Consider the following 72,089-nt stretch of genomic DNA (forward strand, 5'->3'; position numbering starts at 1 on the left):
TCTTTCTTTAAGGGACCTCATTTAGAGAAGCTTTTTAAGGGAGAAAAAGCCCCTCATGCCAGAGGAAAGGCAAACAATGCCTGTACCTGGGAATACACACCAGGCTGTATAACCTTCCTTTAGATGTCTTCTTTGACATGCTGTACTTGAATGCCTTCTGCAGAGAGTGAGGCTCATTTTGGAGCCATTCCTCACAGCTGAAGCTGGATATTGAACCAAAAGCTAATTTTCTCTCCTTCCTGTCTGGAAACTAGAAACTGTCAATTTTCCCATTGGGTGTATAACAAGGGGAATGTGAGTCAACTTCACCATCTGTCTGAAAAATGGAAGGTATTATTCTGTGTGCATGGGAGATATGAAGATGACTATAGTTTGTCTTGGGTTAGAGTTAACTATATATGTTTTCTATGTTCCTCATAAGACTATGGTTTTTTTTTAAAGTAGAGAAGATACTTTACTCACCTCTGGTTTGTCCTCTTTCCACCATGTCCTAATAGAAGTCCTATCATAGAAGGTAATTCTCAGGTGCTTTTTGAGTGAAAAGAAATCCATCCTTCCCCTCCCAGGGTGACTATAGTAATGATATCCGTTATGTATCCCAAAAGATATCATGACATTATTAAAAATAAAGGAATTGTCACATAATGTTTATGGTAGAATCAAAGACTAAGATGTTTTTACTTACAGGAAATTGTTAGTCACCATGGTGAGTAAGCCAAAAGGACCACTTCCTTTCTATGGGCCACATATTCCTGACCCAGCCTACCCTTTAAAACTTTTTCTGTTGAAATAAAATGAGCCAAGATTAGTCTGTGAGGGTGGGGTAGGAAAAGAAGCCAGAAACTTGTTAATATACTCAGTGAATAATTAGTCTTCAACCTGGGCCCACCCCCCATTTTTTTTTACTTATGGAAAATAGACAAGCCACTGGGACCTAAATTTGGATACTTGGATTATAGTCCTGTCCCTGCCACTGACCAACTATGTGACTTTGGGAAAATTTTACCTCTTCTCTGTGTTTCAGTCTTTGCATCTAGATTATCAAACAATGGGGTTAGGTTGTCTTGAAGAATCCTTTTGGGATTCCATGACAGTATGTTTTTCAATTATCTGGTGATTTAAAGTTTTAATCAGCTGCCAAAGAGGAAAAAATAATAATAATGGAATATGCTGTCATGTGAATATTGAGGTGCCTGTTTCTTTCTTTTTTTAATTTATTTGTTTATTTTGAGAGAGAGAGGTTGTGGAGAGAGAGTTCAAGCATGGGAGGGTCAGGGAGAGAGAGAGAGAGGGGGAGAGAAACAATCCCAAGCAGGCTCCATGCTGTTAGCACAGAGCCTGACTTGGGGCTCAATCTCACCAACTCTGAGATCATGACGTGAGCTGAAATCAAGAGTCGTGCACTTAACCTACTGAGCCACCCAACCACTCCATGAGGTGCCTGTTACTAAAAACAAAAACAAAAACAAGTAGATTTAGATGATATTTCTTTATTTGGCAACAGGTAATTGGGGATAAAAAGAGTTTTAAACTTCTTTCTAAGATTGTAGTATTTATAAATTGTCTTACAGAATATGTGTTTATATATGAGATCGTAGGCTTCTTATTACATGCTTCCTTTTTCTTCCACTACCCTGGCAACCCTTATATGTTTCTTCTTTTTATTGAGCATCCTAAAAAAATTAAAAAAAAAACATTTTGGTGTCAATATCTCACATCCTGTAAAGACAGGCTTCATTTTATGGACTGGTTCTTCCATTTCTGTTGGAAAGATAAGTGGCTCTGAGCTATACTTTCAAATGGTCATCAGGTTGTATTTTTGCTTCTTTGGGATATTTCATTCTCTGGCCTATGAGGAAGGGATAGTGTGCTTGATTGAATTTAAATTGCTTTGGGAGATAAGGCACTCTTCTTACTGACACCTTCAGAGAGATATAGTTATTCCAGATTGCTTGATAAATTGGACAGGGTGGAGAGAATGTGAGGTAAGATCAAAAAACCTTAATAGAAATCAGAAATTAATACCCTTGACTGAGTTTTATCCAGTGTGCAGCCCTGCAAAAAATCAAACCACGAATCCAATTCCCAGTTATGACAACTCAGCTAAAAAGCATATCCCCCTGGGAAGTCAATAAATATTTACTCCCAGCACTCTTGGTGGGATAACTAATTTTTGAGGATACCATAATTTCATGGTGTCGGTGGTTTGTACATTAATAAGTGACTCACTTTGTCTGAGACCACAGTGGAGCAAAACAGGGGCTTTGGGTACTGGCTAAGTGTTTGTTTAGCCTGTGCTTTGTTTCCAATTCCCTTTTCTATACCCCCTAGGTGGGATGGTAACAACAATCATAGCAACCCTCACATTTGTAGCACAAACCAGAGTTTCCACAGCACTCACACATGCATTATCTCATTTTTTCCTTTGAACATCATCTAGGGTAGTTTCTGTGCCTTTGCTACCACTTGGGAAGACTGTTTCAATAATTATTAAAATTATATTTCCCCTCATAATCAGCCCAGAGTTTGCTGGTCTTCATTTCATCCCATTTATGTTATTAATTATATTGCTATATTTTTGGCTACACAGTTCTTTTCTCCTCTTCCTTTAACAATTTTATTTCAGCAGTTGCCAGATAGTAACACAATATTTGTATATTTTGTAGCTTTTTCTCCTCCTCAATGTATAGTCTTTTATGTTTGTCTTTTTAAGTTTGTGTGTTTTTTTAATTGTTATTCTTTTGAATGTGTGTGCTCACACATGTTTTGAAGGAGAAATAATTTACTTCATATGGTTAGCATTTGGTTTTGGCTAAAATGGAAACGGCCCAGTTCAGTTGGTTATTAATTCTGTCTACAAAATTATAATATACTTTTAATAAGATTTTTTCTTTTTCTACTCCAGCATCTTTATTCTTACAGAAACATGATCTGTTGTTCTGCACATTGGAATAAGACGAAGTAAATACGTGAGGCTTCTTTGATTTTGCACAACTCCCTTCATTCTCCTCTGTTGATAATCCTGACATTATTGGACCAGTTGTTATCACTAATAATTGAAATTCTTTAGCTACTTTGGAAATGTAAAGAGAAGCCTGTTAAAAACTATAACTACCTGTGGTATCTGAATTTTTCTATCCTATGAACATATCAACTTTAATATTAAAATACAATTTACTTTTATTACATGTCCACAAAATAAGATCAAAATAATGCATCCTCAGTCCTGATGATCTTCCACCTTCCTGTACTAACAGTTGACAGTGCTGCTCACCTCTTTTTAAAACTCTATCCTGTATTTCCCTATCTGGGTTTTATTGTTTCTTCCCTGGCTTCCACTTCTTGGTTGCTACTGGATTTTCTTCCTCTTCTAACTTCAAATATGGATGTCCCTTAGTGTTTTGTTCTTGACATTTTTCTTTGTTCATCTAAGCCTCCACCATAATTTACCTAGGCCAGTGTCTCTTAACCTCCCAGAGGTATTTATTTAATTGATCTAAGATACAGGTATATTTTGTAAGTCCTCTTGATGATTTTGATGTACATCCAAATTTGACTTATCTCTAACCCCAACCTATGTTCGACATATTTTAATTGCCTGCTAAGCACCATCACTGACATTTTTTTTGTCCCTCCTGTACTTGAAATAATTTGAAAAAACTAAGTATATTGTTTTTTTTTTATTTTCTAATAAGGAACTGTTTCACACTCTTCAGGGCTTTGAGATTCTCTTTGTTTTCCAGGCAGATACCCTCAGAATTTTCTCTGACTCATGTCCTTCTTTTGGCTCTCACATCCATGGAATTGTAAGGTTCTATAGGCTTTTTTTGTAAGGTCTGTTTCCCCCACCATTACTTGCTTTCTATTCTTATTGCTACCACCTATGTCCTGGCGCTTATCACTTAAGGCTTGGGAAGTAACCCTGTCTAGCTATTCTTTAAAGTAGAATCAGATTAACATTCAGAAAATGGCCTTTTTCCAACCTAAGATATTATTGATAAAAAAATTAAATTTCAGTCACAGGCTGGAAAACCTCAGTTCCCTATTTTAGAGTTCAATACTGCCTTGGAAAATATGATGGACTCATGGGTCTTAAGTTTCCTGTGAGTTCTGGGTGTGTTTCTTACTAGATAAATAAATTAGAGGAATCTATTTTTCTTTGAGCTTCAACATTTTTTTAACTTAATAATTTGTGATAATCCCTGGCTTACTTCTGGGGTTATTGTAAGGATCCATTGAGCTAAGTGATGTGAAACCCTTTATAAATTGTGAAACCTTTCACTCAGTCAGAAGATTGTGACCATTATTCTGTAGACTTTAAACATTCACTAAATTAAAAAAAAAAAAAAAAATATATATATATATATATATATATATATATATATATATATATATTTAGGGCCTACTATGTGCCAGGCACTCTTCTAAACATATGCGATAAAGGAGTGAGCATAAAAAGCAATTTGATTTCATGGTGCTTACATTCTAATAATATATAAGATTTCAGATGGTCAGGAGGGCTATTGAGAAGAATGAAATAGCAAAAAGGTATAGAAAATATGGAGCAAAGTTAAGGTTTTAAAGGAATGGTCAGAGAAACCTCACTAAGAAGATAGTATAATAAAGAATTGAAGAAGATAAGGGAGGAAGCCATGGGGATATCCAGGGGAAAACATGCATGATTGAGGGAATAGCAGGTGAAGCACTTAATTAAGTTGGGAATATTACTAGGTTAGCTTGACTAATATAGCAAAGAGGCCAGCATGGCTGGAGTTAAAAGAATAAGAGATCATAAGGTCAAAGAGGTATGGTGTAAGGGGAGGTAGGCGGATCATCTAAGGCCTCATTGACCATTCTAAGGACTTTAATTGTATTGAGTAAGGTGGAGAGCCATCAATGGATTTTGAGATTGGAAATGACATGATATAACATGTTTTAAAACTAACACTCCGCTCTCAACCTCTTTGTCTTTATCATTTTTTTCTAAAAAAAAAAAAATGGAGGGTCTCATCTGGTTAAGAGTGTGACTCTTGAGTTTGACTCGGGTCATAATCTCACGGTTTATGAGTTCAAACCTCACGTCAGGCCCTACACTGATGTTGCAAAGTCTGCTTAGGATTCTCTCTATCTCTTTCTCTGCCCCTCACCCCTCTCAAAATAAATAAATAAATAAACTTTAAATAAATACTGGGCAGGCCACAGTTAATTCTGTCACCAAATTCTCTCTGAATGTAGGAGAACAAAAACCTTTCTGAGTACACCTTATACTCGGGCAAACAGACAAGAGAAAAAAAAAAGCCCTTAAAGCAATGATTTTCAAAGTGGGCTGCACATAAAAATCACCCGGTGAACTTAAAAAATTCCAAATATTAAGACCACACCTGTGACTGATTACATCAGAATCTCAGGAATGGGACAGAACTATCAGTATTTTTTGAAGCTCCCAAGGTTCAGTCTATACAAAGAACCACTAGTCAAAGAGATTGGGCAAACCCTTATAGTATGAATGGAGACCTTGAGTCTAGCACTGAGGAGGAACATGCTTCTGATAGAAGAGCTGGGCCTGGGATCATTCACCAAATGGAGGAATGTAAAGTTCACAGATAGTGGGGCAGGAGGAAGATAAGATGCTTGATAGCTTATAAACAAGAGAAAGCTGGGGTTAGGAGTAGCTGTAGGCCAGGCTGGGAAATAAAGAGCTGAGAACCAGAACCAAATAATAAAGCAACATCTGGATTATAGGCCAAACATCTGGAAATGATGAGGGAACTCATTATTAGAGTGAGATTAGAAGCTTAATTTTCAAAGAAGGCAATATTCCCAAGGCCAGGCTGAGCAACCGCTTTGATTTTCACCAGTCTTATGTATGTGGGTGACCGGGAAGCCCAAAGGAGAGGAATGGATAGTGTATGGGCCAGCTGCTGTCTTCCTCACCCTCATTAATACCACCCCCTGCACTGATTAGGCAAAGTAAATATCTTCCCTAAAGTCCTGAGTTCTTAATTTAGACCTGTCATCCTGTCTTGCCCACTCGCCCTAGATAGAAAGAGCATGTTTCACCCCATAGGCATGTGCAAATTGAGAAGAGCAGCAGCCGAAAGCTGTGGCCAGAGGCAGGTACACTGGCAGCAACCAGAGTACCTCACATCCACCAGAAACTTGGCCAACATTGATCATTCAGGACACAATAAGCTAATGTGAGGATTATTGTTAATGTCAACCTCATTGTTTCTCCTCTTCCCTATCTACTTGCTCTCTTACTCTTCTAGGTTATATTATTACTATTGTTATTATTATTATTATTTTGGAATTAAGACAGGGGTTGGGGATTGGCAGGGAGAGCAGCCACATGACAAAGAGATGAAATAAGGAGACCCTCTTGATATTTTGCCACTTGTCAGACCCTCTGGTTAAACCCAATCGATATATCCAAACAACACTTACTAGATAAATTTGGGCGAAAAGTTGAGTGAAAAAAAATCAGTTAGGGGCACATATAAGAATATTAATAGTATCTATTTAAAATTTTAATTTTGGGCCTAACTCAGGTAATAACTTGGAATAATATAGGGTAGTTCATAGTATTAAAGAAAAAGCTGAAGAACCAGCCTTTTCTAAAAATAATTGAGGTACAATTCACATACCATAAAATTCACCTTTTTAAAATGTAAAATTCATTGGGTTTTTTTTTTATATATATATATTTTTTTTTGTATTTTGTGCCTTTGATTTTTTTTTTATATATGAAGTTTATTGACAAATTGGTTTCCATACAACACCCAGTGCTCATCCCAAAAGGTGCCCTCCTCAATACCCATCACCCACCCTCCCCTCCCTCCCACCCCCCATCAACCCTCAGTTTGTTCTCAGTTTTTAACAGTCTCTTATGCTTTGGCTCTCTCCCACTCTAACGTCCTTTTTTTTTTTTTTTCCTTCCCCTCCCCCATGGGTTCCTGTTAAGTTTCTCAGGATCCACATAAGAGTGAAACCATATGGTATCTGTCTTTCTCTGTATGGCTTATTTCACTTAGCATCACACTCTCCAGTTCCATCCACGTTGCTACAAAAGGCCCTATTTCATTTTTTCTCATTGCCACGTAGTATTCCATTGTGTATATAAACCACAATTTCTTTATCCATTCATCAGTTGATGAACATTTCGGCTCTTTCCATAATTTGGCTATTGTTGACAGTGCTGCTATGAACATTGGGGTACAAGTGCCCCTATGCATCAGTACTCCTGTATCCCTTGGGTAAATTCCTAGCAGTGCTATTGCTGGGTCATAGGGTAGGTCTATTTTTAATTTTCTGAGGAACCTCCACACTGCTTTCCAGAGCGGCTGCACCAATTTGCATTCCCACCAACAGTGCAAGAGGGTTCCCGTTTCTCCACATCCTCGCCAGCATCTATAGTCTCCTGATTTGTTCATTTTGGCCACTCTGACTGGCGTGAGGTGATACCTGAGTGTGGTTTTGATTTGTATTTCCCTGATAAGGAGCGACGCTGAACATCTTTTCATGTGCCTGTTGGCCATCTGGATGTCTTCTTTAGAGAAGTGTCTATTCATGTTTTCTGCCCATTTCTTCACTGGGTTATTTGTTTTTCGGGTGTGGAGTTTGGTGAGCTCTTTATAGATTTTGGATACTAGCCCTTTGTCCGATATGTCATTTGCAAATATCTTTTCCCATTCCGTTGGTTGCCTTTTAGTTTTGTTGGTTGTTTCCTTTGCTGTGCAGAAGCTTTTTATCTTCATAAGGTCCCAGTAATTCACTTTTGCTTTTAATTCCCTTGCCTTTGGGGATGTGTCGAGTAAGAGATTGCTACGGCTGAGGTCAGAGAGGTCTTTTCCTGCTTTCTCCTCTAAGGTTTTGATGGTTTCCTGTCTCACATTTAGGTCCTTTATCCATTTTGAGTTTATTTTTGTAAGTGGTGTGAGAAAGTGGTCTAGTTTCAATCTTCTGCATGTTGCTGTCCAGTTCTCCCAGCACCATTTGTTAAAGAGACTGTCTTTTTTCCATTGGATGTTCTTTCTTGCTTTGTCAAAAATTAGCTGGCCATACGTTTGTGGGTCTAGTTCTGGGGTTTCTATTCTATTCCATTGGTCTATGTGTCTGTTTTTGTGCCAATACCATGCTGTCTTGATGATGACAGCTTTGTAGTAGAGGCTAAAGTCTGGGATTGTGATGCCTCCTGCTTTGGTCTTCTTCTTCAAAATTCCTTTGGCTATTCGGGGCCTTTTGTGGTTCCATATGAATTTTAGGATTGCTTGTTCTAGTTTCGAGAAGAATGCTGGTGCAATTTTGATTGGGATTGCATTGAATGTGTAGATAGCTTTGGGTAGTATTGACATTTTGACAATATTTATTTTTCCAATCCATGAGCAGGGAATGTCTTTCCATTTCTTTAAATCTTCTTCAATTACCTTCATAAGCTTTCTATAGTTTTCAGCATACAGATCCTTTACATCTTTGGTTAGATTTATTCCTAGGTATTTTATGCTTCTTGGTGCAATTGTGAATGGGATCAGTTTCTTTATTTGTCTTTCTGTTGCTTCATTGTTAGTGTATAAGAATGCAACTGATTTCTGTACATTGATTTTGTATCCTGCAACTATGCTGAATTCATGTATCAGTTCTAGCAGACTTTTGGTGGAGTCTATCGGATTTTCCATGTATAATATCATGTCATCTGCAAAAAGCGAAAGCTTGACTTCATCTTTGCCAATTTTGATGCCTTTGATTTCCTTTTGGTGTCTGATTGCTGATGCTAGAACTTCCAGCACTATGTTAAACAACAACGGTGAGAGTGGGCATCCCTGTCGTGTTCCTGATCTCAGGGAATAAGCTCTCAGTTTTTCCCCGTTGAGGATGATGTTAGCTGTGGGCTTTTCATAAATGGCTTTTATGATCTTTAAGTATGTTCCTTCTATCCCGACTTTCTCAAGGGTTTTTATTAAGAAAGGGTGCTGGATTTTGTCAAAGGCCTTTTCTGCATCGATTGACAGGATCATATAGTTCTTCTCTTTTTTTTTGTTAATGTGATGTATCACGTTGATTGATTTGCGAATGTTGAACCAGCCCTGCATCCCAGGAATGAATCCCACTTGATCATGGTGAATAATTCTTTTTATATGCTGTTGAATTCGATTTGCTAGTATCTTATTGAGAATTTTGGCATCCATATTCATCAGGGATATTGGCCTGTAGTTCTCTTTTTTTACTGGGTCTCTGTCTGGTTTAGGAATCAAAGTAATACTGGCTTCATAGAATGAGTCTGGAAGTTTTCCTTCCCTTTCTATTTCTTGGAATAGCTTGAGAAGGATAGGTATTATCTCTGCTTTAAACGTCTGGTAGAACTCCCCTGGGAAGCCATCTGGTCCTGGACTCTTATTTGTTGGGAGATTTTTGATAACTGATTCAATTTCTTCGCTGGTTATGGGTCTTCATTGGGTTTTAACATACTCACAAAGTTGTGCAGCCATTATGACTATCTAGTTCCAGACCATTTCATAACCCTCAAATGAAACTCACCCATTAAGTAGTCATTCTCCATTTTTTCCTTTCTCTGACCTCTGGCAACTACTAATCTACTTTCTGTCTCTATGAATTACCTATTCTGGATATTTCATGTAAATGTAATCATACAATATATGTCCTTTTGTGTCTGGCTTTGTTCACTTAGCATAATGTTTTCAAGATTTATCCATGTTACAGCAAGTATCAAGTACTCCATTCCTTTTTGTAGCTGAATATTTCGATGTGAGGTTGGGCCATATTTTATTTAGCTATTATCAATTGATGGACATTCAAGTTGTTTCTATTTTGGCTGTTATGAATAATGATGCTAGGAACATTTGTGTATAAATTTTTGTGTGGATATATAGTTTCAATTATTTGGGTATATGACCAATGCTGGGTCACATGGCAACTCTGTATTTAACATTTTGAGGAACTACAAAAACATTTTTCAAATGGACTGCACAATTTCACATTCTTTTTTTACATCACATTTTGCATTACATTTACATTACATTTTTTTGGAAAAAAAATTATTCAGTGTTTAAGATTAAAAACTACAAATAAAATATTTATAAAAAGTAAAAAAAAAACTACAAGATTTTGCTTGCAGCTGATGAGTGAAAAGAAAAAAAGTTAAATTATCAACTGATTGGCTAGTTAAAATGTTTTGACTCACAGTAAAATTATTAATTGATATACCAGTTACTTTGTGTAGGATTAAGAGTTCTGGAGCCAAATAGCTCTAAACAAAATATATCTTCTGAGAGCATGGGGCTAATGATAATGAATATTTAATTAGAAAGCTAATAAAGAGAGACTGTGGCAGACCTTTTGATTCTTTTAGGCTTCTAACAGTTGGTTACCACATGCAAGGACCTAGCAGCCAGCTATTTCACCTTTTTATTTGAGTTAAACAACTTTAACCCACTAAAAAGGAATAAAGAGATACTTTATAGATCAGTTGGAAAACATAAAACAGTCCCAATTCTCCAGCAATATTTGAGGGTTCCCACTTCTTCAAATCCTTGCCAACATTTGCTTACCTCTCTTATTTTTTATTATAGCCACCCTAGTGGGTGTGAGGTGGGATTCCATTTGTGATTTTGATTTGCATTTCTGTAATTGCTAATGATGTTGAGCATTTTTTATGTGCTTATTAGCTACTTGTATATCATCTTGGAATAATGTATATTCAAATACTTGGCCTATTTTTAATTGTTTTTTTATTAAGTTTTAAGATATATCTATATATTGTATATGTAAGTATTTTATCAGATATCTATAATTTTCAGTTTTTTCTCTCCCTTTATATGGATTATCTTTTTATTTTTTAATAGTGTCCTTTGAAGCACAAAAGGTTTAAATTTTGATTAAGTACAATTTGTCTTTTTTTCTCATTTGTTGCTTGTGCTTTTCGTATTATATCTAAGAAAACATTTACTAATCCAATGTCACCAATATTTACCCCTATATTTTTTATAAGAAAAGAAAGAAAAATTGCCATAAAATGTTTTCTTATAAGAAGACTCTTATAGGAGTTTTATAGTTTTGTCTCTCACATTTGGATCTTTGGTCCATTTTGGGTTAATTTTGTATGTAGTTTGAAGTAAGGGACCAATCTAATTATTTTTCACGTGAATATCCAGTTGTCACAACACCTTAAAAAACTGTTCTTTTCCCATTAAATTGCCTTTAGCACTCTTTTTGAAAATCAATTAACCATAGCATAACAACTTTGTGATGGGTACAAATTGGAAACAGCCCAATATCTATCAACCAAAAAAATGTATAAATTGTGGCGTATCCATACAATGGGACACTAAACAGCAATGGTAAGGAACAAAGATTGCTACACACATGATGGATGAATCTCATTCACTGAGAAATAACATTGAGCAAAGAAAGTCAGAAACTAGAGTGCTCTTGCATTAAACTAATTTATATGAAGTTCAAGGACAGGTAAAACTAATAATGGTGAAAGAAGCCAAAATAGATATTACTGGGGAGAACGGGATGATATTGACTGGGAAGGGCAATGAGACAGCCTGTTGAGGTAATGAAAATGTTCTGTATCTTTATCTGCATAGTGTTTATATGATTATATACATATGTAAAAACTTTATAGGCCTGTCTATTTGAATTTTAAGGATTCAGCTTCATCTTCTGTGACTCTAGAAGAGTGTGTTGATGCAGTTATGAGAAACCTCAGAGTAGCCCTGGTTTTCTCAAAACCTAATTATTATCTATTACCTTCTCTCACAATAAAAGGGCAATTACATCTACCAGAGGACACTGATGACCACAGGGAAAATTTTGACATAACTTTGGAGTTTGTCCTTGGATAATGACATGTAGTCATTATTAAACGGTTTTACTCATATACCGTGACTTCAAAACAGTCTAGAGTCTATGATATTTCATTCTCTTTAATAAAGACAATTCATGAAACTTATAATGAAAGAATATTTTTGGTATGCTTCAGGTAAGCAGTTTGACAAAAACAGAGGAGAAAAAAAGCTTTCTGTTCATTCCCTGGATTTTGCTATGAGGATTTGGTAATAAGCCTGCCTTGACTAAACATAGGTTTCAAAGTCAGTGTTAGAGAAACATGTTAAGACACATGACAAATGACATTTATTAGATAAATGAGGCTCCTAAGTCAAACAGAATAGAGTGTTTCAGACACCAGAAGCAGGTGCTGTGGAGATTCATATACCTATGTCAAGAGCTCATTTCAAGGGCAGGGCTGTTCTTTGGCTTCTGCCAATGTTTTTGTTTGTTTGTTTGTTTGTTTGTTTTTGTGGGCAAGAAAAGGATACAGGGTAGTTGTTCAGAGCAGTATGCTGGCCCTGTGGCCATGACACTTAATTCCCTTGTCATAAGGGCTATGCTACCACTGATGGTTTTTGTTTTTGTCCTTACTAAGAAGGGTAGGTAGGGAGGGGAGCATGCTTATTGAGGCTGATACTATGGGCCAGTAATTGAAACAACACAAGAGGGAGTGTTTTTAGCTTGTACAAAAATGAATTTTGTAGCCCACTTACTTCTGAATGAAGGAATGAGGAAGAATGGCCCAGGTGATGGTGGGAAAAGATGCATTCAAGCAAGAATGCCAGCCAGGATGACTTGCCCTATCACCACTGGCGACTTTTGAGAGGAAGATTGATGCCCTCTCAAAGTTCACATTCACTTTCCTATCTTCTGATGTACATCCTTAGGACTTTCAGTACTTTCAGTACTTTATGAGGTTAAGGAGTTAGCAAAAGAATCTCACTCCACCTTTATCTTTTAACAGTGCAAACCATGTGTATCCATTATTTGAGTCCCCCTCATTATAATTCATCTTTGTAGAAAACTGTTCCTCTGCATACTTACCTCTGTCTTACTTTGTAGAGCTTTTCAAAGCCTTCAGAATGCTTTGATGAACCTTAGCTCATTTAATCTTCTCAAGAGCTATATAAGGTAGGTGAGGAATGCACTGTTATCTTTTTTTCAGGCTAAATAACTATGGCCAGAAAAAATAAAGTGATTCATCCAAGGTCATAGGTTGAAAGAAATGTTAGGTAAGTTAACCCACCATCCCAGTTTGCCTTAAACTGTCCCAGTTTTAACAATGAAAACCCCATATACTGGGAAAACCCCTTAGTTCTGGATGACTGGTTACCCTATAGCCAGGATTAAAATGTCTATCTCTCAATTCTCAAACCTGTGCTAAAGATACTGCCCTATGTCATCTTTATTCTAAAAACTATTATCTGAATAGTATTCCTCCTTGTCTACACCTTAGTATATCAGGACATTTCTTCATGGTGGGTCATCTTCTCCTAGGACAGAAGCAATAACATCTAGGGACCTCAAAGATACTCAAGACAGTTTTGGCAAAAGAGGGCCATGTTTCAGCTTTCTTATCCACAAAACAATGACAATAATCTCTATATTGTTTACTTCACATGGTTATTGTGTGGATCAAATAATAAAGGATGTGAAACTGTTTTATAAGCTGCTAATAGCTATTCACATGTGAGAAACTGTGGTTATCCTTTACTCATCCAGGAAGAAGTTAGCTCCTTGCTTTATTCTCTTTCCAGGTCAGCAAGTGGTACAGCAACTAATTCTGTGAACTTTGGTGAATTTCTTGGCCTCTGTGCCTCTGTTTCCTCATACGCAAATTGGGGCTAATGATAATCTCTGATATGCTGGTGTAAAATATTGAATGAAATATTAAATGTAAAGTATTTAAAAGATTTCCTGGCACATTAGCATTAGCTATTTTGGATTGGCTTCCTCAACCCTGTAACTCAGAGCCAGAGACTATGTTAAGAGGACCCATAAATCAAGTAAAATGGAAGCCACTACTTACATTTTGATACCTTTTCACTAGCTCCCCAGTATTTGTGTTATGTACCCATAGCCTTCCCACAATGGATTGCCAAGAAAATGAGTACTGGGACCAATGGGGACAGTGTGTCACCTGCCAACTGTGTGGACCTGGACAAGAACTCTCCAAAGTAAGCCCCTCTGATCAGGATACTTATTTCTGTCACATTCTAGGAACAAGCCTGGCAACTGAGTGGGTCCAAGATTAGGAGAGTCAGCCCTACCTGTGGCTAATACAGTTTAGTGGGCAAAACATACAGTCCAAAGATTATGATAATAGCAGTGGCAATGCCAACAAAATTCCACCTGACAGGATCAGGGCCAAGGGAGGTTTCCACAATATAATGACATATATCAAGAGGAGATGTGGGGTGCAGAGGCAATTAGGGAAATCTGCCAATTAAAGTAGGGCTCAGGCTCACCCACTTGGGGTTCAAGAGTCAGATATCAGGTCTGATCTGCTATAGAGCTACTTCAGATCAAGTAGCAAAGGAACTCTAAGGAGGTGCCTTCTGAGGACAGAATATAGGTAGTAGAGTCCCAAGGTGGAAATGTATTATGCATGTTCAAGGAAGAAAAAGGTTAGGGCAGCTGATGTATGGTAAGTGAAATAGAGAGTGGTACACAATGAGGTCATAGAAGGGGTATAGGCCAAACTCTGTGGAGTCTTGAAGTCTATGATAAGAAATCTTCATATTTTTTTCCCTCAGTGCACCAGGAACCCTTTGGAGGGTTTTGAGTAGAAGAGTAACATGATCCTCTAAGTAAAGTAAAATATCACAATTATTTAGTCCACCTTCCTATATCTGTATTTCACAAATGAAGAGACTGAGTCCAAGAGATACCAACAGATGCAAGTACAAACTCTAACTTTAACTCTTTACACATAATATTTGGTATCACAGATGAGTGTCCACATGGTTAAGACTTCCCAGGACCCAGGAAAGGTTATCAGAGGTTAGATCATGCTGGCCATTGGGATGGACCTGATGGGCCAAGCTGCTTGGCTTGACAGAATCTATTTTCAATTATACACTGATCTTGATTAAAAAGTCCTGGCACTCCCATTAAGAACAGTCTCTTACAAATGTTTCTATCATGTACATTGCCATTATGTTTAAAGCCATCCACATTTGCATATTTACATATTGAACTTCTCCAAGGGAGAAAAATGAGTCTTTCTATCAAACTTCCATTACCAAACTCTTAAAACATGACCAATGATGAAATGCGCATGTGTCTATTTCAGCACCACTAGAAAGCTCAGAGAAAATGAAGGAATTGCAATGTTGTGCTCCTGAAAAGCTTTATATATAAACAGATTGTACTTGTATAGTAGTCTGTACCTTGTAAACAGCTTTCATGTGTATTACCTAATTTGGCCCTCGGTCACACCAAGGAGGTATTATGAACCCCATTTTACATGAGGAAACTAAGACTCAGAGAGAATGCACGACTTGCTCAAAGTCAAAATAGTTCAGTAAAAATAATCATGAGCCACATAAACAAGGGTTTGAGCCTCAGATTTGCTGTGGAGAAATTAGTTTATCTATGACTCAGGATATGGTCAGCTAGAAGTAACATAAAACTTAGCAGTGACTTGAACCATAAACACATTTATTTATGTAATGAAGTCTAAAGGTCAAGAGAATGTGCTTGATTGAGCAGACCAACAATGTTGCCAAGGACACAGACTTTTTTTTTACTCTTCATCTTGTGTACCTTGTTTTCTCCTCATGCTTTTGGCCTCTTGGTTGCCATAACTCAAACCATCATATCTCCACACCAAAGTGAAAGTCAGGAAGAAGAGACAAGGACAAAACACCTTGACTTTTATTAGGGAAAATCTATCTTCCTAGAAGCAACCGAGCAAATTTTCTTTATATCTTATTGGCGAGAATTGGATGCTATATCTCTAAACTGCAAGAGAGGCTAGGAAATGAGTACCTGGCAAATGGGAATGGGATTACCATAATTAAATAAGACCAATCAAGAATCAGTTCTTGAGGATGTTCACTTTACAACCCAGAATTAAATCAATTATCTATTAGTAAGTGAGAAAATGGGCTATAACTTTTGGATAAGCAGCTAATTTCCTAATTAGCCTTGTTTTTATAATTACTTTTATTTAGATTTAAAGTTCATTCATATGGATTTTAAACATCATTGTAAATAAATCAGTACAGAAAATCAACAGTATTTCCTCAGGACACATTTCTAGAAGTATAATTACCAGGCAAAATAATGAATACTATTCAGAAATTCTTGAAATACATAAGCAGAACACTTCTGAATTTTTTTTGCTAATTTACATTATAATTATATTTATTATCAATAGTGCATGGAATTCTTATATCCTAAAAGCCATACCACATATGAACAATGCATGTATCTACCATCTATTAATTTTATGCTTTCCTTTGTAATATTAAATTACTAATTAAGGAGAACTTTATGGCATATCCTTTTTTATTTAATTTTTTTTCTATTTGATGGGGTAAAAACAACTTTTTTGTGCTTATTGTTTATTTGCATTTAGAATTTTGTGTAATATTTCAAATTGCTTTCTTTACTCATCTATTCATTGTTTATTCTTTACTAGTGTAAGGAACCTGAGTAAACAAATAGCAGAATATAGAGTTTTTAAATATTTTATATAATATATATGACTTTAAAAATCAAATGGCTTTGAATTTTGTTTCATTTTATCAACATCTGTTGACAATTTCATCTATTTTCTCTTTGACATGTTAATTTGTATATATTAATAAATTCCAAAAATTAAGATATATTGCATTTCTAAGATAAACCAATTTTTATTGTGATTTGGGGTTACATATCCTTTTATGTTTATAAGTTAATATTTTATTTATAATAAATAGTCTTATAGCACTATCAGCACCAAAATTTGAATAAGAATTATGTTAGCTGAGTAAAATTAATTAAGAACAACAATGTTCTTCTAATTATAAAACTGGTGAACTAAACCAGCGATACAAGAGATCCTAAGGGGGATCCTGTGAGACAAAGTACCAGAGACATTGCTACAAACATGAAACCTACGGACATCACAATGACTCTAAACCCATATCTTTCTATAATAACACTGAATGTAAATGGACTAAATGTGCCAACCAAAAGACATAGGGTATCAGAATGGATAAAAAAAAAAAAAAGACCCATCTATTTGCTCTCTACAAGAGACTCATTTCAGACCTGAGGACACTTTCAGATTAAGAGTGAGGGGATGGAGAACTATTTACCATGCCACTGGAAGTCAAAAGAACGCTGGAGTAGCCATACTTATATCAGACAAACTATACTTTAAATTAAAGGCTGTAACAAGAGATGAAAAAGGGCATTATACAATAATCACAGGGTTTATCCACCAGAAAGAGCTAACAATTATAAATGTCTATGCACCAAATACAAGAGCCCCCAAATATATAAAACAATTCATCACAAACAAAAGCAACCTTATGGATAAGAATGTGGTAAATGCAGGGGACTTTAACACTCTACTTGCAGAAATGGATAGATCATCTAGACACATGGTCAATAAAGAAACAAGGACCCTGAATGATACATTGGATCAGATGGACTTGAAAGATATATAGAGAACTCTGCATCCAAAGCAACAGAATATAATTTCTTCTTGAGTGCACATGGAACATTCTCCAAGATAGATCACATACTGGGTCACAAAACAGCCTTTCATAAGTATACAAGAATTGAAATCATACCGTGCATACTCTCAGACCACAATGTTATGAAGCTTGAAATCAACCACAGGAAAAAGTCTGGAAAACCTCCAAAAGCATGGAGGTTAAAGAACACCCTACTCACGAATGAGTGGGTCAACCAGGCAATTAGAGAAGAAATTTAAAAATATATGGAAACAAATGAAAATGAAAATACAACAATCCAGATGCTTTGGGATGCAGCGAAAGCAGTCCTGAGAGGAAAATACATTGCAATCCAGGCTTATCTCCAGAAACAAGAAAAATCCCAAATACAAAATCTAACAGCACACCTAAAGGAAATAGGAGCAGAACAGCAAAGACAGCCTAAACCCAGCAGAAGAAGAGAAATAAAGATCAGAACAGAAATAAACAATATAGAATCTAAAAGAACTGTAGAGCAGATCAACGATACCAAGAGTTGTTTTTTCGAAAAATAAACCAAATTGATAAACCTCTAGCCAGGCTTCTCAAAAAGAAAAGGGAGAGGACCCAAATAGATAAAATCATGAATGAAAATAGAATTATTACAACCAATCCCTCAGAGATACAAGCAATTATCAGGAAATACTATGAAAAATTATATGCCAACAAACTGGACAACTTGGAAGAAATAGACAAATTCCTAAACACCCATATGTTTCCAAAACTCAATCAGGAGGAAATAGAAAGCTTGAACAGACCCATAACCAGCGAACAAATTGAATCAGTCATCAAAAATCTCCCAACAAATAAGAGTCCAGGACCAGATGGCTTCCCAGGGGAGTTCTACCAGACGTGTAAAGCAGAGATAATACCTATCCTTCTCAAGCTATTCCAAAAAATAGAAAGGGAAGGAAAACTTCCAGACTCATTCTATGAAGCCAGTATTACTTTGATTCCTAAACCAGACAGAGACCCAGTAAAAAAAGAGAACTACAGGCCAATATCCCTGATGAATATGGATGCAAAAATTCTCAATAAGATACTAGCAAATCGAATTCAACAGCATATAAAAAGAATGATTCACCATGATCAAGTGGGATTCATTCCTGGGATGCAGGGCTGGTTCAACTTTCTCAAATCAATCAATGTGATACATCACATTAATAAAAGAAAAGAGAAGAACCATATGATCCTGTCCATTGATGCAGAAAAGGCCTTTCACGAAATCCAGCACCCTTTCTTAATAAAAACCCTTGAGAAAGTCGGGATAGAAGGAACATACTTAAAGATCATAAAAGCCATTTATGAAAAGCCCACAGCTAACATCATCCTCAATGGGGAAAAACTGAGAGCTTTTTCCCTGAGATCAGGAACACGACAGGGATGTCCATTCTCACCGCTGGTGTTTAACATAGTGTTGGAAGTGCTAGCATCAGCAATCAGACAACAAAAGGAAATCAAAGGCATCAAAATTGGCAAAAATGAAGTCAAGCTTTCACTTTTTGCAGATGACATGATACTATACATGGAAAATCCGATAGACTCCACCAGAAGTCTGCTAGAACTGATACATGAATTTAGCAAAGTTTCAGGATACAAAATCAATGTACAGAAATCAATTGCATTCTTATACACTAACAATGAAGCAACAGAAAGACAAATAAAGAAACTAATCCCATTCACAATTGCACCAAGAAGCATGAAATACCTAGGAATAAATCTAACCAAAGATGTAAAGGATCTGTATGCTGAAAACTATGGAAAGCTGATGAGGGAAACTGAAGAAGATATAAAGAAATGGAAAAACATTCCGTGCTCATGGATTGGAAGAATAAATATTGTCAAAATGCAACACTACCCAAAGCTATCTACACATTCAATGCAATCCCAATCAAAATTGCACCAGCATTCTTCTCGAAACTAGAACAAGCAATCCTAAAATTCCTATGGAACCAGAAAAGACCCCGAATAGCCAAAGTAATTTTGAAGAAGAAGACCAAAGCAGGAGGCATCACAATCCCAGACTTCAGCCTCTACTACAAAGCTGTCATCATCAAGACAGCATGGTATTGGCACAAAAACAGACACATAGACCAATGGAATAGAATAGAAACCCCAGAACTAGACCCACAAACGTATGGCCAGCTAATTTTTGACAAAGCAAGAAAGAACATCCAATGGAAAAAAGACAGTCTCTTTAACAAATGGTGCTGGGAGAACTGGACAGCAACATGCAGAAGATTGAAACTAGACCACTTTCTCACACCATTCACAAAAATGAACTCAAAATGGATAAAGGACCTGAATGTGAGACAGGAAACCATGAAAACGCTAGAGGAGACAGCAGGAAAAGACCTCTCTGACCTCAGCCGTAGCAATCTCTTACTTGACACATCCCCAAAGGCAGGGGAATTAAAAGCAAAAATGAACTACTGGGACCTTATGAAGATCAAAATCTTCTGCACAGCAAAGGAAACAACCAACAAAACTAAAAGGCAACCAACGGAATGGGAAAAGATATTTGCAAATGACATATCAGACAAAGGGCTAGTATCCAAAATCTACAAAGAGCTCACCAAACTCCACACCTGAAAAACAAATAACCCAGTGAAGAAGTGGGCAGAAAACATGAATAGACACTTCTCTAAAGAAGACATCCGGATGGCCAACAGGCACATGAAAAGATGCTCAACGTCGCTCCTCATCAGGGAAATATAAATCAAAACCACACTCAGATATCACCTCACGCCAGTCAGAGTGGCCAAAATGAACAAATCAGAAGACCATAGATGCTGGAGAGGATGCGGAGAAATGAGTACCCTCTTGCACTGTTGGTGGGAATGCAAATTGGCGCAGCCACTCTGGAAAACAGTGTGGAGGTTCCTCAGAAAATTAAAAATAGACCTACCCTATGACCCAGCAATAGCACTGCTAGGAATTGCCCAAGGGATACAGGAGTGCTGATGCATAGGGGCACTGGTACCCCAATGTTTATAGCAGCACTCTCAACAATAGCCAAATTATGGAAAGAGCCTAAATGTCCATCAACTGATGAATGGATAAAGAAATTGTGGTTTATATACACAATGGAGTACTACGTGGCAATGAGAAATAATGAAATATGGCTCTTTGTAGCAACATGGATGGAACTGGAGAGTGTGATGCTAAGTGAAATAAGCCATACAGAGAAAGACAGATACAATATGTTTTCACTCTTATGTGGATCCTGAGAAACTTAACAGAAACCCATGGGGGAGGGGAAGGGAAAAAAAAAAGAGGTTAGAGTGGGAGAGAGCCAAAGCATAAGAGACTGTTAAAAACTGAGAACAAACTGAGGGTTGATGGGGGGCTGGGAGGGAGGGGAGGGTGGGTGATGGGTATTGAGGAGGGCACCTTTTAGGATGGGCACTGGGTGTTGTATGGAAACCAATTTGACAATAAACTTCATATATTGAAAAAATTTTAAAAAACACAAAAAACTGGTTAATAGCAAACATTTGGGGTACACTAATCATTTGAGAGAATTGCCTTTGCCTCCTAATTAGGAAAGAAGATTCTTTGTATAATTTTTGCATGATACCTTGTTCTTTTTTAATTTCCTGAAAATGACTCATTCATTTATTCAATAAGTTATTGAGGAAAATTTGATAGTGTTTATTTTCATCTGGTATGCAAATGTCTGCTTTTAATTGTTGTATTAGACCATTTATATATAAGGTAATGATTGATATTTTAGAGCTTAAGTCTGCCATTTTATTACTTTTTAAATTTTATTTTTCTTTTTCCTCTGTTTGTCTTTTCTTGACTTCCTGTGGGTAAACTAATTTGCGCGGGATTGTATCTTGATTGTTGTATAGACCAGTAAGAAAGAGATCATTCTGGGTATTATTATATACACATGTAAGTTAACACTCCCTACCAGTATCAAGATTTTATCATTTTGTAACATAAATTTCACTGGTAATGGCAAATATATAGTCATAGTTAAGTTCTGCAATATGGTAATATTGGTGCATTTTTCACAACTCTAGTTTAAAAGAAATATATCTATATCTATATATATAGATTAGATATGGATATGGATATGGATATAGATATAGATATAGATATATAGATATATAACTATAAATACAATAATCTGCTATCAATTACACTATATATATATATATATATATATATATATATATAAAACATGTACAGACAGTCCCCTACTTACAATGGTTGACATATACATTTTCAATGTTATGGTGTTAAAGTGATGTACATTCAGTAAAAACTTTCATTTGAATTTTGAATTTTGCTTTTTTCTTTGGATAGTGATATATGAGACAATACTCTCCCATGATGCTGGTCAGCAGCAGTGAGCTGCAGCTCCCACTGAGCCACATGATTGCGAGGTTAAAGCATCAATACACTTACAGCAATCCATGTCCATAAAATTACTCTTTTTTTTATCTCTCAGTACAGTATTAAATAAATTACATGAGATATTCAATACTTTATTACAAAATATGCTTGGTTTAAGATCATTTTGCCCAACTCTAGGCTAGTGTACGCATTCTTGGAACCATATAAGGTAGGCTAGACTAGGCTATGATTTTCAGTAGGAGTATTAAATGCATTCTCAACTATAACATTTTCAAATGATGATTCATTTATTGGGATGTAACCACATTGTCAATTGAGGAAGATCTTTAAATTGTAATAGCAATACCTAAAATGTGTGAGAGAGAAGAAGTAAGAGTGTAAAGTATATGAATTCTATTGAAGTTATCAGTTTAAAATAAGGTGTCAAAAATTTAAGATATTTTATGTAAGCCTCATGGTGACAAAAGGGGAAAGTATTGTAATAATTACACAAAATAACATAATAAAAACATCAAGCAACACTGATACTAAAACACATTAAAACACAAAGGATAGAAGGTTAAGGCACAGGAGCAATGGACTTAGAAAATGACCAGAGAACAATTAACAAAGTGGCAATAGTAAGTATTTGCTTATCAATAATTATTTAAATATCAATGGATTAAACCCTCTAATCAAAAAATATAGATGGTGTAAATAGATAAAAAAGCAAGATCCTACAATATTCTGCCTACAAAGAGCTCACTTTAGCCTTAAATATAGATATGGACTGAGAGTGAAGGGATGGAACAAGACATTCAAACAAATGGTAAAAGCAAACAAACAAACAACAACAACAAAACAAGGTGTAACTATACTTATATCAGACAAAATACACCTTAAAACTGTTAAAGAGATGGGACAACTGGATGGCTCCTTCGGTTAAGAGTCTGACTCTTGATTTCATCTCAGGTCATGATCTCATGGTTGGTAAGATTGAGCACCACATTGGGCTCCATGCTGACAGTGCAGATCCTGCTTAGGATTCTTTCCTTTCTCTGTGCCTCTACCCCCTTCTTGTGCTCTCTCCCTCTCCCTCTCTCTCAAAGTAAACATTTAAAAATAATAAAGAAAATGAAAGTGTTAAAGAGACAAAAAAAGGTAATTATATATTGATAAAGGAGTCAAAACATCAAGAAAATATACCAATTGCAAATATTTATGTGCCCAACTTTGGAGCACCTAAGTGCTAAAGCAAAAACTAACAGAGCTAAAAGGAGAAATAAACAGTAATACAATAATAGATGGGGACTTAATTCTCTACTCTCAACACTCAATAGATCCAGACAGAGTATCAATAAGGGAACAGTGAATTTGAACAACACTATAGACCAAATGACTTAATGGATGTATGTAGAACATTCTATCCAATAACAGCAGATACACATTCTTCTCAGATGGAAATGGCATATTTTCTAAGATAGACTACATGTTAGGCCACAAAACAAGTCTTAGCAAATTCAAGAAGTCTGAAATCATACCAAAGATTTTATTTGACCACAATGACATGAAACTAGAAACTAATAACAAGAGAAAAACTGGAAAATTTTGAATACATGGAAATTAAAACACACTTTCTTGAACATCCAATGGATCAAAGAACAAAATAAAAGGGAATAAAAATTTCTTGAGACAAATGAAAATAGAAACACCACATACAGGAACTTAAGTGATACAGCAGAAACAATTCTAAGAAGGAAGTTCTTAGCAATAAATGCCTACATTAAGAAGCAAGAAAGATCCCAAATAAACAAGCTAATTCATAGCTTAAGGAACTAGAAAAGTAAAAACAAACTGACACCAAAGCTAGTAGGAAAAAAAAAGAAATGATAAATATTAGATAATAAGTAAATGAAATAGGAACAATAGAAACAATAGGAAAGATTAACTAAACTAAGAGTTGTGTTCTTTTTTTTGAAAAGATAAAATTTATAAACTGTTAGCTAAAATAATCAAGGAAAAATGAGAAAGGACACCAATCAAACATAATTATCTATGAAAAAGCAGACATTAAAATTGATGGCACAAATATTCCATGTATCATAAAAGGCTAAGGCTATATTAAAAACTATATTCTAACAAACTGAACAACCTAGAAGAAAAGGGGAAAATCTTAGAAACATATAATTTACAAAAACTGAATCAGGAAGAAATAAATAATCTGAATATACCAATTATTAGAAAGGAGATTATATTAGTAATTTAAAACATCTCCCAATAAAGAAAAGCCAAGGATTAGATGACTTCGCTGGTGAATTTTACCAAATATTTCAAGAATTAACACGAATCTTTTTCAAATTCTTCCAAAAAATCAGAGGGGAGGGATACTCTCAAACTTAATTTACAAGGCCAACACTATCTTGATACCAAAACCAGAAAAGTTTACTACTAAAAAAGAAAACTACAGGCCAATAACCGTGATGAATATGGAAGCAAAAATTGTTAATAAAATACTAACAAACCAAATTCAGGGGCAAATTAAAGGGATAATTCACCATAATCAAGTGAGATTTATCCTTGTGATGTAAGGATGATTTAACTTATGCAAATCAGTTAATGTGATGTATCACAATAGAATGAAAGAAAATAATCATATGATAATCTCAGTAGATTCAGAAAAAGCATTCAACAAAATCTTAACATCCACTCGTGTTGAAAAACTCCTAACAAATTAGACATAGAAGCAACACATCTCAATATAATAAAGGCCAAATATGATAAGCCAACAGCTAATATACTCAATGGTGAAAGAATGAAAGCTTTTCCTGTAAGATCAGGGTGCCCACTCTCATCACTTATATTCAACATAGTACTGGAAGTCCTTGCTAGAGCAATTAAGCAAGTGAAATAAATAAAATGTATCAGATATGGAAAAAAGTAAAATTGTCTGTATTAGCAAATGGCATGCTTTTATACCTAGAAAATCCTAAAGACTCAATCAAAAACCTGTTAGATGTAATCAATGAATTCAGTAGCTGCAGAATACAAATTAACATACAAAATCAGTAACATTTCTGTACATTTACAATAGCATCAAAAACAATAAGTAGGAATAGATTAACTTAGGAAGGAAAAGATCTCTACACTGAAAACTATAAAACACTGATGAAAGAAATTGAAGAAAACATAAATAAATGGAAAGGTATTTCATGTTCATGAAATGGAAGAATTCATATTGTTAAAATGTCACTACTACCAAAAGCTATCTATAGATTCAATGAAATTTATTTCAATATACCTATGACATTTTTATGAGTAGAAAAAACATTCCTAACCTCTATACTGAACCACAAAAGACCCCAAATAGCCAAAGAAATACTGAAAAAGAACAAATCACACTTCTTGATTTCAAGCTATACCATATATCTGTAGTCATCAAAACAGTATGGTACTGCCATAAATGCAGACGCATAGACCAATCGAACAAAATCAAGATCCCAGAAATAAACCCAAGTATATAGTCAACTAATATTTGACAAAGGGGACAAGAGTACTCAATGGAGAAAAGACAGTCTCTTCAATAAATGATGCTGGGATAATTGTATTATTTACATTGATAAGAATTAAACTCAACCCATATCTTGAACTACTCACAAAAATCAACTTTAAATAAATAAAAGACTTAAATGTAAGATCTGAAGCCATAAATAATCTAGAAGAAAGCATAGGAACAAAATGTCATGATGTGGGTATTGGTAGTGATTTTGTTTAATATTGCACCTAAAGCACAAGCAACAACCACCACAAATAAACAAGTGGGACCATATCAAACATAAAAGCCTCTGCACAGCAAAAGAAACCATCAACAAAGTGAAAAGACAACCTACAGAATGGGAAAAATATATTTATAAATCATATATCTCATAAGGGATTAGTATACTAAACATATGAAAATTCGTACAACTCAATAGCATAATAACAAATAGTCCAATTAAAAAATGGGCAAAGAAATTGAACAGACATTTCCCCAAAGAAGAAATTCCAACAGGTACATGAAAAATGATCAACATCACTAGTCATGGAAATGCAGATAAAACCACAGTAAAATATCACCTTACACATGTTAGAAAGGCCATTATATATATATATATATATATATATATATATATATATGTGTGTGTGTGTGTGTATAAGTTTCAGAAAGTTTATATATATATAAACTTTCTGAAACTTTGATGGAATTGTAAATTGGTACAGCCATTGGAAAACATTATAGAGGATCCTCAAAAATTTAAAAACAGAACAACCATATAATTCAGCGATTCCATTTCTGGGAATATATCCAAAGGTTAAAAGAAAAAAAAACACTAACTTGAAAAGATATCTGCACCCCCATGGTCATAGCATCATTATTTACAATAGTCAAGACGTGAAAACAACTTAACTCTTCATGTATGAGTGAATAAATAAAGACGTTGTGGTTCACGCACACACACACACACACACACACACAGGGAGAGAGAAATACATACATACATAATGATATATTATTACATACATACATAATGAGATATTATTAAGCCATAAATAATGAGAAAACCCTACCATTTACAACAACATGGATGGACATTGAAGGCATTATGCTAAGTGAAACAAGTCTGACAGAGAAAGAAAAATCCTGTATAATATCACTTACATGTGGAATCTAAAACAAAACAAAAATTCATGGAAAAATAGATCAGACTTATGGTTACCAGAGTCAAGATGGGAGGGGGGGTGAATAAAGGTGATCAAATGGTACAAACTTTCAGTTGTAAGATATATAAGTGCTAGGGACATAATGTGCAATGTGATGACTATAACTAGCCCTGCTACATAATATACAGGAATGTTGTTAAAAGAGTAAATCCTAACAGTTCTCATCACAAGGGGAGACTTTTTCTTCTTTTCTTTTTATTGTATGTATATGAGAAGATGGATATATATTACATATATTTCACAATATATGTAAATCAGACCATCATCATACTGTATGCCTTAAACATATACAGTGATGAATGTGAATTATTTCACAATAAAACTGGAAAAAATTACCATTCTAAGTATCAAAACATTACTTCCATTTAGTTTTCTTTGCTTTCTCCACTTTTAAATAACAAATTCTTTTAGTTTTTCTTTGCCATAGAATGTCTTTCTTTCCCCTTCATTCCCATAGGGTAGTTTTGATAGATATAGAATTTACATTTGTAAGTTATTTTCTTTCATCACTTGAAAAATGTTGGTCACTTCCTTCTGGTCTCCATGGCTTCAGTAGAAACCCATCCATGGTCGTTCCAATGGGTGTTGCCTTTAGAATGTAATGTTTTTTCCTGACTACTTCTAAGATTTCTCCTTTGTCATTAGTTTTCAGAAGTTTCATTTTAATGCTTACTGGTATACATTTATTTGAATTTATTCTACTTGGGTTTTGCTCACCCTCTTGAATCTATAGGTCTTTTACCAAATTTGTGGTTTTCAGTCTTTATTTCTTTGAAAACTTTTTCAGAAATATATCATTTTCTTTTTATTTTCATGAGACTCTGATAATATAATTGTTTAATGATTTTTTTTTATTTTCCCACAGGTCCATTGTATTTTCAGTCTGTTTCCTTCCTGTTCATTTGCATAAATTCTATTGCTTTGTACTCAAGTTCAGTGATTCTTTCATCTGTTAGTTCCTCTATGCTATTTAGCCCATTCAGGGAGTTTTTAATTTATATTTCAACTTTTTTTTATTTTCACAGTTTCTATGTGAAAAATATTTTGTAATTTCTTGCTGATATTTTCTAATAATTATTTTATTGCAAGATAATTTGTAATTGCTGACTGAAGCATTTGTATGGTGACTGCTTTAAAATACTTGTTAGATAATTCCAACATCTGATTTATTTAAGTGTTGGTGTCAGTTGATTGCCTTTTCTCATTCGTGGAATTTTCCTAATTCTTGTTATGATAAGAGATGTTTTTAAAAATATCTCTAGGAGGGGCGCCTGGGTGGCTCAGTCGGTTAAGCATCCGACTTCAGCTCAGGTCATGATCTCGCGGTCCATGAATTCGAGCCCCGCGTCGGGCTCTGTGCTGACAGCTCAGAGCCTGGAGCCCGTTTCGGATTCTGTGTCTCCCTCTCTCTGACCCTTCCCCGTTCATGCTCTGTCTCTCTCTGTCTCAAAAATAAATAAACATTAAAAAAATTAAAAAATATCTCTTGGATATTTTCATAATTGCTAAGAGACCAAGTGTTCTATTTAAATCTTTTATTTTAGGAGATGATCACTTGTTTAGGTTTAGCATACCTGTCTTGGCTTACTTTTGTGAATATATGTGATTTTCATGATCTTTATAGTATGACTTTGGTCTATATGGTTTTATAGTATGACTTTGGTCTATGTGGTTTATTTTGTGCTACTGTGGCCCTCACTACTCTTTCCTGGTGCTGCCTGAGGAGTATAAGAATTTCTCTGGGCCAGGAAACTGTTGCTTCTCTTGAAAAAGGAAGCCTCTCAGTTGTAGAGAGGAAGAACACATCCTAGGTCAGACTGCTTGCTGTTATAGGATATCGTTTGCCAGTGCACCATGGCAACTTGTCTGTAGGTGGAGAAGAATATCAGACCCACAGGACAAAGGAGCTTTTTGGACTGGGCACTTATGTCTGTGAGATCCCTCTGGACAGTACCCCTGTGGCCTGGTGTCTCTAATTGTGGATGAGGAGACTCAGGGTAACAGGGAAGAAGCTTCCCAGGAGAGACCATTCATGACACAACATTTGTGCCCCATATTTGCTTATTTGTGAAACATAAATGACAATACACACCTTACAGAAATTTATGAAGAATAAACAAGAATATAAGTACATGAAAGGAATTTTTGTTTTATTAATTTAATTATCAGGACATAACATACATAATAGCATCCTAGCACATAGTAGTTGATCAATAATATATTCTGAATTAGTATATTGAGAAATAGCTGACACATGGTTAATTGTCAGTAAACACTAGCTAACTCCCATCATTCCCTTTCCAGTAAGTGAATAAGTGATGAGTCAGGTTCATGTCTTCTGATTCCAGTGCTTTTGATAATATAAAAACTTTCCTCCTGAAAGAAAATACCTAATCCTCATTTGGAACTTACTAATGCCAGGCATGATGACAGTATATTATATCTATTCATATTCTCTATCTCTATACCTCTTCCTCTCCACCCCACTCTATCATTCATTTTATTTTTTCCAAGTTGTTTATTAAATTCCAATTTGTTAATATACAATATAATATTAGTTTCAGGTGTAGAATTTAGTGATTCATGACTGACATACAACACCCTGTGTTCATCACAACAAATGCCCTCCTTAATTCCTGTCACCCATTTAATGCAATTTCCAGCCCACCTGCCCTCTAACAACTCTCAGTTTGTTTTCCAAGTTACTAGTCTGTATTCTAGTTTGCCTGTATTTCCCTCCACCATATTCATTTGTTTTGGTTCATTAATTCCACATATGAGTGAAATCATATAGTACTTGTCTTTCTCTGACAGACTTATTTCATTTAGCTTACTACTTGCTAGCTCCATCCACATCTTTGCAAATGACAAGATTTGATTCTATTTTATAGCTTATTAATATTCTGTTGTATATATACTACATGTTCTTTATCCATTTGGACTTTTTCCATAATTTTGCTATTTTTCATAATACAGCTTAACATTGGGATACATGTACCCCCTTTGAATCAGTATCCTTGTAACCTTTGGATAGATAGCTACTAATGAAATTGCTGGACTGTAGGGTAGTTCTATTTTTAACTTTTTGAGGAATCTCCATACTATTTTCCAGAGTGGCTGCACCACCTGCATTCCCAAAAGCAGTGTAAAAGAGTTTCCTTTCTCTGTACCTTTGCCAAAACCTGTCTGTTGTTTCCTGAGTTGTTAATTTTAGCCTTTCTGACTGGAGTGAAGTGATATCTCATTGTAGTTTTGATTTGTATTTCCCTGATGATGAGTGATATTGAGCATCTTTTCATATGTCTGTTAGCCATCTGTATATCTTCTCTGGAAAAAAAAACAAAACGTCTGCTCAAGTCTTCTGCCTATTGCTTAACTGGATTGTTTGTTTTTTGTGTGTTTGATAATTTATATATATATTTTGGATACTAAACTTTTATCAGATATGCCATTTGCAAATATCTTCTCCCATTCCAAAAGTTTTCTTTTAGATTTGTTGATTATTTCCTTCACTGTGAAAAATCTTTTTATCTTGATGAAGTCCCAATAGTTCATGTTTGGTTTTGTTTCCCTTAACTCAAGACCTATATCTAGTAACTTACTACAGCCAATGTCAAAAAGGTTGCTGCCTGTGTTCTCCTCTAGGATTTTGATGGTTTTCTGTCTCACATTTAGGTCTTTCAACAATTTTGAATTTATTTTTTGTATGGTGTAAAAAAGTGGTACAGTTTCATTCTTTTGCATGTTGCTGCCCAGCTTTTCCATCAACATTTGCTGCAGGGACTGTCTTTTTTCCATTGGATATTCTTTCTTGCTTTGCTGAAGATTAGTTGACTAGATAGTTGTGTGTCCATTTATGGGATAACTCTTCTGTTCCATTGATCTATGTGTCTTTTTCTGTGCCAGTACCATAGGGTTTTCATCACTACAGTTTTGTAATATAACTTAAAGTCCAGAATTGTGATGTCTCCAGCTTTGCTTTTCTTTTTGAAGGTTGCTTTGGCTATTTTTTTTTTGTGGTTCCATACAAATTTTAGGATTGTTTGAGTTCTGTGAAAAATGTTTGTGGTATTTTGATAGGGATTGAATTGAATGTGTAGACTGCTTTGGGTAATATAAATATTTTAATTATATTTGTTCTTCCAATCCATGAGCATGGAGTGTTTTCCCATTTTTTGTGTCATCTTCACCTTCTTTCATCAGTGTTTTATAGTTTTCAGTGTACAAATATTTTACCTCTTTGGTTAGGTTTATTCCCAGCTATCTTATGGTTTTTGGTGCAATTGTAAAAGTGATCGATTCCTTGATGTCTCTTTCTGCTGCTTCATTACTGGTGTATGTGACACCAATATCTGTATGCAACAGATTTCTGTATGTTGATTTTATATCCTGCAACTTTACTCAATTCATGTATCAGTTCTGGCAATTTTTTTGGTAGAGTCTTTAACATTTTCTATATAGAGTACCATGTCATCTATAAGTAGTGTTTGGCTTCTTCCTTACCAGTTTGGATGCATTATATTTCTTTTTGTTGTCTGTTTGCTGTGACTAGGACTTCCAGTGGTGAGTGGACAACCCTATCTTGCTCCTGAATGTGGAGGAAAACATCTCAATTTTTCCTCATCGAGGATGATATCTGTAGGGGTTTTGTATATGGACTTTATGATGTTGAGGTGTGTTCCCTTTCAAACTACTTTGTTGAGAGTTTTTATCATGAATGGGTATTGTACTTTGTCAAAGGCTTTTTCTGCATCTATTGAAAGGAACATATGGTTCTTATTGTTTCTTTTATTAATGTGGCATATCATGTTGTTTGATTTGCAAATATTGAACCGACCTTGGAGCCCAGGAGTAAATCCCATTTGATAGCGGTGAATGATTCTTTTAATATATTGTTGGATTCAATTGGCTAGTATTTTTTTGAGAATTTTTACCTTCATGTTAATCGGGGATATTGGCCTGTAGTTAGTTCTCTCTGTTAGTGGAGACTTCACTGGTTTTGGAATGAAGGTAATAAGAGCCTTATGAAGTGAGTTTGAAATTTTTATTTCCATTTCTATTTTTGGACTATTTTGAAAAAAAAAGTATTAACTTTTCCTTAAATGTTTGGTGGGATTACCCTGTGAAACCACCTAACCCTGAACTTTTGTTTTTTGGGAGAATTTTGATTACTGATTTACTATCTTTGCTGGTTATCAGTCTATTCAAGTTTTCTATTTCTTCTTTTTTCAACTTTGGTAGTTTATACATATCTAGAATTTATTGAATTCTTCCAGATTGTCTGATTTGGTGGCATATAATTTTTCATAATATTTTCTTTTACTTGTTGGTATTTCTGTCATGTTGGTTATTATTTGTACTTTCTCATTTGTGATTTTATCTATTTGGGTCCTTTATCTTTCTTTTTGATAAGTCAGTGTAGAGGTTTATCACTTTTATTATTTTTTTCTGAAGAATCAGCTCTTAGTTTTATTGATTGGTTCTACCATGTGTTTTGCTTCTATTTCATTTATTTCTGCTCTAATCTTTATTTTTTTCCATTTTTCTGCTGCCTTTAGACCTCATTTGTTTTTCTTTTTTAGCTCTTTGAAATGTAAGGCAGGTTTATTTGAGATTTTTCTTGCTTCTTGAAGTAGACCTATAATGCTGTACAATTCCCTCCTAGGAACAATTTTGCTCCTTTTCAGTTGTTTTGGACTGTGGTGTTTTCATGTTCATTTGGTTTCATGTAATTATTTTTTTATTTCTTCTTTCATTTTCTTCTTGACCCATTCATTCTTTAGCAGAATTTTTTTAAATTATTTTTCTTATTTATTTTTGAGAGAGAGAAAGAGCATGAGCAGGGAAGAGGCAGAGAGAGAGTGGACATAGGATCCAAAGCAGGCTCTGCTGACAGCAGAGAGCCCAATGTGGGGCTAAAATTCATGAATCATGAAATCATGACTTAAGGCAAAAGCAGATGCTTAAATAATTGAGCCACCCCAGCACCCCAAAGCATGTTCTTTTAACCTCCATGTATATATGGTCTTTCCATTTTTTTTCCTTCTGTTTGACTTCAATTTCCCTAGCATTGTGGTCATAAAGCATGCATGGTGGGGCACTGGGTGACTCAGTTGGTTAGGTATCTGACTTTGGCTCAGGCCATGATCTCACAGTTCACGGGGGCGAGCCCTGCATCGGGCTATGTGCTGACAGCTCAGAGGCTGTAGCTGCTTTGGATTCTGTCTCCCTTTCTCTGCCCCTCCCCCACTCACACTTTGTCTCTCTCTCTCTCTCTCAAAAATAAATAAACATTAAAAATTAAAGAAAATAAAGCGGGCATGGTATGATCTCAATCTTTTTGTATTTGTTGAAGCCTGATTTGTGAGGTAGGATATGATCTATTCTGGAGAATCTCCCATGTACATTTGAAGAGTGTATTCTGCTGCTTTAGGAATAAATACTATGAATATATCTGTTGAGTAAATGCAGTCCAGCGTGTCTTTCAAAGCCATCATTTCCTTGTTGCTTTTCTGCTTAGATTATCTGTCCATTGCTCTAAGTGCGGTGTTGAATCCCCCTACTATTATTGTTGGATTATTATCAGTGAGTTCCTTTATGCTTGCTATTACTTGTTTTATATATTTTGGTGTTTTCATGTCAGGAACATAAATATTTACAATTGTTATATCTTCTTTTTGGATAGTCCCCTTTATCTCTTGTTACAGTCTTTGGTTTAAAATCTCATTTGTCTGATATAAGTTTTGCTACTCCAGCTATCTTTTGACATCAATTTTCAGGGTAAATATTTCTCCATTCCCTCTCTTTCAATCTGCAGGTATCATTAGATCTAAAATGAGTTTATTGTAGGCATCATATAGATGGGTCTTTTTTTATCCATTCTGACACCCTGGGTCTTTTGATTGGAACATTTCATCATTTACATCAATATAATTGCTGATTATAAGTATTTCATGCCATTTTATTAGTTGTCTTACTGTTTCTGGGGATTTTCTTTGTTCCTTTCTAGTCTTTGTCATTTTTTGTCTTTCCTTCCCACTCAAAGACCCCCCTTTAATATTTCTTGCAGGGCTGGGGCACCTGGGTGTCTCAGCTGGTTGAGTGTCTGACTTTGGCTCAGGTCATGATCTCATGGTTCATGAATTTGAGCCACACATCAGACTTGATGCTGTCAGCCTGTCAGCGCAGAGCCCACTTAAGGTCTTCTGTCCCTCTGTGTGCTCTCCCAAAAAATAAGTAAATATTTTTAAAAAAATTCTTGCAGGGCTGGTTTAGTGGTCACAAATTCCTTTAGTTTTTGTTTGTGTGGGAAACTCTTTATCTCTCTTTTTTATTTTGCATGATAGACTTGCTGAATAGGGCATTCTTGGCTGCATATTTTTTCCCATTCAGCTCCTTGAATATATCATGCCACTCCCTTCTGACTTGCCAAGTTTCTGTGGAGAGATCTGCTGTTAATCTATTGGCCTTACCTTGTTTGGGACTTCTTTTGTCTTGCTGCTTTGTTTTTTTTTTTTCTTTCTGTATCACAATATTTTGAAAATTTAACTATAGTATGCCTTGGTGTTGGCCTGCTTTTGTTGATCTGGATGGAAGTTATTTGTGCTTCCTAGATTTGGATATATGTTTCCTTCACGAGGTTATGGAAGTTTTTAGTTATAATTACCTCAAATAAACTGTTTAGCTGCTTTTTTCTCTCTTTTCTTCTGGGATTTCTGTAATACAAATGTTATTAAGTTTGAAGGAGTCACTGATTTCCCTAAGTGTACTTTCATGATCCAAATTTTTCCTATTTTTTGTTTGGCTTCATTACTTTCCATAATTCTTCTATATCACTTATCAGTTCCTCTGCTTCTTTCATCTTTGTGGTCATTACATTCAGTCAGTTTGTTTTTTTTAATTTTTTTAATGTTTTATTTATTTTTGAGTAAGGGGAGGGGCAGAGGGAGGGAGACAAAGAATCCAAAGCAGGCTCCAGGCTCTGAGTTGTCAGCATGGAGCCCAATGCGGGACTCGAAGTCACCAACCGTGAGGTCATGACCTGAGCTAAAGTCAGACACTTAACCGACTGAGCCCCCCAGGTGCCCCTACATTCAGTCAGTTTCTAATCTCAGTTATTGCCTTTTTCATTTTGGACTGATTTATTTACCTTTTATCTTTGCAATAAGGGTCTTCCTGAAGTCTTCCATGCTTTTCTCAAGCCTAGTGAGTATCCTTATGGGTATTGCTTAAATTCGGGACCAGGTATATTTATTATATCTGTTTTGATTATTGGCGATGACATTTTCTTTTGGGATGAAATTTTCCATCTTGGCATTTTGTCTAGGTCTCTGTCTTCTTCTCTGTGTTAGGAAAGGCTGTTATTTTTCCTGTTCTTAAGAGTAATAACTTTATAAAGAAGAGGTTATAATGTCCAGGTCCTGGCACTCAGGAAGTGTCTCTGTATGCACTCACCTGCTGTGTTTTGGCTGTTGTATCCCTCAGGTAAGTCCTATGTAGAATTTCTCTTTCTTGCCCTAGGGAGTGTTTTGATCTTGGCCACAGTATGGCAAGTTCTAACTAAGTGTGCTCTGGTCTCCTTGTTAAAAGAGGCCTCATGCTATTTCCACTAGAACTGAAATTTTACAGAACTCTATGATCAGTAGACATAGTTCCTGCAGGGTTTTGTGCTGGTGTTTTGTGGGAGGCATCTGCTATGCTGGTCATTAGGCACACTTGCTATAGAAAAGCAGTGCAGGGGTGCCTGGGTGGCTCAGTAATTTGAGCGTCCGACTTCAGCTCAGGTAATGGTCTCATAGTTCATGAGTTCGAGCCCTGCATCGGGCTCTGTGCTAACAAATAGCTTAGATCCTGGAGCCTGCTTCAGATTCTATATCTCCCTCTCTCTCCCCCTCCCCTGCTCATGCTCTGCCTCTCTCTGACTCTCAAAAATAAATAAATGTTTAAAAAAAATAAAATTAATTAATTAAAACAAAGAAAAGCAGTACAAGCAGAGTGCAGGTGGTGGATCTTGGTGTAAGCCCTTTAGCCCACCAGTGTTGGGATTGTGCCATTTACTGAAGTTGTTTGTTGCTGAGGGTCAGGGGAGGGAAATGGTACCAGCCTGCTCCTTTGTCCCTGGAGAGGAAAGTCTTTGCTTTCTGCTCTTAAGGAAACACTTTCAGAGGAGCAAATATGTTTCTTTGTGCATCACAGGAATTTTTCATATTGCTGATTTCACACTGTCTCTGGTTCACTTGCCTACTTGGAGTAGAGCAGCACAACTTGGGCTGTACTGTAGCCAGGGCTCCTGACTTTAAAATTCCAAACTTCAGGGACATGGTGTGGCAGGGACCCACACTGGTACCCTGAAAGTGTCTCATTGCACTGGGACTGATACAGGTTTGATCCAGAAAGGCAGTCGTGCAAGAGTTTAGGGGTGTTGGTTTGGAGCAAGCAGACTAAATAGCCAGTTTCCAGGTTAGCTGTTCTCAGCCAGTGTCTCTGCGTATGCTAAAGGGCAGAGGAGGGAAATGGTGCCTTCTGGTTCATTCATCCCTAGAGAAGCAATGCCACCTCTCACAGATATGCTCCAAAAATACAAATAGTCTCTCCCTGAGCCTCTTAGGTGATCCTGAGATCATGTAGTCTGCTCCGGAGTTGTTTTCCTGCCTCTGCTCCAGGATTAGGACAACGTCCTCAGAGTCTCTATCCCAGTCAAGCCCAAGGACTTCTAAAACCAGTTCTTTGAGCCTTGCTGGTTGCAAAAACTCACAAAATTCAGCCCCTGTCTTTTTCCTAACCAATGGCTTTGGGGAATTGTTCTTCTTGCGCATGTCCTTGTACATTCCATTCTCTTTCACCTTTCTCTGTGACCAGAGCTCCCTGCACTCTGCATCATCTGTAATCCTTTTCTCTCTGTAACCATTATCTCTGTACTTCCTTCCTTCCTCACAGTGGCCTCTTCTCCCCCCTGTAGTTGTACAGTTTGTTCAATCAGTCTTCAGGTCAATTTATTGACTATTTAGAATTATTTGCTAGTTATCTAGCTGTGTTCAAGGGATCAGAAAAGTCTAGGGTCCTCCCACTATGCCACCATCTGCAAACTCTCTCATTTTAGGTTAATTTTTTAACTTGAATTTTTAGGGATTTTTTTTCTATATTTAATTTTGTTTAATAATTATGTAAAAACATATTATTCCAAGGTCAAAAGTACAAAACAAGGGATACTCTCAAATTTTTACTTCTATCTTTGTCCTATCCTACCTATTCTTTCACTTCCCTTTAAAGGCAATTTCTCTCCTGTTTTGTTGCTGTTGTTTTGTTTTTGTTTTTTAGTTTTATCACTTACCATTTTATTTTTTTATTTCTGTAATATAAACCAAAGTGTGTGTGTGTGTGTGTGTGTGAACTGTGACCAGACTTGCCTAACCCACCTTTTAGGTAAATGATATCACGCTTTCCACTACCTCAATATTTTTCAATTGGCAATATATCTAGGAGATCATTACATTCCATTATATATCGATAGTCCACAATTCTTTTTATACCTGCAAATTACTCCACTCTATATCTTTCACAGTTTATTCAACCAGTCTCCTCTTGATAGACAGTTTTGCTATTAAAAATATTGCTACAATGAGTAGAATTATGCACACAGTTTTGTGTATTTTTGTGATTGTATCTGTATGATAGACCTCTAAATTTGCAATTGTTGGGTTAAAGAGTAAATATTTATGCAATTTTGTTAGATATTGCTGAATTCCCCTATAGAAGGGTTGTGCCATTTTGTATCACCACCAAAATATGCCTGTTTCCCTACAGCTTTAGCAACTCTGTTGTCAATCTTTTTAGATTTTTGTCAATCTAATAAGTAAAAAAATAGTAATTCAATATAATTTTATTTTTAATTTTTCAAAAATTTTATTGAAGTATAATTCACATACTATCATTTAGCTTATTAGTTTCAGGTGTAAACCATAGCGATTGAATATTTCTATACATCAAGAAATGATACTCACAAAATCTACTTACCATCTGTCACTATAAAAAGTTATTACAATATTATTGACTATATTCCCTATGCTGTACATAACATCACTGTGACTTGTTTATTTTATAATTGGAATTTTGTACCTCTTAATCTACTTCACTTATTACCCCCACCACCAAACCCTCTCCTTCTGGTAACCAACAGTTTGTTCCCTGTATCTATGAGTCTTTTTCCATTTGGTTTTGTTTACTTGTTTTGTTTTGTTTTCAATTCCACATAAAAATGAAGCTATGTTGTATTTGGCTTTCTCTGTCTGATTTATTTCACTTAGCATAATACACTCTAGGTCCATCCATGTTGTTGCAAATTATAATATTTCATTATTTTTATCATTAATATTCCATTGTGTGTGTGGATACACACACACACAGATACACACAGACACCACATCTTTATCTATTCATGTGTTGATAGACACATTGTTTGCTTCCATAAGCCATATAGCTTGGCAATTGTGAATAATGTTGCAACAAACATAGTGGGTGCATAGTTCTCTTCATATTGATGTATTCATTTTCTTCCAGATAACCACAAAGAAGTAGAATTGCTGGATTGTATGATATTTCTATCTATAATTTTTTGAGGAAACTCCACACCGTTTTCCATAATGGTTGCACCAATTTACATTCCCACCAACAGTATATGAGGGTTCCCTTCTCTCCACATTCTTGCCAACACTTGTTATTTTTTTCTTTTTGATGAAAGTCAATCTGACTGGTGTGAGGTAATACCTCATTGTGGTTTTGATTTCCATTTCCTTGATGATTAGTGATGTTGAACATTTATTATATGCCTGTTGGACATCTCTACATCATCTTTTTCAAAATAATTTTTAACGTTTTTTATTTATTCTTGAGAGAGACAGAGACAGAGAGAGACAGAGAGACAGAGGAGGACAGAGGATCCAAAGCAGGCTCTGCTCTGACAGCAACATTTTAAAATGTTTATTTATTTATTTTGAGAGAGAAAGAGAGAGAGAGCAAGCATAAGCAGAGGAGAGGTAGAGAGAAAGAAGGGAGAAAATCCCAAGCAGGCTCCCAGCTGTCAGCGCAGAGCCTGACATGGAGCTCAAAGTCATGGACCATGAGATAATGACCTAAGGCAAAATCAAGAGTTGGACACTTAACTGACTGATACACCCAGGTGCCTCATAGCCTCCATAATTTTTTGAGAAAAAATGTGATCCATTGTACTTGACAAGTTGTTTCTGTGTTGCTGCATAAATATTTTTCTATGTCTTTGGCTATCTACATCATATATATATATATATATATATACATATATATATATAATGTATTGTCAAATTGGTTTCCATACAACACCTAGTGCTCATCCCAACAAGTGCCCTCCTTCATGCCCATCACTCACTTTCCCCTCTCTCCCACCTCCCAACAGCCCTCAGTTTGTTCTCAGTCCTTAAAAGCCTCTTTTAGTTTGGCTCCCTCCCTCTCTGTAACTTTTTTTTTCCCCTTTCCCTTCCCCATGGTCTTCTGTTAAGTTTCTCAAGATCCACATATGAGTGAAAACATATGGTATCTATCTTTCTCTGCCTGGCTTATTTCACTTAGCATAATACCCTCCAGTTCCATCCATGTTGCTGCAAATGGCCAGATTTCATTCTTTCTCATTGCCAAGTAGTATTGCATTGTATATGTAAACCACATCTTCTTTATCCATTCGTCAGTTGATGGACATTTAGACTCTTTCCATAATTTGGCTATTGTTGAAAGTGCGATCTGTACTTCCCATGTCTCTCAAACAAAGAAATGCTGATGCCAAAGGACTTTGAACCCCAAAGGTCTACACCTTATTTGTAATATGTCTCATTATGGATCTCTGAATTTTTCCTACTTAAATTTCGTTGAACATTGTGGATGTATTTATTCATGTCTTTCATTAAATTTGGCAAGTTTTCAGCCATCATCTCTTAAAATATTCTTTCTGCTCTTTTATCTCTCTCTTTTCCTTCTGGGAATCCCAATTGTATGTTAGTCTACTTGGTGGTGTCTGTTAGATTTTGTTTACTCTCTTCCTTCCTTGTTTTTTCTGTTCCCCAGAACTTGATAATTTCTACTGTCCTGCCTTCAAGTTTGCTCATTCTTTATGTACCTTTTGAAAGCTGCTATTGAACTCTTATAGTGAAGTTTTCATTTCAGGTTTTTTAATTTTCACCTCTATAATTTCTTTCTTGTTTCTTTTTATAATTTTGATAATACTATTTTGTTCACATATTTATTTCCTGATTTTTAAAGTTCATGGTTTTCTTTGAACAGATTTAATATTTTAGTCTTTCAGTCATTGCTACTAAATCCAATGTCTGGACTCCTTCAGAAACACTTTTCATCAATTTTATTTGTTTCTTTAAATGATTAATACATTCGGGTTTCTTTGTATATCTTGTCATTTTTTGTTTGTTCAAAACTAGTCATTTTTTATTATAATTTGGTAACTAGAAATCAGACTTGTTTGGGAAGACCTTTATCTCTCCTTCTATTCTAAATGACAGACTTGCTGGATAAAGGATTCTCGGCTGCATATTTTTGCTGTCTAGCACCCTGAAAATCTCGTGCCAATTCTTTCTGGCCTGCTAAGTTTCAAAAGAGAGATCAGTCACGAGTCTTATAGGTCTCCCTTTATATGTGAGGGCACGTTTACCCCTTGCTGCTTTCAGAATTTTCTCTTTATCCTTGTATTTTGCCAGTTTCACTATGATATGTCGTGCAGAAGATCGATTCAAGTTACGTCTGAAGGGAGTTCTCTGTGCCTCTTGGATTTCAATGCCTTTTTCCTTCCCCAGTTCAGGGAAGTTCTCAGCTATTATTTCTTCAAGTACCCCTTCAGCACCTTTCCCTCTCTGTTCCTCCTCTGGGATACCAATTATGCATATATTATTTCTTTTTAGTGTATCACTTAGTTCTCTAATTTTCCCCTCATACTCCTGGATTTTTTTATCTCTCTTTTTCTCAGCTTCCTCTTTTTCCATAACTTTATCTTCTAGTTCACCTATTCTCTCCTCTGCCTCTTCCATCCGAGCCGTGGTGGTTTGCATTTTGTTTTCCATTTCCTTTAAAGCGTTTTTCAGCTCCTCGTGACTGTTCCTTAATCCCCTGATGTCTGTAGCAAGAGATTCTCTGCTGTCCTGTATGCTGTTTTCCAGCCCAGCGATTAATTTTATGACTATTATTCTAAATTCACTTTCTGTTATATTATTTAAATCCTTTTTGATCAGCTCATTAGCTGTTGTTATTTCCTGGATGGGTATTGAGGAGGGCACCTTTTGGGATGAGCACTGGGTGTTGTATGGAAACCAATTTGTCAATAAACTTCATAAAAAAAAAAAAGAAATCAGACTTTTTTCCTTCCTTTCATTTAGCTTTTTAAATTTTATTCATTGAAGGCTATATAAGTTCATTTATTTAGGTGTTTTTCGAAACTATTTTTTTAACATTTATTTATTTTTGAGAGACAGAGACTCAGAGTATGAGGAAGGGAGGGCCAGAGAGAGGGGGTGGGGAGACACAGAATCTGAAGCAGGCTCCAGGCTCAGAGCTGTCAACACAGAGCCCAACAGGGGCTCAAACTCATGAACCATGAGATCATTATCATAACCATGAGATCAGATGCTCAATTGACTGAACCACCCAGGCACCCCACTTCCAAACTATTTTTGAAGTCACTGTATTCCTTTACATACGTGATCATTTAATATGTGTTCATTTATATCATGGTTAGCTAATATTTTGATAGATTTCCTTGATTGCCAGAAGTTAAAAGAAACAAAAACAAACAAACAAAAACATACCTCTCCCAGTCTTTACAGATTGGGTCTATACTGAAGCACCCCTTTAACACTTAGTAGAGGCATATATCATTTTATACGTGTTCTATTTGGTAAAAATTAGGCACATGGCCCCACCTAACTACAGTGAGATTAGGGAACGTTGGCTAGAGGTATTCTTAGGAAGAAGAATGAGTTTGGCAAATAATCAACCAGCTTCTACTACAATTAACAAATAGTTAATATCCCTTGATAACTAGAGTTGTGTCTTGGAGAAAGAACTATGACATATCAGGCAGAAGCCTCATTCCTAAATTAGGATGTCAGAATTGGAAGAATATTTCGACACTATCCACTTCAGCCTAGTCCTATGTTGGAGCCTCTGATGCTCAGAAATGGCTAGAGCCACACTAAGCCAATATCAGACCTAAGACAAGAGCCAGCTAGATCACTCGTCTCTCCTCTATATCATTCACATTAAAACTTTTTTTTTACCATTGCCAAGAGTAAGGAATAAATTTTTCATCACAATCTAACACATACTTATATATATTTTATCTGTAAAAAATTTACAAAACAATACTGAGGTATAGGTAATGATTACAGGCAGTTATTTGTCAAATCTTTCTATCTCCCCACCTTCTAGCACATTGTAGAATTTCACTTTCTTTTACTTTTTGTAGTTACTAATGATCAGGTGATATGTCAAAGGCATGTGAGCAAAGTGAAATGGATTATTTCTGGAAGAAAGTAAGAGCCAGTGGAAATTCACAATGTTTTCTTTTCCCTGATGCTCCACTCATGACAACACAAAGATAAAGTTCCTGTCTCCCTGTGTAACCCAGTGATAATATTGTAAAGCAGAGTTCCCAGTAAAGCTCTGGTAGGCAAATAGTGTGAGTGAGAAATAAACATTTGTTCTTAAAAGAACAACAAAAAAAGACACTGAGATTTAGGATTTGTTTATTCCATAGCATAACCTAGCCTATGCTGATTCATACTTAGCTTTAGTACAAGCACTTTGATATTTGATATCATTATTTTGTCTTTTTTCCAAATTTTCGATGCTAGTCTTAAACTAGCATGGGTCATAAATGCATTGCAACTTGCAGTTTGTTAAGCACTCTTGTATACAATGTCCACTTTTCCTGTAGCTGATCTTCTTTCCAAGTTTCTGTAGAGCAAAGTTAGTGATTCCTATCTCTCTACAGGATTGTGGTTATGGAGAAGGTGGAGATGCATACTGCACAGCCTGCCCTCCCTGCAGATACAAAAGCAGCTGGGGCCACCATAGATGTCAGACTTGCATCACCTGTGCTGTCATCAATTGTATCCAAAAAGCCAACTGCACAGCTACCTTTAATGCCGTCTGTGGGGACTGTCTGCCTAGGTGAGACTGCTGTATGAGAGAAAGCTTTTCTGGACCTTTACATTCTTTGGAGGTCTTTTCCCAGAGTCTAGTTGAAGCATTCTAATGGTCCATATCATGATAAGCTTAAGCTCCCATGAGGGAGAAGCAGTGTCTTCCTGTGATCAACCTACAAAGTGCCTAGTGCATGGTCAGCCACAAATAAGTACTTAACTACTTTTTCATCATGCTGGCATGTTGAAGCCAAGACCCAAGATTCAAGGTAAATCCCACTGTAGACCTCAAAGAGGTTATGAAACAGTGGATGTCAAAACAGTGCTCCCTCTCTTATGAGACTAATTCCCCTTTGGCTATAGGGTGTGGTGAATGAGCAAAGAGGTGGAGCATCTGGTACTTTGATTCAGAATCAGACAGAGGCAAATAATTAATGAAGGTTGGGAATGGGTGCTGGCTTCCAAGAAAGCAAAACTTTTAGAAGCTGTTTATGGTCTCAGTAAAGATCAGCCCAAGTGCATTGCTCATTTTATTACCTTGCCTTTCTTTATATCTCTGACCATAGTTTCTACCAAAAAGACGCATTGGAGGACTGCAAGACCAAGAGTGTATCCCATGCACAAAACAGACACCCACCTATGAGGTTCAGTGCTTGTATCCAGTTCTTTTCTCCAGTTTTCTCTCCAACCCATTGAGTAGTATCAAGATGGGATAGTAAAGACTTCCAATATCCTGTCGTACTCTTTCCTGTAGAACAGATTGGTAAGGGATCAGATTTGAATTCTTATTTCACAATATATATTGTTTCACAATATATTGTGCAGATGCACAACCTTCTTCACATCATCTGAAAAGAATGTAAATCATGATAATCACCATTCTTCATACCTTATTGGATGGCTGCCCAGGTCTAATAAATTAATATATTGAGAAAACACTTTATAAGTTATAACATTTGTATATTTGTAGATGATAATGAGGTTTATAGGAATCTCTACTACTTAGTAATAGAAAAGGCTGAATAAAATACTAGGATCTAGTCTATGCCCATACCACTATCCATTTATCTGTCTATCATTTTTATCTATTTACCATACATACATATACTAACTCTTTTTAAGTTTTTGAAACTCTTTTTATCATGATATATTTCAAATATGTAAAAATATTTAAAATCCAGAAAAAATAAAAATATAAATGGGTAGTTACACAACACGTAGAATTAATACATTTTAACGTTTTGCATATTTGCTTTATATTTTTTTTAAAGTACAAATAATTGGGGCACCTGGGTGGCTCAGTTGGTTGGGCATCCAGCTTCGACTCAGGTCTTGATCTCATGGGTTTATGAGTTCGATTCCCGCATCGAGCTCTGTGCTGACAGCTCAAAGCCTGGAGCCCGCTTTGGATTCTGTGTCTCCCCCTCTCTCTGCCCCTCCCCTGCTCTCACATTCATTCTCTCTCTCTCTCTCTCTCTCTCTCTCTCTCAAAAATAAATAAACATTAAAATATTTTTTTTAAAAAAAAGAACAAAGATTCTACAGGTGTAATAGAATTCCCTTTTTGATCCTCCCTGAATTTCATTCTCTCCCTACTTCCCCAAAGGCAACGACTGTCATAAAATTGCATGCATCTTGTTGGTAGGTTATGCTACAACAAATCTCTAAATCTCAATGGCTTAATACAATAAAAGTTTATTTTTTACTGCACAAAAGCATTCCTCCATCTTGTGACTATACCATCTAGACCATGTGGCTTTTAGGTTGATGGGACAAGGGAAATATGGAAGAGACATAGTGGCTCTTAACTACTTTAGTCTGCAAGGGACACACATTACTTCCACTCACAAACCATTGGCCAGAAGTACTCTGATGGCCTTACTACAATGGTGTATAGGAAACACAGGTGGATAATTGGTGAGAACTATGACTGCCATATTTTAATACTTGTATTTTTAGTGATATATATTCATAGAAAATATATGCCATTATTTTATATTTGATGTTTCCTATAAATTACTTCATGCTATATACTCACTTTCTTAAATTTGCTTTTCCCTTCTGGATTATTTATGTTGATCCATACAGGTCTTTTATTTTAAGTTATATAATAATATTAAATCATAAGATTATATCATGATTTATTTTTCCTGTGCCTTACTGATGAACATCTTAGTTTGTTTCCATTTTTCTAGGTTTTATAACTAGATGTGACATAGAAAGACTACACAATATGTGCATCTGCAAATAATTGTATTAACTTATACCATACCAACAGTATATGCAAGTTCCTTCACTTTGTTATTTATATTTTTTCCTGCTCTACAAAGAATTAAAACCAGCTTATCAACCCTAACTGGGGAAGGTTATAGAGAGAGGGCAATGGCCTAAGGAATTCCAGGCCCAGGGTCAGGGTGTTTATTGACTGCACACAGTGACTGACTTCCCCCACTTTCTTGTCTCACAGGTGCCTTCCAGTTGAGCTTAATGAAGGCAAATGTACACACAGTGCCCCCTCAGGAGGCCACACTTGTTGCAATGATGAGCAGTCTTCTCATGGTGTTTACCCTGGTCTTCCTGGGGCTCTTCTTCCTCTACTGCAAGCAGTTCTTCAACAGACATTGCCAGCGTGGTAAGTGTGGCTGCTTCAAATATTACATGAATTAGGGGCAAGGTTCTGATTAGCAGAAGAGAGGAATTTTCTGGGGATGAGAGTTAATGGGCCTTCCCTACAGTGCTGGAAAACCTTAGGGGTAAATGATCTGGAGGTGGCAGTAGAAAGTATGGGGCTTCAGAGACAACTGAGCTCAACCCTATGAGCTTATGGAACCTGATCCACTAAGGTATGGGAATTCATAAATTAACACAACATCATGAGAAAACCCTCGGGGAAGGAATCTGGATACCTAGGTTCTAAATCAACTCATAAATTACTATGTAAATGTAGACAAGTCATCTAACTTCTTTGGGCTTCTTTATCCCTAATCTTTAAAATGAGAGATGGTGTTAGATTAGTTGGTTTCTAAGTTATTTTCCAATTCTCCATTTCCACTTATAGGTATAGACTCTGGAGCTTGTCAGGAATGGAGGATGGATGGATGGCTGGATTTGAGACATGACTGTAATAAAAGTGGGTGAGGTCTTGGGCAACTATTATTAGTATAGTAATATCTCAAATGTGGGTAACTGAGAGCCCAGTGTCCAGAGGAGTTGGTGGACCCAGACATTTTTTCCCAGACAGTACTGATACCCAAAGAGGTCTGGCCCAGCCCATAGGAGATTGTCATGTGAAATTGCAGATGGAAGGTCATATTTAAAGTCAAGAGTACCATTATGAACTGTTTCAGCACAACTCTGGCCATTAGCCAAAATGTGGGACAGAAAGTTCAGATCACTGAGGGCAAAGATTGGGGGAGATGGGATGGTGCACTGGCCAACAATAGGTAAGAGACTTAGAGCTCCAGCCAAGAGTACAAAGGCTCTGGACAGCTTCAGTGTCATTGAGAGAACTAAAATCTATGCAGAGATACCTAAACAGGAATCCATGTTAGTGAATAAAGTGTATTTAGTAAGAAAAGGAGAGGATAATTTTAAAAAATATATAACGTTTTTATTTTATTTTTTGAGTCAGAGAGAGACAGAGTATGAGCAAGGGAGGGGCAGAGAGAGAGGGAGACACAGAATCCAAAGCAGGCTTCAGGCTCTGAGCTGTCAGCACAGAGCCCCACATGGGACTCAAACCCACAAATGCAAGATCATGACCTGAGCCAAAGTCAGACACTCAACCAATTGAGCCACCCAGGTGCCCCTACAGGATAAATTTTCTTACACTGGTGCTCAGGACTCCTCCTCAGCCCACTGGATACTAGGAACAAAACGATATCACTTTTTTAACCTCCCTCTATTTTTGTGGGAAGATCTCTTTTATATAGACATGGGTAAGTTTGGCTGTAAGATATGTCAGCTAATCTTCAAAAGACCTAGCATATATTTTTGACTTAAGCAGTGGTGAATCTATCTTTTCATGGGCTGCAGGGACACAAAAGGAGTACTATTATCTCTTCATGACCCTTCTCAAGCTCTGCTTCTTTCTCTTCTACTCTTTGGTAGATCCTGGAACATTGTGGCTCAGGGTGGACCATCTTGTCTCCCACTTTGGAGCCAGTTTGTCAAATAAGAAAGCTGCTACCCAGTGTCTGGGCATGGGCATGAAATACGGACAATGAAGCATTTGGACCCCACAGCCCAGAAAGATGAAGATGAGGCAATGTTTGAGAGCTGCCTGTGTCCTTCCTATTGTCTCAGGAAATGAGAAATGGGTAACACTTTTCTGCTCCTCTTCTGTCCTCAAGATAATAATATTGTACCTTTCTCTGGGGATGTGAGGGTGAGCAGCTCACTAGGGTCTCCATAGGGGAAAGAGGATGAGCCTTTTTTTTTGAAAGGGTGTTTATCAGGACTTATGCATACTGGAGTTGTATAGGGAAAATCAGTGTGTGAATCAGATCTGATCAACAGTGCAATAGAGAGAAGTAGGGGCTATGGTAAAGTAAAGAGTGAGTTCATTTACTATCCAAATGGGAATCTGCTACTCAGCCCAGGTGACTTAATTTCTTTTTTCTTTCTTTCTCTTTTTTTTTTTTTTTTTTTTACCATGAGGAAATATTCAATGTTTGAGATCTGTTGAATTTTCAAAAGAATCCAGAAATCTGAATTTCCGTATGAAATAATTTTAACCTCTGACGATGAATTCTAATCCATCCATCATAAATAAATAAATAAATAAATAACAAATAAAACAACCACAATGCGAAGGGTCAAATACAGATACCATAGGCTCTCAGTTTATAACTCAATGCTGAATCAGACTTATTCATGAAGTATGTACTATTTTTCTATCACTGCCATAAAAAATTACCACAAATTTAATAGATTAAAACAGCACCCATTTATTATCTCACCATTTCCATGAGTCAGAATCTTTGTAGGCTCAGCTGGATCTCTGTTTAGAGTCTTACAAGGCCAAAATCAAGGTGTTCACAGGACTGTGTTGCTTTCTGGAAGCTCTGGGGGGAATCCGTTTTCTTTATCATTCCAGAACATGGAATAATTCAATTACTTGCAGTTCTAGGGATGAGGTGACATTTATATGCTATCTATAAGTTGAGGACCATTTCCAGTTTCTAGATACCACCCACATTCTTTGGCTTATGACTACTTTTCATTTTCAAAACTAGAATGGTGGGTCAATTCGTTTCCATGTTACATCTCTCTGATACTTTCTCTGACTATTCTGCTTTTTCTTTTCTACTTTTAAGATTACATGTAAAAAAAATAAAAAAATAAAATAAAATAAAAAGGACGCCTGGGTGGCTCAGTTGGTTAGGCATCCGACTTTGGCTCAGGTCATGATCTCTCACGGTCTGTGAGTTCCAGCCCCGCGTCAGGCTCTTTGCTGACAGCGCAGAGCCTGGAGCCTACTTTGAATTCTGTGTCTCCCTCTCTCTCTGCCCCTCCCCTGCTCATGTTCTGTCTCCCTCTCTCTCTGTCAATAATAAATAAACATTAAAAAAAATTAAGAGCACATGTAATTACACTGGTCCCACCTGGGTAATCCAGGATAATCTCACCATTTTAAGGTCCATAATCTTAATTCCATTTGCAATGTGCTTCTTGCCATATGACACAACATAACACACAAGCATAACACCAAAGGATAAAGATTATGGGGGAAGAGGGTCAAAATCCTGCTGCTCACAAAAGGTTTCTCTTTCTCTGGAGAAATTGACTGTTTTCCCTGATCCACCACTAGATAGCCTCAATTTGATACCTCAGTGTAAGGGTGTTTCCCAAGTGTATCACCTCATCCTGGTGCTAGGTACTTTGATCCTCAGGGAGGGGAATGGGAACACTAGTTCCCAGACGGTTTCCCATCTTGTACTCAGGACCAGGTACTCCACTGAGAGGAGCTCTTGCCTCTGGGTGACCCAGTGGCTTTCTGCTTCAAGTTGCAGGAGGTTCGCTGCAGTTTGAGGCTGACAAGGCATCAGAGGAAGAATCTCTCTTCACCATGCCACTTGGCCAGGAGACTAGTCCTAAGTCCCCACTAGGTGAAAGCATCTTTGAGAGCCAGCCACTTAACCCCATCCTGGATGACGACTGCACTTCAACTTGTGGCTTCCCTACACAGGAGTCTTTTACCATGGCTTCCTGTGCCTCAGAAAGCCACTCCAATTGGCTCCACATCCCCATCGAATGCACAGAACTAGACCTGCAAATGTTTTCCAGCTCACCCTTCTGCACTGGATCTGAGACATTGGGGGGGGGGGTGGAACACAGCTGAAAACTCTGAAGATAGGCTGGAGTTCAATATGCCCTTTGAAGTCCCCAGTGATTAACTCTACAGAGGTGAGCTCGAAAGGTGGGACAGAAAGACCAGAAATTGGGTACCACCCTCAAGGAATTTTCTTTACAGTACTGTTGTTCAGTAGGGCTAGGGGTAGAGGAACAGCAAGCTGGAAACACTAAAGGGGGCAACAGTGACTATGCTAATCTTTGAAGTCTGTCAGCCAAACATCACATTTCTGGGCCTACAGCTGTCAAGGTAGTAGCTTGGTTGATATGATTGCCAGTCTTTCCATCCTGGCCTTTTACAAGCTTTCTCAGGACCTCAATATCTAATAGTAATATTCAATTATCTCTGCTCATGTATAAGCACCATGAAACAGTGGGAAAATATGGAAACTTTGGCATCTGGTAGTCCTGTGTTTCAAATCTACCTCTATTCCTTAATAGCTATGTGAACCTTGTGTAAATCAATTTACCTCTTTGAGCTCCAGGTTCTTAAACTGTAAAAAGTAGAAAGTACTACTCACCTCATAAGTTTTTATGAGGGTTGAGTAAGAAGTGTATTTGAAGTGTTTTTTTATAGCATCTGATGTATTAAAGATGTTTAAACCATGTTATTTTTTTCCACCCCAGACATAATTTACACAACTTTCCATATTGACTACACTTGTCTTATCTTCATAACACCTTTTTGTTACCTTTGTGGTAAGCAGGTCAGGGTTTGTTAGCTTCATTTTATTGAGGCAGGAACTGAGACAGAGAGTGGAAGTGGTTTGCTGAAAGTTACACAGCAAATCAGTGGCAGAACTAAGCTACAGCCCCGTTTGGGGCCTCCATTCCAGAGTTTGTTTAACTTTATCAAAGCAATTATTCCATAGCCAATATTACTTTCTTAAAGGCTTAAGTAGCATGAGGCAATATGAGGCATCAGAGTGGATAGCTTCCTACTTTTCAACTAACCAACTACTTTTAACACCCTTTTCCATATTTCTGCAGCTAAGATATTGTCCGGGCCTCTCAATGATTCTACCTCTCCTACATCTACCTAAGAAAATGTGAACATGTAGGTGAAACCTAATATTGCTATCAAACCAGTTAGCTTAGATACCTTCCAGATTATCTAGTCCAACTTCCCCTCCAAGTCTTCCAATCCATGTTTGAGGTCCTTTTGTAATATCTCCAACAAATATTTGTGTCATCTTTGCTCACATACTTGCAATGTCAGAGAGCTCACTACTGCCCAATGTGTATTGCAGCTGTGACTGGTAGATTGGAGCTCAATGTAAAGAAAAACCTCTGTCTCCCTGTAGTACCTACTCATGGGTCCTGGCTCTGTTCCATGGGCCACACAGACTTCATCTACTTCCTCTGTCTTCTGACAGCCCTATAAAGATCTGAAGAAAGCATCTTTTCTCTGGAAAATATCACTTTGGATTTCTCTAAAGTATGTGGGGCTTAGAACTGAACCCAGTTTCATGAGGAGTGGTCTCACCAGTATAGAAGAGGGTAGAACTATCATCAACCTAGCTAAGTGATATATTTCTGCTATTGAATCCTCAATGATTAACCTAAACTATGTTTTTGTTTTTGTTTTTGTTTTCAGAAATAAGGAGCTCAGAAAACTATTGAGATTGCCCCCACAGATTTCTAACTTACTTTCCTCCCTCCTCCCTTTCCTCCCTCCTTGGGTTTCTGGCAACCTTGCCCAGTCATTCTCTCTGGACTCTCCTGCTTTGTTCCTATACCACAATGGTAGCAGGGGCCTGGGATGTGGTATCCACAACAGCCAGTGCTCTATGGATGGGGAACATCTTATCCCATCCCACCAAGGATTGATTCTTCACCATTTCCCCAAGACTTATCTGCAGCATTTCTTGCTTCCCTATTCTAGCCAGTTTGGAGAGCCAGATTATTTGGCCATGGAACCACCAGGCATGTTCCTACCTCAGTTATTTATAGATAAAAAGGGAGGGGATGCCAATGAATGGGGCAGAGTTTTACTCCTTGCATATTTGTCTGGCACACCTGGAGGAGAGGCCTCTTCTTCAGACATTGATATGTCTAGCACTTTAGGGACAAAATCAAATTCTTCCCCCTTTAGCTTCTTCACACTGCCCCCTTCTTAGTACACACACACACACACACACACACCTCTATATGCATCTTGGGGGAGGCCTGACACCCTGATTCCCCACTCATCTCCTAGACTTCTGTGGCTGGGACAGCTCTGGATCTAGCCCACTTACCAGGGTCTTCCTCCCCATATATAGGGCTCTACCATTCTTTAGCAGAGATTCAACTCAATGTCCTTTTGATCTTTAAAATGGTACTTCATAAAGTTCCTTTTATTTTTATTTAAGTTCCTCCTTTCCCTCTTTTGTCCCTTCCTGGTGCTGGTCATCTAAAAGCCCAAGGCTGAATCTGTAGATCCCAAGGGCCAAACTTACTTCAGAACTTTGGTCTTTGAGGTGACAGTGAAGTTCTTGAGGTTGGGGTGGGAGCACTGAGGGCCAATGTTTCCCATTGAGGTCTGACCTTGGCCAAGCTCAGGGACCATTGGTGCTTTCTTGGTTTAGAGTAGAACAAATCAATTTCTGAGCACTCACCACCAGTTTCACCTGCTTCCCAGAATAAGGTGGAACTTCACTCTCCAACACTGATGGCACAGGACAAATGAGAACCTCAGCGCTGAGATGTGAGCATCATGGATTATTTTTAAGTTCCTCTTATGTCTATAAAGGGCCACTTGATCTGATGTACACTCCCCCACAGTAGATCAGATTTGGAAGAAAAAAAAGTTCCCAGATGAGTAGAGCAACTCTCTCCTTTCTTTTGGAACAGCTTATATAGTCCAAAATGTTGGATGTAACTTAATTTGTAAAAACAAAGGATGAAGATAGGACACAATTATCCTAGGAATGAAAGTGCTGAAATGTACTGCATATACAGGTGCTGCACTTTACAGTTTGCAATGTGTGTTTACAGACATTATCTTATTGGATCTTTATACAAACCCTAAGATGAACAAGGCAAGGATTACCACTCCCAGTTTGCAGATGAGGAAACTGAGGTCCATAGATGGAACGTGACTAGCCGTAAGTTACTCAGTGATGTAGGGTGAATAACAAGTCCTCTCTAATTTCTTGAAAATTTGATGTTCTGGAAGACAATGTTTTTGAGTAAAGAGATATTGATTTTCTGGCATATGTGTTCCAGAAAACAATAATCTTTGGAAGAAAAAATGTGGAGAGACAAATAAAGCTCTTATACCTGGATGTGAATGAGGTAATGTTCTTGCTCACTGTACCAAGTCTATGCTCTACCCTTTCCAGAAACTCCCTTACCCCCATCCTGCAGCCAGTATGGATGTACATTCTCTGCCAAGTCTGACCCCAGTGTAAATCGAAGAGACTTTCCATTTAGTACTGTCCCTTGAGAGGTCAAAAAGTGAGAAGGGCTGAAAGGCCAGACAAGATTCTTTTTATCTGCCTATCTTATTGTCTTTTACCTGTGTGGTATAAAGACAGTAGATAAAACCTGGAGCCAGTAAGAGCATCCATTCTACTGCCCCCTCCCCACATTCCACTGTCCAATTTCATAGTCCCTGATCTTAGTTTGGACAAAGACTTGAGACTTTTACTTTATTTGGAGGTGGGAGGAGTGCAGTTATTTCATCTTTGAAAGCCTCCTCCAAGTAAATTGCAGATATTTGAGCAAACATGTCAATTATAACTTCAGTACTTCATAGTCTATAAAAATTTATTCACACATTATGCCTATTTTAAAGATGAGGAAAGTGAGGCCTAAAAAGGTAGTAACTTACCCAAAGCAATACATATTTGGAAAATGCCACCTGTCCCACATGCCCACTCCCACTCTCAGACCTAAGTGTGGATCCTATGGATAAGCGTATATGCAGTCCAGGGGAGGACAAGTAGAGCAAAATCTGCCCATGGTTATGACAAAGGACAGGGAAGACTATTGAAGGGCACTAGTTCTTTCTTTCCACTAGACACTGCCTAAATAACCCTATAGGATCACTAGTGCGCCCAGGGAAGAGACTTAGGAGATGGGTTAAAGCAGTTCATCCCTACTATTATGAAAAACGTCTGGCCCAATAGTCTGTAAATTGCTAAGGTAACAGTAGTCTTCCATTGAAAAATAATATAGGATTTCATCTGCATCCAGGATATAAAAGTTGTCTTTTTTCTTTTCTCTCTCTGTAGTTCTTACCTCCAATGGCCATTATGTTTTCTTCTGCCTTTTTCCAGGTTCCTCTAGATGCACTGCACTCCCTGGGTAGCTGGAGGCTCTTAACACATGTTTGAAGAGCAATGTTTCTGCACTGCAGCATAGGGCAGGGCAAGTGGTTTTCCAGTGGATTACCTGAGCCTCATCCTTTATTTGAGGTGCTATAATTCTGCAACTCCAGAAGGGAGGAAGGCTGGGGCTTGCCTTCTTTGAACCTTACAGAAGCTTTCTGAGCCAAGCTGACCCTCCTTCTGGAGTTTAATTTCCCCAAACTACCTCCCAGAAGTCTCCCAAAAATATCCTCCAATCAATTTAGGGGCATCTGAGTGGGAGGAGGGAAGGAGCCTCATTGTGTGTTTCTATTATCATGTTAATTGGATCCCAGGTCTCTCATAACCCCTTCCCATATGATGCTGAAGTGTGTTTTTGCTTTAGCTTCTACTCATGTATCTCTAGAGTAGAGGGGAATAAGCTCCTTGGAGACTGTATTCTTCTTTATTATCCAGTTATCTTTCTGAATACTGTAGAGCTAGCTCCCACCCCACAAATACTTGGTGGTTAATAAAGTACTTTAGGCAGCTTGCACACTTTATCATCAGGTTTTAGCCCTGGGAAAGGAATGTTCTCTACAGCAAGTTCTTTGCTTTCAGGATTTTATTAAATGCATCTTTGGGGATAGTCCATCTATAATCATTGATTAAGGGCTCCTGGGGCAACCCATTGATCAGGGTGCTAAAAGCACCTAAGAAAAAGTAAAATGGCCCCATTGTACTGTACTGGGTATTAGAAGCAATTGAACACAAGACTGCACCAAGCAACCTAACATCACACAGGTATTAGCAAATATGTATGAACCAAGGGTTTAGGCCTTGGAGTTTAGGTTCTCTGTTCTTTTATTTCTGAGATGGCTTATTCTTATGTCACTGGCTTTAATTAGTCATCTCTTTACCTTCTAGTAGGGAAAGAACTAGTACCCAAACAGATGATTCAGATTGGGGTGCCTGGGTGGCTCAATCCACGCTGGGCATGGATCCTGCTTGAGATTGTCTCTCTCCCTCTCCCTCTGCCCCTCCCCCTTTCACTCTCAAAAAGAAAAAAAAAAGATGATAACTCAGCTTGAGCAGGCCTTAGGCGTTCCAATGTCACCATGCATCTGGCAGTGGTTCAAGTCCAACACTGCTGTTCTATGGAAAAGATAGTGATTGTAACACAGCAATAACAACAATAATACAATGACAAAAATGACATGGCACTCTTCACTGTTCCTGCTCTAGACTTTATAATTTACAAAGCTCATTTACACCCATTTCATCCCCATAAGATCCTGAATTGGGTGTTATTTATTTATTTATTCATTTTTGAGAGAGAGAGAGGACACAGGTGAATGAGGGACAGAGAGAGAGAGGGAAAGGGAGAGGGAGAAGAAGAGAGAGAGAGGTAGAGAGAGAGAGAGAGAGAGAGGAAATCCCACAAGGGACAGAGAAAGATATACTGAATTGGGTGTTATTATATCCCTTTTTAAAGAAGAGGAAACAAGCTCAGATTAGATATATGGCTTGTCAAGCCAGAGGTCAGTCTGGCCCAAGTCTTCTAATTCCCAGAGCAAGCTTTCTCCTTTGCTTCATGGATTCCCCTGTAACAACTCTTTTAATGTACAGTTACCATAGTGGCATTAGGGGCAACACTGTAGAAAACAAAACAAAACAAAACAAAACAAAACAAAACAAAAGCAGCTTCCAGGTAGCAAAATTCCCCAGTGGTGTGTCTATAAACACAGTAACTACAAAGGTCAGTGTGAGCTCCACCCAAAACAACAGACTTCCTTGATGGACTACCTAGCCCAGAAGAGCTTCTTAGCACTGACTTTTCCTGTAGCAATGAAAATACAAGCCTCGGTTGCTCGGGCTACCTTAGTTCACAGGTGTGCCAGCCAACAGCAAAGTCCACATAGTATGAACACAATGTGTCCACCCCAAAATATACTCAGAATCACCTTGGTTCTAATTTCCTTTCTAAAGTTCAAAAATTGGCATTGGCAATTGGAATAGGGAAATGAAGTTTTACTTTGCTTTTTAAGGTGTCTTATGTAGAGGTGAGGTAAAACATATTTTTATTCTTTGTAACTGCTGTTTGGCCATGTCAAATATCACACTCAATTGTTTGCTTCCGGAGAATACTTTTAAAGATTTCCTTCCCATTGTTGTTAAAGTGTGGGCATCTTTGTTTGAGTGCCTTGTTTTTATGTATGTATGTATTTATTTTCTACTGGAGAGTCATTGGTCAGTGGAAGAACAAAGGGCACTTGATAAATACAATTTTTAAAACTTTTTTAACGTTTATTTATTTTTAGAGAGAGAGAAAAAGCGCAAGTTGGAGAAGAGCAGACAGAGAAGGAGAGAATGCAAAGCAAGTTTCATGCTCAGCATGGAGTTCGATGTGGGGCTTGATCCCATGAACCATGAGATCATCACTTGAGCCGAAATCAAAAGTTGGACACTTACCCAACTGAGCCACCCAGGTGCCCCTGATAAAAACATTTTCAACATGCCCCCAAGTCTACATAATTGTTGAATTGTCTATATTTGAACTAGCCAAATAGGTTGCTTTTGTTTGTATGGGAGGGGAGATATTTGCTGGGAATGAGTTTGCTTTTGGTTCACTATTTTCCTCTCTGTATACCTGGATTTGGATTTTGACAGGAAAGAATCTGGGAGAGCAATTTTCTTCTTCAAGTTTCTCATACCCAGGCTAGGTAAGAATGTCACTACTGCTGCACTCTTTCCACAGCATACAGTCCTACTATACTTGGAAGATAATCTCTCATGCCCCTAACACCCTGCCCACCTTACTATCAAGTTCTTTGGTGTTTAACTTTGAATGTAACTACATTCTAATTACTTTTCCCTCATAAATTGGTGATTTATAGAAATTTTGTTAAATCTTTAGTCATATGTATGTGTGGCTACTGGCAGAGTTAGGTTTTGTTTTTGATGTTCTGGAAAAATTTCATGTTAGCCAGTAAACAGAAATACTTCCAAACACTTTTTTTCCTCTATTTTTAAAAAACCAGAGTGTTTCACTTGGCTGGTGTATCTTTGCTCAGTGAATACAGATAGGAAATAAGAAAATGTGTTTCTTACAGTGAGTGCAGCATCAGGGGAAGTGGAATCCAGTAACTTGTCACTCAGAATATCTGGATTATAGCCCAAGCTATCCTTCTATCTTTTTAAATTCTTTATAACATTTATCTTCTAATCTGGGCTATAGATGTACTAGAAATTGTTGAGTTCTAAACTAATACTTCTTAAACAGGATTCCATGGTTCTAAAAGACTGTGCATATGTCTTCTGAAGTCTGCAATTTGTAGGAGTTTGTGTGTGTTTTTTTTTTTTCATTTTTATCATATTTTTTAAATGCAAGCTTATTCTATTTAGACCTTCTGAAAATATTTACACATTTATAGAAACATTATTTATAACATCCATAAAGTAGGAACAACCCAAATGTCTATCAATTCTGCGTAGATAAACAAATAATCATATATACATAATGGAATACTATTCAGTCATAAAAAAAGATTGAACTGACACACAGTATGTTATACATGAGCCTCAAAGCATGATAATTGAAAAAGGCAGATACAACAGACCACATATTATATGATTCAATTTCTATAAAGTGTTCATAAAGGCAAGCTAATAGAGACATAAGGGACATTAGTGGTTGCCTGGAGCTGGAGGTGAGAAAAAAATATTAAATGTAAATAGGCATGAAGGATCTTATTTGGGGATTAAAGTGTTCTAAAATTGGGTTATGATAATGACTGCTGCAAAATTCAGTAAAGGTAATACAAATCATTAAAATGTGCACTCAAAATCAATGAATTTTACAGTATGTAAAGTATACTTCAAAAAAGCTGTTTTTAAAAATATTCTATGATCACGGATTTATGAGTAGACTCTGGTGTTTACCAATTTTATTACTTTCCAAACACCTGCATTTCCAGAAATAATCCCAAACAATTTCAATTTATCTTTCTACCTCCCTCCCCTGCCCCTCCCCCATATACACACAAATACACACACGTGCATGCACACACACACACACACACACACACACAACACCCAATTACTCAATTCAGGACAAAAGAGATCGAACCTGAGTCCTATTCAGTTTTTTTTTTTTGAGCCCTTACAAATTACCTTTCATGTGTTTTCTCACTTTCATGTTTTGTTTCATTGAATACTCATGATGTTCCTAGGTGATGAGTGTTCTTTATAATCTTTATTTTACAAAAGAAGAAACTGAAGCCCAAAAAGATTTAATGGTTTTTGTATGGTTATACAGCAGTAAGTGCTGGGCTGGAATTCCAGCCCCAGTCTGATTCTGAAGCATAAGCATTCCCCATTATGCCACAGCTGCCTCCCTAAGACAGGCCCCAGAAAAGAGAATCCTATTTATCCCACTGGATTTCTCATAGTTCCCAGTTTAGAAGGCTACATCAAAGAGTCTCCCTGGGAATTTCTATGTATAAAAAAATAGTGTCAATGTATTATCAGCTCATGATGATCATTCCCATATTATCAGAAGAACCACATTGCTTATGCTGTCTTTTGGCCACAATGCTGTCAATGAGAGAGCATCCTGTAGATCTGAGTTCTTATTGCACCTCCATCATTCCCTAGGTGAAATACCCTTCTCCCTTTCCTTGGCCTCAGTTTTCCCCTTGGTGCGCAAAGGAGATTAGACACAATGATCTCTAAGAGCCTTACAACACTGATAGGCAATGAACATGAAAGATCTAGCTTTGCTGTAGACTCACTCTTGGTAGCAGGAGTTCTCAAAGGAGAGGCAGGAAAAGAATAACCAGAAATGGTGACTAGAAAACAACTGAGTAAATAACAAGAGGTGATTTTTTTTTCAATTTATGAACTTTATTGATGCTTTTCATTCCGTTTTGGAATCAGCTCTTTTTTTTTATATATATATGAAATTTATTGACAAATTGGTTTCCATACAACACCCAGTGCTCATCCCAAAAGGTGCCCTCCTCAATACCCATCACCCACCCTCCCCTCCCTCCCACCCCCCATCAACCCTCAGTTTGTTCTCAGTTTTTAACAGTCTCTTATGCTTTGGCTCTCTCCCACTCTAACGTCCTTTTTTTTTTTTTCTTCCCCTCCCCCATGGGTTCCTGTTAAGTTTCTCAGGATCCACATAAGAGTGAAAACATATGGTATCTGTCTTTCTCTGTATGGCTTATTTCACTTAGCATCACACTCTCCAGTTCCATCCACGTTGCTACAAAAGGCCCTATTTCATTTTTTCTCATTGCCACGTAGTATTCCATTGTGTATATAAACCACAATTTCTTTATCCATTCATCAGTTGATGGACATTTAGGCTCTTTCCATAATTTGGCTATTGTTGAGAGTGCTGCTATGAACATTGGGGTACAAGTGCCCCTATGCATCAGTACTCCTGTATCCCTTGGGTAAATTCCTAGCAGTGCTATTGCTGGGTCATAGGGTAGGTCTATTTTTAATTTTCTGAGGAACCTCCACACTGCTTTCCAGAGCGGCTGCACCAATTTGCATTCCCACCAACAGTGCAAGAGGGTTCCCGTTTCTCCACATCCTCTCCAGCATCTATAGTCTCCTGATTTGTTCATTTTGGCCACTCTGACTGGCGTGAGGTGATACCTGAGTGTGGTTTTGATTTGTATTTCCCTGATAAGGAGCGACGCTGAACATCTTTTCATGTGCCTGTTGGCCATCTGGATGTCTTCTTTAGAGAAGTGTCTATTGGGGCGCCTGGGTGGCGCAGTCGGTTAAGCGTCCGACTTCAGCCAGGTCACGATCTCACGGTCCGTGAGTTCGAGCCCCGCGTCGGGCTCTGGGCTGATGGCTCAGAGCCTGGAGCCTGTTTCCGATTCTGTGTCTCCCTCTCTCTCTGCCCCTCCCCCGTTCATGCTCTGTCTCTCTCTGTCCCAAAAATAAATAAACGTGGAGAAGTGTCTATTCATGTTTTCTGCCCATTTCTTCACTGGGTTCTTTGTTTTTCGGGTGTGGAGTTTGGTGAGTTCTTTATAGATTTTAGATACTAGCCCTTTGTCCGATATGTCATTTGCAAATATCTTTTCCCATTCCGTTGGTTGCCTTTTAGTTTTGTTGGTTGTTTCCTTTGCTGTGCAGAAGCTTTTTATCTTCATAAGGTCCCAGTAATTCACTTTTGCTTTTAATTCCCTTGCCTTTGGGGATGTGTCGAGTAAGAGATTGCTACGGCTGAGGTCAGAGAGGTCTTTTCCTGCTTTCTCCTCTAAGGTTTTGATGGTTTCCTGTCTCACATTCAGGTCCTTTATCCATTTTGAGTTTATTTTTGTAAATGGTGTGAGAAAGTGGTCTAGTTTCAACCTTCTGCATGTTGCTGTCCAGTTCTCCCAGCACCATTTGTTAAAGAGGCTGTCTTTTTTCCATTGGATGTTCTTTCCTGCTTTGTCAAAGATGAGTTGGCCATACGTTTGTGGGTCTAGTTCTGGGGTTTCTATTCTATTCCATTGGTCTGTGTGTCTGTTTTTGTGCCAATACCATGCTGTCTTGATGATGACAGCTTTGTAGTAGAGGCTAAAGTCTGGAATCAGCTCTTTTTAATCCCCTGACATTTCAACCAAATTTTGATTAAAAAGTACCCCTAAAGATTATCCACAGATCTTCCAGCAGCTCCTAAGAAAGTAAACTTTCCTTAAGTAGGAACAACAAAGAGACATATATAATGGTGCATATATAACTTTTCTACTCATTCATGCGCTATCTATAAAACCATATCTCAGCGCACCTGGGTGGCTCAGACAGTTAAGTGTCCAACTCTTGCCTAGGCTCAGGTTATGATCTCACCTGTTGTGGGTTGAGCCCCACGGGGAGCTCCTTGCTGACAGTGTGGAGCCTGTTTGGGATTCTCTCTCTCTCTGCCCCTCCCTTACTCACGTCCCCCCACCCTTTCTTTTTCTCTCTCAAAATAGATAAAACTTAAAAAAGTATATATCATAGAGTGCCTGGGTGGCTCAGGCAGTTGAGCATCCGACTTCAGCTCATGAATTCGCGGTTGGTGAGTTCGAGCCCCATAACATGCTCTGTGCTGACAGTTCAGAGCCTGGAGCCTGCTTCAGATTCTGTGTCTCCCTCTCTCTCTCTGCCTCTCTCCCCCTCTCAAAATAAATAAACATTAAAAAAATAAAAATATAGACATACCTCACTTTTTAAGTGTTTAAGTTCCAGTTAATTAACATACAGGGTAATATTAGTTTCAAGTGTATAATGTAGTTATTCCACCCTTACAAACAAGACCCGGTGCTCAACACAAGTGCCCTCATTAATCACCTTCATCTATTTAACACATCCACCCCCACCTACTTCCCCTCTGGTAACCATCAGTTTATTCTCTAATAATTAATTACAATAAATTAATTAATTATGTTGCAATTAATTAAGTAAGTAATTACATAATTAATTAATTAATTGCCTCTCTCTTTTCTTCCCCTATGAGCATTCTTTTTGTTTCGTAAATTCCACAAATGAGTGAATTCATAGGGTCTTTCTCTTATTGATGTATTTCACTTACCATAATACACAATACCTCCTTCCATGTCCTTGTAAATGGCAATATTTCATTCATTTTTATGGCTGAGAAATACATATAATCACATCTTTTTTACACATTCATTACTTTATTTTATTGTTAAATTTATTTACTTATTTATTTTTTTTTTAATTTTTTTTAACGTTTATTTATTTTTGAGACAGAGAGAGACACAGCATGAACGGGGGAGGGGCAGAGAGAGAGGGAAACACAGAACCGGAAGCAGGCTCCAGGCTCTGAGCCATCAGCCCAGAGCCCGACGCGGGGCTCGAACTCACGGACCGCGAGATCGTGACCTGAGCCGAAGTCGGACGCTTAACCGACTGAGCCACCCAGGCGCCCCTATTTACTTATTTTTAAGACAAGATGTTATTATTATTATCTTTAATTTACATCCAAGTTAGTTAGAATATAGTGCAGGGCGCCTGGGTGGCGCAGTCGGTTAAGTGTTCGACTTCAGCCAGGTCACGATCTCGCGGTCCGTGAGTTCGAGCCCCGCGTCGGGCTCTGGGCTGATGGCTCGGAGCCTGGAGCCTGTTTCCGATTCTGTGTCTCCCTCTCTCTCTGCCCCTCCCCCGTTCATGCTCTGTCTCTCTCTGTCCCAAAAATAAATAAACGTTGAAAAAAAAGAATATAGTGCAAAAATGATTTCAGGAGTAGATTCCTTACTGCCCCTTACCATTTAGCCCGTCCCCCCCTCCCACAACCTCTCCAGTTACCCTCTGTTTGTTTTCCATATTTAAGTCTCTTATGTTTTGTCCTCCTCCCTGTTTTTATATTATTTTTAATTCCCTTCCTTATGTTCATCTGTTTTGTCTCTTAAAGTCCTCATACGAGTGAAGTTATACGACATTTGTCTTTCTCTGATTGATGAATTTCTCTTAGCATAATACCCTCCACGTAGTTGCAAATGGCAAGATTTCATTCCTTTTGATTGCCAAGTAATACCCCATTGTATATATATACCACATCTTTATCCATTCATCCGTCGATGGACATTTGGGCTCTTTCCATACTTTGGCTATTGTTGATAGTGCTGCTATAAACATTCTGGTGAATGTGTGCTTTTGAAATAGCACACCTGTATCCCTTGGATAAATGCCTAGTGGTGAAATTTCTGGGTCATAAGGTAGTTTTATTTTTAATTTTTTGAGGAACCTCCATACTGTTTTCCAGAGTGGCTGCACCAGCTTGCATGGCCTCAAACAATGCAAAAGAGATCTTCTTTCTCCCCATCCACGCCAACATCTGTTGTTGCCTGAGTTGTTAATGTTATCCATTCTGACAGGTGTAAGGTGGTATCTCATGGTGGTTTTGATTTGTGATTCCCTGATGATGACTGATGTTGAGCATTTTTTCATGTGTTGGTTAGCCATCTGGATATCTTCTCTGGAGAAGTGTCTATTCATGTCTTTTGCCAATTTCTTCACTGGATTCTTTGTTTTTTGGGTGTTGAGTTTGAGAAGTTCTTTGTAGATTTTGGATATTAAACCTTTATCTGACATGTCGTTTGTAAATATCTTCTCCCATTCAGTCGGTTGTCTTTTAGTTTTGCTGATTGTTTCCTTTGCTGTGCAGAAGCTTTTCATTTTGATTAGGTCCCAATAGTTCACTGCTTTTGTTTCACTTGCCTCTGGATACATGTTGAGTAAGAAGTTGCTGCAGCCAAGGTCAAAGAGGTTTTTGCCTGCTTTCTCCTCGAGGATTTTGAAGGCTTCCTGTCTTACATTGAGGTCTTTCATCCAGTTTGAGTTTATTTTTGTGTATGGTGTAAGTCCAGGTTCATTCTTCTGCATGTCGCTGTCCCGTTTTCTCAGCACCACTTGCTGAAGAGACTGTCTTTACTCCATTGGATATTCTTTCCTGCTTTGTCAAAGATTAGTTGGCCCTATGTTGGTGGGTCCATTTCCTGGCTCTCTATTCTGTTCCTTTGATCTGAGTGTCTGTTCTTGTGCCAGTACCATACTGTCTTGATGATTCCAGCTTTGTAGTATAGCTTGAAGTCTGGGACTGTGATGCCTCCTGCTTTGGTTTTCTTTTTCAAGATTGCTTTGGCTATTCGGGGTCTTTCCTGGTTCCATACAAATTTTAGGATTGTTTGTTCTAGCTCTGTGAAAAATGTTGATGTTATTTTGATACGGATTGCATTGAATATGTAGATTGCTTTGGGTAGTATCAACATTTTAACAATATTTGTTCTTCCTATCCAGGAGCATGGAATATATATATATATATATAGGACACCTATGTCCTATATATAGGACACCTCAATCAGACAATTGAGTGTCTGGTTCTTGATTTGGTTAGGGTCAGGATCTCACTGTGAGTTTGAGCCCCATGTCGGGCTCCATGCTAACAGCATGTAGCCTGCTTGGGATTCTTTCTCTCTTTCTGTCTCTCTCTGTTCCTCTCCCACTCATGCCGTCTCTGTCTCCATCTCTCAAAATAAATAAACTTAAAATTTAAATAGAAATATAAAAAAATTATAATAATAATAAATGAATAATAGGAATTGAAAAAATAAGCAAATAAATGAAAAATAGTAATAAAAAATAAAGAATAAAAGTAAAAAAGAAAATTGATCCCATTTCCCCAAGAACTGAAATTTGCAGCACACTACAATCAGTAGAATTGCTGCAAGGGAGTTGTTTGTGTTGGTCTTCTGGGGCAGGGTCCTGTTGCACTGATTCTCAAGTGGACTTGCTGTAGTGTAAATACACCTCTGAGGTAGAGGGGCTGGGCTTGGTGTACATAGATTTGGGCTCCACTAAGTGGTGCTGTTTTGCTCTCTGAAGGCCTTTAGCACTGATGCAAGGGATGAATATGTTAGCACCCCATTATCTAGCCCCAGAGCTGAAAGTTTGTGCCCTTCAGTTTTCAGAGAACCCTCACAGAGGAGCAAATAGTCACCCCTCTTCTGTCCCCAGTTTTCATCTAACCTTGCATTTGCCCTGTTTGTGTCCAAACATTTGTATCTTAGGCGTGAGACTGAGTTTTGAAACTCCAAATTTTAGAGACTCCTGCAGTTCAGACCTGCACTGTTCCTCTGGAGGAGGGTCTTACCACGCTTTTGCCATGTGTTGGTCATGCAAAGAAAGTGGTTGCATGATTCCAGCAGTTCAAAGTTTATGGCAAAATAGAGAACTAAGCCAGCCCGCCAGCTCGTTTCCTGCAGCTAGAGTCCCTGTTTCTATGTCTGGTAAGAGTGCAGCACTTTGGCACCACTCTGGTTTCTTCTTGCAACCCAGGGGATTCTCCATCTTTGCTGTCCTGGGACTCCACCCTGCTTTTCCACCTGAAAATCTTTAAGCCAGGCATGTCTCCCACAGTAGTGGACTTGTAAAAGTTCAGATTTTGTGCTCCACTGTTTATAATATTTTACAGTAGCTTCCCATAAGCAGGCTCCGTCCCTGCCATCATATTCACTTATATCTCCCCCAAGTCAACTCTCTGCACCTTCTAACTTCCAAAACATTGTTGCTTTTCTACTTGTGGACTTGCAGGGTTTCTTTGTTCCTTTACACCTCCAATTGATTTCTTGGGTGTTCAAAATGATGTGATTACTATCTAGCTGTGTTCCAGGGATGAGACAAGCTTAGGGTTCCCCTTCACTTCTACCATCTTAACTCCTTCTGTGAGGTTAATTTTCTAGTCAGTACCTACTTCATATTCCCATCTTCTTTACAGGGAGCAATGTGAAGTCTTGAGCTGACACCATTTGCATTACATTCCACTCTGTGGAACTGCGTCTCTTTCACTTGTTTGGCAGAACCACCAGCAGTGAACTAATCAGTGAGTCAACCACTTCTAATCTTCCATTTCATCTCTAAACATTATAACTAGAATAAAGCCTTTGGACCTCAGATCTAACCACCTTTTCATCTGTTAGATATCATGTAGTCTATTCCTTCATTTTAAAAAAGAACATTTACTAATTATATAAGGAAAATAATCACAATACAGAATACTTGGAGACTGCAGAGAAGACAAAATACCTTAATACAAAATACAAGACAAAACAAAACAAAACACTGGAACATGGGTCACCGTTGATCACTCTGTTCTATTTCATTTCAGCATTTTCTCAGCTTGTACATACTTTTAAAAAATAGGGACGCCTGGGTGGCTCAGTTGGTTAAGCATCCAGCTTTGTCTCAGATCATGACCCTGTGGTTCCTGGGTTGGAGCCCCACATTAAGCTCTGTCCTGACAGCTCAGAACCTGAAGCCTACTACGGATTCTGTGTCTTCCTCTCTCTCTCTCTCTTCACCTCCCCTGCTCATGCTCTGTCTCTCTCTCAAAAATAAACATTAAAAATATATTTAAAAATTGTATGCAAAGAGTTCAGCTAATTATATTATTCTGGATCTTTCACTTTTCCTTCTTTCCATATTGCTTTGTAATACTCCAAACCATCACTTCATTGAAAAACATTGTGACTTTTGAATGTTTAAAAAGAAGGAAAATAACATATTTCACCATACCACCCTAACACGATAACATTATGCTTCTCTTTCTTCCTTTAAAGTAACACCTTATTTAAAGGCAGAAGGATTTAATCATAATTGTAACCATACCTTCAGCCCAGTATGAGGGGCTGTTGACACTTATTTCATAAATATTTTCCGAAGTTCTAAGAAGTATTCATAATTAATCTACTCTTTAAATATTATACAAGCAATATAACCACATTTTACAGCATTTTTGAAATTGAGAACATGGATAAAATCTCTTTAATTCAACTCTCAAAACAAAAACACTTTTAGCAATTTGAAATACATCATTCCAGTATTTTTTCTATGCTTATTTTTATATACTTGCAATTATATTGTTGATCCAGCTTTGCATTCTGCTTTTTGCTTAATATCACAACTCAAACATATCCACATTCTACATAGATTTTATTCTTCTACTTTCTTAAAAAAGCAATATGACCATATAGCAGGGAATTTAGAAAACAGGAGGAAAAACAAGAACAGATCTTTTCAAATATTCTTACCCCACTTGGCCACCATTGGCCGTTCAATTTCTCTTTAGATTTTATTTAAAATGTTATGTATATTTAAATATGTTTATATATTTTTTTTAATTTTTATTGAAGTATAACTAACATACAGTGCTATATTAGTTGTAGGTGTACAGAATGATGATATAACAATTCTTTATTTTCAGTTAATAGTTTTTAATTATTTTATTTTATTTTATATTAATTCCATTGTAGTGAACATACAATGTTATATTACTTTCAGGTGTACAATATAGTGATTCAAAAATTCCATATATTGCTCAGTGCTCTTCAAGGCAAGTGTACTTTTAATCCTATTCACTTACTTTACCCATCCTCCATGCAGATTCCCTATTCACTATATGTTTGTTGTCTGCTCGTCTCTCTCTCTCTATTTTGGTTGCTTGTTTTATTTCTTAAATTCCACATATGAGTGAATCACATGACACTTGTTTTTCTGACTTGTTTATTTTGTTTAGCATTATACTCTTTATATCCATCCATGGTGTAGCAAATGGAAATATTTCATTCTTTTTTATGGCTGAATGATTTTCCATTGTATAAATATACCTATCTTCTTTATCCATTAATCTATCAATGGACACCTTGATTCATCCCTTCATCCATTGAACACAGCTAGATAATGGTGAAATCATTCTGAATACCCAAGAAATTGAACTGAGGACTTAGAGAACAAACTGCACAACTAGATGCAGAGAAGAGGCCACACTGAGGAAGGTAGGAAGTAGGGAGAAGTGGTTTGGGGGAGGAATGGATCTCAGGTACTGTGGAGGGGAGGGAGCCATGGTCATAAGGGAAGACAAGAGAGAGAGAGAGGAGAGCACATGGATATGCATAAGGAGAACACTTCCCCAATGCCATTGGCTGGGGAAAATAGAGGGGCTTATTTTCATGAGTTTTTACAACTAGTGGGGCTCAAAGACTGAAGTTTTAGAGGTCTCCAGGCTTGGCTGGAATACAGAACCTTAAGATGTCTCCCTACACCTAGAAAAGAGGCAGGAAAATGACCCTGGAGCAGACTGCACAATTTGAGGATTGCCTAAGGCACATAGGGAGAGACAGTTGGAGCTCATGTTTGAGAGGTAGTATTACCTCTCTGGGGGCAAAACAGTCAGAAGCTATTTCACTCCCCAAAGTCAAAGAGACACCTGATGAAGGTGGCTAACCCAGACACTGGCTGTTTAATGTGCTTTGCTCCAAATCCCACTCCCCTACACTCTGATGCAACTGCCCTTTTTAAACATAACTGCATCAGTTCCACCAGGGTGAGACCGTTTTCCAGAGGACCAGCATAGGTCCCAGCCACAACAGGTCACTGAAGTTTGGAATTTTAAAGATCATCAGGCCTTGCTGGGGTAGAGCCTACAGTGCACTGCACTGTTCTAGGCAGGCCACTGACCCAGAGACTGTGTGAAAACAGCGATCTGACAAATACCTGTGACACATGAGGGGACATTTTTTGTTCCTCTGAAAGTGCTTCACTGGCAGCAAATAGAATGAACTCCCCTCTATGGGGACAAAGGAAAAGATTGGTGCTATTTTCCTCCCCTGCGCCTCAGGATAAACCAACATCAGCAACAGTGCAGGGCCAACACTGATGGTCTAACTTGTTTACACCAAGTTCTGGCCCCTGCACTCTGCTGGTATTGCTTTTCTTGAGCAAATGTGTGTAAGGACCAGCACAGCAAAGACCTTCCCCAGAAAACTGGCACAAACCTCCACAGGCACCTCATCTACCGATCATAGAGTTCTGCAAAGCTTCAGCTCTAGTGGAAATAGGATAAGGTCTCTTTTAACAAGCAAAACAGAGCACACCTAGTTAAAACTCACCACATTCTGGCCAAAGCCCAAACAGTCCATACTTCAAGGAGACATCTACATAAGACTGACTTGAGGGATAGAGCAACCAAAACACAGGAGCAGAATTCATGCAGCAGCATACACCAGAGACACTTCCTGAGACGGTAGGCCCTGGACATAATATGATCTCTTCTTCATAAAGCCATTACTCTCAGGAGCAGGTAACATAACAGGTTTCTCTAACAAAGAGAAGAATACAGAGACCTAGACAAAATGCCAGGATGGAGGAATTCATCCCCCAAAAAAGAACAAGTTCATTGCCAGAGATCTAATCAAAGCAGATATAAGTAATATGACTTATCCAGAAACTAAAGCAACAATCGGAAAGGTAGTAGCCAGGCTAAAAAAAAAAAAAAAAATCAGACTGAAATGAAAAGTACAATAACCGAGATTTGAAACTGACAGGTTGTAATGGCCACAAGGATGGATGAAACAGAGGAACAAATAAGTCATATAGAAGATAGAATTATGGAAAATAATGAAGCTGAAGAAACAAAAGAAAGACAAATTTTGTATCACTAAAGTAGACTAAGGGAACTCAGTGACTCCATGTTACATAATAACATTTGTATCATAGGAGTCCCAGAGGAAGAGAGAGAAAAGGGGCAGAAGGCTTAATTAAGGAAATTATAGCTGAAAATTTCCCTAGTCTGGGGAAGGAAATAGACATCCAGATCCAGGAGGCAAAGCCTTAAATATGAGACAGGAAACCATAAAAATCCTAGAGAAGAACACAGGCAGTAGTTTCTTTGACATCAGTCTTTGCAACTTTTTACTAGATATGTCTCCTGAGGCAAGGAAAACAGCAAATATAAACTATTGGTACTTCATCAAGATAAAAAGCTTCTGCACAGTGAAGAAAGCAATCAGGGAAAGTAAAAGGCAACATTCAGAATGAGAGAAGATATTTGCAAATGACATATCTAATAAAGGATTAGTATCAAAAATAAGGAACTTATCAAACTCAAAACCCAAACAGGAAATAATCCATTTAAACATGGGCAGAAGACATGAATAGATATTTAATAAAGAAGACATCTAGATTGCTAACAGACACATGAAAAGATGCTCAACATCACTCATAATCAGGTAAATATATGTCAAAACTGCAATGAAATGTCTCCTCACAACATTCAAAATGGTAAAATTAACAACACAGGAAACAGCAGTTGTTATTGAGGATGTGGAGAAAGGGGGACTCTCTTATACTGTTGTTGGAAATGCAAACTGGTACAGCCACTCCAGAAAACAGCATGGAGGGTATTTAAAAAATTTAAAAATAGAAAGGCCCTACAATCCAGCATTTGCACTACTAGTTATTTACCCAAAGGTTACAAAAATACTGATTGGAAGGGGCACATGCATCCCAATGTTTATAAGAAGCATTATCAACAGTAGCCAAATTATGAAAAGAACCCAAATGCCCATTGACTGATGAATTCATAAAGAAATGTGTCATTCTAACAACATTTGTCCTTCTAATTAATGAGCATGAAATATTTTCCCATTTCTTTGTGTCTTCTTTGATTTCTTTTATAAGCATTCTATAGTTTTCAGAGTACAGATGTTTTACTCCTTAGTTAGGTTTATTCCTCAGTATCTTATGGTTTTTGTTGCAATTGTAAATGGGGTAGATTCCTTGATTCCTCTTTCTGCTACTTCATAATTGGTGTATAGATATGCAACAGATTTCTGTACGTTGATTTGATATCCCGTGTCTTTGCTAAATTCTTGTATCAGTTCTAACAATTTTTTGGTGTAGTCTTTCAGGTTTTCCATGTAGCATATCATGTCATCTGTGAAGAGTGGAAATTTGACTTCCTCTTTGCCAATTCATATGCCTTTTGTTTATTTTTCTTGTCTGATTGCTTAAGGTAGAACTTCCAGTACTATGTTAAATAACAATGTTGAGAGTGGACATCATTGTTGTATTACTAAGCTCAGGGGGAAAGCTCTCGTTTTTTCCAGTTGAGGATATTAGCTCTGGGTGTTTTGTATATGGCCTTTATTATGTCGAGGTATGTTCCTTTTATCCCTACTTTCTTGAGAGTTTTTTTTACTCAAGAATGGATGCTGTATTTTGTCAAATGCATTTCCTGCATCTATTTAGAGGATCATAAGTTTCTTATCCTTTATCTTATTCATGAGGTATATCATGTTGATTGATTTGTAGATATTGAACCAGCTCTGTAGCCCAGGTATAAATCCCACTTGACCATGGTGAATAAATTTTTTATGTGTTGTTGGATTCAATTTGCTAATATCTTGTTGGAAAATTTTACATACATGTTCATCAGGAAAATTAATCTGTAATTTTCCTTTTTAGTGGGGGTATCCGTGTTGTTTTAGAATCAAGGCAATGCTTACTTCATAGAATGAGTTTGAATTTCTCATTCCATTTCTTTTCTTTGGAAGAGTTTCAAAGGAATATGTATTAACTCTACTTTAAATGTTTGTAACAATAGCCAAATTATGGAAAGAGCCTAAATGTCCATCAACTGATGAATGGATAAAGAAATTGTGGTTTATATACACAATGGAATACTACGTGGCAATGAGAAAAAATGAAATATGGCCTTTTGTAGCAACGTGGATGGAACTGGAGAGTGTGATGCTAAGTGAAATAAGCCATACAGAGAAAGACAGATACCATATGTTTTCACTCTTATGTGGATCCTGAGAAACTTAACAGGAACCCATGGGGGAGGGGAAGGAAAAAAAAAAAAAAAAAGGACGTTAGAGTGGGAGAGAGCCAAAGCATAAGAGACTGTTGAAAACTGAGAACAAACTGAGGGTTGATGGGGGGTGGGAGGGAGGGGCGGGTGGGTGATGGGTATTGAGGAGGGCACCTTTTGGGATGAGCACTGGGTGTTGTATGGAAACCAATTTGTCAATAAACTTCATATATAAAAAAAAAATAAAAAAAATAAAAGATCCCTGGAAGGCCTAAAAAAAAAAATAAAAAAATAAAAAAAAAATTCCCCTGGGAAGCCAACTGGCCCTGGAATCTTATTTGTTGGGAGATTTTAGATTACATATTCAATTTCTTTACTGCTTATGGGTCTGCTCAAATTTCCTATTTCTTCCTGTTTCAGTTTTTTGTCATTTATATGTTTCTAGGAATTTATCCATTTCTTCCCGATTGCCCACTTTCATGGCATATAATTGTTCATAATATTCTATTATTATTTGTATTTCTACAATGTTGGTTGTGATGTCTCCTCTTTCATTTATGATTTTATTTGGGTCCTTTCTACTTTCTTTTTGGTGAGCCTGGATAGAAGTTTATCAATTTTTTAAAATTCTTTCAAATAACCAACTCCTAGTGTCATTGATCTCTCTTACTGTTTTTTTTTTTCTTCTTTATTTCAACATCATTGATTTCTGCTTTAATCTTTATTATTTTACTTCTTTTGCTTGTTTTACGCTTTATATGCTGTTCTTTTCTAGTTCCTTTAAGTGTAAGGTTAGGTTGTGTATTTGAGACATTTTTTCCTTCTTTAAGAAGGCCTCAATTGCTACATACTTCCTTCTTTTGACTGCCTTTGCTAAATCCCAAATATTTTGCACTAGGGTGTTTTCCTTTTCATTGGCTTTCATGTAATTTTTAATTTCTGTTTAATTTCTTTGTTAAACCATCCATTCTTTAGTAGGATGTTCTTTAACCTCCAAGTATTTCTGGTTTTTCCAAATGTTTTCTTGTGGTTGATTTCATGTTTCATAGTATTGTGATCTTAAAATATGCATGGTTTTATCTCAATCTTTTTGTACCTGTTGAGAGATAATTTATGATCCAATATGTTATATATTCTGGAGAATGTTCTATGTGTACTTGAGAAGAATGTCTATTCTGCTGCTTTATAATGAAATGTTCTGAATATATCTGTTAAGTCCATCTGGTCCAGTGTGTTATTTTAATCCATTGTTTCCTTGTTAATTTTCTGCTTGGATGATTTGTTCATTGTTGTAAGGCCGGTGTTAAAGTACCCTACTATTATTTTATTATTACCATTGAGATTATTTATGTTTGTGATTAATTTATTTATATATTTAGGGAATTCCATGTTGGGGGCATAAGAATTTACAATTGCTAGATCTTGAGGGATAGACCCCTTAATTATGATATAATGC

The 72,089-nt window shown here is 37.2% G+C and overlaps 1 protein-coding gene across 4 annotated transcripts; it reads left to right on the forward strand.

Moving 5' to 3' along the window:
- Positions 1 to 13,940: 13,940 nt before the first annotated feature.
- EDA2R (ectodysplasin A2 receptor) lies at positions 13,941 to 49,181 on the forward strand. Of its 4 annotated transcripts, XM_047092589.1 has the most exons (8): positions 13,941 to 14,027; positions 42,688 to 42,866; position 42,931; positions 43,405 to 43,489; positions 45,306 to 45,470; positions 46,095 to 46,096; positions 48,620 to 48,674; positions 48,847 to 49,181. In XM_047092589.1, exons 1-8 carry the CDS (start codon positions 13,941 to 13,943, stop codon positions 49,179 to 49,181), a joined length of 909 nt encoding a protein of 302 aa, XP_046948545.1. The 4 variants fall into 4 exon arrangements, with proteins under 4 accessions (XP_046948545.1, XP_046948546.1, XP_046948547.1 ...); XM_047092590.1 differs by lacking the exons at positions 46,095 to 46,096; positions 48,620 to 48,674; XM_047092591.1 differs by lacking the exons at positions 46,095 to 46,096; positions 48,620 to 48,674 and having other exon boundaries at positions 48,853 to 49,181.
- Positions 49,182 to 72,089: the final 22,908 nt, after the last annotated feature.

This window comes from Lynx rufus, unplaced genomic scaffold (genome assembly GCF_022079265.1).
Source record: "Lynx rufus isolate CCGP_SWC_20201006 ecotype Redwood Valley unplaced genomic scaffold, mLynRuf1.p SCAF_30, whole genome shotgun sequence".
NCBI classification, from domain to species: domain Eukaryota; kingdom Metazoa; phylum Chordata; class Mammalia; order Carnivora; family Felidae; genus Lynx; species Lynx rufus.

What these genes read in the sequence shown, in the direction of transcription:
- EDA2R (XM_047092589.1), top strand. Translation starts at nt 13,941, where the DNA reads ATGGATTGCCAAGAAAATGAGTACTGGGACCAATGGGGACAGTGTGTC. An exon ending in CTGGACAAGAACTCTCCAAA is followed by an intron (nt 14,028 to 42,687) that starts GTAAGCCCCTCT and finishes ATCTCTCTACAG; the next exon opens with GATTGTGGTTATGGAGAAGG. An exon ending in ACCCACCTATGAGGTTCAGT is followed by an intron (nt 43,490 to 45,305) that starts GCTTGTATCCAG and finishes CTTGTCTCACAG; the next exon opens with GTGCCTTCCAGTTGAGCTTA.